This window comes from Salvelinus fontinalis, chromosome 21 (assembly GCF_029448725.1).
Source record: "Salvelinus fontinalis isolate EN_2023a chromosome 21, ASM2944872v1, whole genome shotgun sequence".
NCBI classification, from domain to species: Eukaryota; Metazoa; Chordata; class Actinopteri; order Salmoniformes; family Salmonidae; genus Salvelinus; species Salvelinus fontinalis.
Genome location: NC_074685.1, coordinates 32,615,103 through 32,687,191, shown reverse-complemented (window position 1 = coordinate 32,687,191; position 72,089 = coordinate 32,615,103). Strand labels below are relative to the sequence as shown.

The 72,089-nt window shown below is 42.5% G+C and overlaps 1 protein-coding gene and 1 non-coding gene across 2 annotated transcripts; both read right to left on the bottom strand.

Annotated features, from left to right (window-relative positions):
* Window positions 1-27,125: 27,125 nt before the first annotated feature.
* rai14 (retinoic acid induced 14) lies at window positions 27,126-71,258 on the bottom strand. Its single transcript, XM_055874843.1, has 18 exons — window positions 70,838-71,258; window positions 70,170-70,250; window positions 53,024-53,154; window positions 49,921-50,009; window positions 49,288-49,352; window positions 43,029-43,086; window positions 42,107-42,177; window positions 36,911-37,017; window positions 36,370-36,557; window positions 35,686-35,723; window positions 34,885-34,971; window positions 34,143-34,232; window positions 33,801-33,954; window positions 33,359-33,456; window positions 31,614-33,149; window positions 31,234-31,395; window positions 30,210-30,275; window positions 27,126-30,113 (listed from the first exon to the last, which is right to left on the bottom strand). The coding sequence occupies exons 2-18, from the start codon at window positions 70,203-70,205 to the stop codon at window positions 30,036-30,038; spliced, it is 3,054 nt and encodes a 1,017-aa protein (XP_055730818.1). The 5' UTR covers window positions 70,206-70,250; window positions 70,838-71,258; the 3' UTR covers window positions 27,126-30,035.
* On the bottom strand, window positions 56,231-56,285 carry LOC129819245 (U7 small nuclear RNA). The gene has a single exon (XR_008754076.1). It is a non-coding gene; the product is annotated as a U7 small nuclear RNA (small nuclear RNA).
* Window positions 71,259-72,089: the final 831 nt, after the last annotated feature.

Sequence of the window (72,089 nt, the reverse complement as noted above, 5' to 3'; positions counted from 1 at the left end):
CCAAGACATGATGGAGGATTAATTGTCTAAGATCATGTCACTTATGGGTATAAGATTTATACCTAAACCATGTGGGCTCAATGTAACATTGTTGATGTTTTGTTTGTGACATACGTACATAGAAGTCTCCTCTGTAATTACATCGAGCTATTGTAAAGACGAGTATTTCTCATCACGATGAAAGACAAATAAAAACAGTTTAATGCTGAAATATAGTAATACCTCAAAAGTATGTTTGGCATAACAGCTGATTTAATGAAATCAGCGTTTGCATGCGAGACTGTAGCCCCACCATCTCTCACCCGCTGTGACTAAAACAAGCAATGCAGTTCTGATGACCCCTTCAACCTTTGACTGAAACCAACAGAGCTGGATTATGGTCATATCTCTGTGGGCTATCAATTAAAAGCCTTATCACATCAAGTCTCATTAGGATTTTAATCCCTACCTGAAGACCCCACAGTATAACGGGATAAAGTATATTTCCGATCCCACGGAGAAAGATGTAGATAAATAACTAGTTAATGTTGGAGGCTCAGGGAAGGTGGTCACTGTGTACAGGCCCAGAGACAGGGATAAGTTTGTAGTCATTCTGTCTCATAACTTCTCTGGCTGACCTGCTCCAGGCTTGAGGGAAATGAAACAACATTAACAGGCCATGGCAAACTCTCAGGTTGGAAAGACATCCAGCTGGAGCTTTGATATTTCACAGCCACGCAGTTTGAGTTTCTCTCAGTACGAAAGTATTGTCAGTGAGGACGAACAATGTGAACTCCAAATGGCAGAACCAATGATCAGGTCTGAAGCCTGCAAATGAGCTATAGTGACATTTCAGAAACGTGTGATTTTTGCACAGTCATCACAGAACTGCAATTAGGAACAGATTAATTTCAGAGAAATACATTAGATTAACAGAAAGGTCAGAAAGGGAGCAATAAATAGCCACATCTGTTTTACTTAACTTCTTGCTCATATAAGCTACAGTAGCTGATTCGTAACTGATTGTTCTTATTAGTAGGCGATTAATAGCTGCTCAACAATGGCCAAAGTTCAATTATTTATTACACAACGCAATTTCTCTCCGATTATTTAGGCAACGTTGGACCAAGCCAAGATAATGGCATATTGTATTGTTCAATCGATGTGCACTTTGAAGTTATTTTGCTACATTTCCTTCCTTTCAGTCTGTCATGAGGCTGTAGCTAAATATTTTAGTATCACACTGTGTCCAGACCTCTGAAGAAGCCATTTAGTGGACACTGGTGAGATAGTGTCTCTTTATCTGTCCACCTTTATCTTCTCATGGCATTATCTCTGTTCTCCCCAGCAACAACTTATGGTCATAACATATATTTGCCACGTCCATATGGAGAGATTGGTCTAAACTCAGCTTTGAAGCTCTCAGGTCAGTCTTCTGCCAGATTAGCCCAATCCACACGGCCAAAGAAAGGTACTTATTTAAGTCCGGATCTTAGCGTGCACTGCCTACACTTTATGGACCGGGACACAGCATGTTGGCTTATTTGAGTGTTTGAACATCACATGACACTGACTCCTAGACCCATGTCAATAACTCCTTGAGCAATAAAACAGTCAATATGTCATGGAATTATATACGTCCATGTGTTCAGTCACAACCATGAAATCATGAGGAGCCTTTGGGATGTTGAGTGGTAGAAGAGGGTGTAAGACATGTTAATGGAGATCAGTTCTTTGGGTGATGGAGTAGAGAGTAGAGAGCAGGGGAGTGCAGCATGTGTTCAGCCAGGAAAAACCTTACTTAGAGGAGAAGAGTCAAGTGAGTAACTATATCAAGGGCACTCTTGTTTTCAACGCTTCCGTTTTTTTCCCAATGAAAAAGACGGTTTACTGTGAACAATGTCACATTAAACTAAGTATATTGAAATCCATTATGACAATAATGAAAGATAATATTTTATTCTTAGTGCGTTGAGATTGAGAACATAGAGCCCTGTCTTTCAAAAATAATTCGTAAAAATCCAAATAACTTCACAGATCTTCATTGTAAAGGGTTAAAACACTGTTTCCCATGCTTGTTCAATGAACCATAAACAATTAGTGAACATGCATCTGTGGAACGGTCGTTAAGACACTAACAGCTTACAGACGGTAGTCACAGTTATGAAAACTTAGGACACTAAAAAGGCCTTTCTACTAAAACCACCAAAAGAAAGATGACCAGGGTCCCTGTTCATGCCTTAGGCATGCTGCAAGGAGGCATGAGAACTGCAGATGTGGCCAGGGCAATAAATTACAATGTCTGTACTGTGAGACGCCTAAGACAGCACTACAGGGAGACAGGACGGACAGCTGATCGTCCTCGCAGTGGCGGACCACGTGTAACAACACCTGCACAGGATTGGTAGATATGAACATCACACCTGTGGGACAGGTACAGGATGGCAACAACAACTGCCCGTGTTACACCAGGAATGCACAATTCCTCCATCAGTGCTCAGACTGTCCGCAATAGGCTGAGAGAGGCTGGACTGAGGGCTTGTAGGCCTGTCGTAAGACAGGTCCTCACCAGACATCACCGGCAACAACGTCGCCTATGGGCGCAAACCCACTGTCGCTGGACCAGACAGGACTGGCAAAAAATGCTCTTCACTGCCGAGTCGCAGTTTAGTCTCACCAGGGGTGATGGTCGGATTCGCATTTTTCGTCAAAGAAATGAGCGTTACACCGAGGCCTGTACTCTGGAGCGGGATCGATTTGGAGGTGGAGAGTCCGTCATGGTCTGGGGCGGTGAGTCACAGCATCATCGGACTGAGCTTGTTGTCATTGCAGACAATCGCAATGCTGTGCGTCACAGGGAGGACATCCTCCTCCCTCATGTGGCAGGCTCATCCTGACATGACCCTCCAGCATGACAATGCCACCAGCCATACTGCTCGTTCGTGCATTATTTCCTGCAAGACAGGAATGTCAGTGTTCTGCCATGGCCAGCGAAGAGCCCGGATCTCAATCCCATTGAGCACGCCTGGGAACTGTTGGATCGGAGGGTGAGGGCTAGGGCCATTCCCCCCAGAAATGTCCGGGAACTTGCAGGTGCCTTGGTGGAAGATGGGGTAACAGCTCACAGCAAGAACTGGCAAATCTGGTGCAGTCCATGAAGAGGAGATGCACTGCAGTACTGTACTTAATGCAGCTGGTGGCCACACCAGATAATGACTGTTACTTTTGATTTTGACCCCCCCTTTGTTCAGGGACACATTATTCCATTTCTGTTAGTCACATGTCTGTGGAACCTATTATTCACTCTCAGTTGTTGAATCTTGTTATGTTCATACAAATATTTACATGTTAAGTTTGTTGAAAATAAACGCAGTTGACAATGAGAGGACGTTTCTTTTCTTGCTGAGGTTAGAAGATGCCATTGTGTAATAGGAATATATAAGAGCGTGACATTTTTTTGATTGTATGGGTATTGAGATGGATCATAGTTGTATGGAGAAATGCAGTGTTACCCCAGTATGGACCATGTAAACATCCAGCTTTGTAAATGGAGCACAGAGTTTCCAGGAAATCACTGCGGATGGTTTTAGCCAAATGCTAAGCTGATTTATCATTGACTAACTAGGTCTGACTTTCTTTAAGCAAATTGTTCTCGGTTTGAGAAGCATCCAAAGACTGCGTAGCATATTACTCATGGTGTCTGGAGTACACCTTCATTCCACCACCTCAAAGGGTACCAGGACTTCTCCCTGTCTGCCTCTGGCTTATTCATTAGCTTTGGCTTGGCAAGTACCTAATACAATGTTTTTAAGGCATAATTACTTCAGAAAGTGACATATTGTTCTGAAGAGAGTTATTATTTTATATAAATGCAACATGCAACAATTTCAACCATTTTACTGAGTTACAGTTCACATAAGGAAATCAGTCAATCAAAATAAATTCATTAGGCCTTAATTTATGGATTTCACATGACTGGGCAGGGGCTCAGCCATGGGTGGGCCTGGGAGGGCATAGGCCCACCCACTTTGGAGTCAGGTTCACCCACTGGGGAGCTAGGCCCAGTCAGTCAGAATGAGTTTATCACCACAAACGGGCTTTATTACAGACCGAAGTAGTCCTCAGTTTCATCAGCTGTCTGGGTGGCTGGTCTCAGTCGGTCCTGCAGATGAAGAAGCTGGATGTGGAGGTCCTGGGCTAGCTTGGTTACACATGGTCTACAGTTGTGAGGCCGGTTGGACGTACTGTCAAATTCTCTAAAGCAATGTTGGAGGCAGCTTATGGTAGAGGAATGAACATTCAATGGATATTCCTGCCGTCAGCATGCCAATTGCACGCTCCTTCGAAACTTGAGACATCTGTGGCATTGTGTTGTGTGACAAAACTGCACATTTTAGAGTGGCCTTTTATTGTACCCAGCAGAAGGTGCACCTCTGTAATGATCATTCTGTTTAATCAGCATCTTGATATGCCACACCTGTCAGGTGAACGGATTATCTTGGCTCACTAACATGGATGTAAACAAATGTGTGCACCAAATTTTGGAGAAATAAGCTTTTTGTGCGTATGGGACATTTCTGGGATCTTTTATTTCAGCTCATGAAGCATGGGACCAACGCTTTACATGTTGCGTTTATATTTTTGTTAGTATTGAAGGGTTCTTTAGCATGGTTTGGGAGGGTTGTAAGGAATTGGAAGATAGTCCGGAAGAAGGTTAGTAGGAAAATGAAGTTGAGTATGGTGCACTCTCAGGCCCAACTTACAATTGAGGATGCATGGGGAGATTTGCCTTTCTGCATGTCGTAAGGGAAATATCCTGTTGTCAGAAAAGCCATCCACCTCTTTTATGTGTTGTTTATCTTCAACACACCTCCAAAAGTCTCTTTGAGGTTACTTTCATCTGTTTACCCCTCTCCTTGTGTTTCTGTGTAACTACTTTAATCCGGGTCGCGCCCCACTAGAAGGTTTCATTTGTGTCCAAAAGTGTCCAATACGCAAATATATGGTTGTCCAGAACAGAGTGAGTATTTCATACCATGTGTTCCCCATTCTTCAGCATGTATTCTCTTAACTTTGCTTTACTGGCATAGCAGTACAATAATTATGCAGAACTCTGTGGAAAACCCCAACTAACAGCTCAAATATGTAATGTGGTCCTATGATGTTACAATTCTTTATTAGATTTACTTCTGTCTCACAACCAAGTTTGGTTTGTAATCAAACACATTCACGCTGGTGTTCTGAGATAAAATAAAGATTCAGTATTGGGATACAGTAACACAGCACTGCACACAAAGTTGCGGAATAGTAAGTTGCAGGTGTTTTGTGAGAGAAATGCATGTTGGCCAGATAGACTATAACTCTTTCCAAGTCATTAAAAACATGTGGTGCGAATGGCAGATGGCATGATGAATTTGGAGACAGTTGCACTGTTGACCAAAAGAGCCCAGAACCGTCCTTCTCAGTAACTACCATGTTGATGCATTGCCTCTGCAGCCAAAATGAATCAAAGCATGTAACTTGTATAGAATTACTTTACCTACAGCTAATGATGATTACTATAACAGTCCAGAACATGACATCAATATGGCAAGAGAGAAGAAATATGTCTTTATTTGTTCTCAGTATTTTTCTTTGTTATGATGAAAGAATTTCCCATGTTGATTTCTTGCTGTCATTACAGTACTGTCGAACATAACACATGTACTTAATATATTTGTTTTTGTTTGTAATTAAGATCTCAATTAAAGCCTCGTCTCCAGAAGCAGACAGAAAGAGAAAAATAGTCACGTCCCACAAAACTAAATGAATCCCTCTTTAACTCATTTCAGATTGTCTTGAAGAAGCCATTTCAAAGGCTCAAAGGCCAACATGAATAACATTAAAGGAGAAAGACACTCAGCTGAGGAATTAGAGTGATAATAAAAACATACATAAAACGGGCTGTGAGTGGGTCGCACGGAAACAGCCAGGAGAGTAATAGGGTTCAGATGTGACAAAGTGATAATCGTGAATTTGTATTGGAATGGATCCACAGGCATTTGCCAGGAGTGTGGCCAGTTCTAAAAGTATCTCATGGTTTTATTATGTACAGAGATTATTAAGGACATGGGGAGAATATTTCACTCCTTGGCCTCCACTCTTGTATCTTTGTTCATAAATGGAATGTAAAGAATGATTTTCTCAGATGAGAAAGACCTACACATTTTTTACAATTTCATACATTTTTGCTTCTAATTAATGAATTCAAATCATTAGAGAAATTAGATACATTGTGAATATAACACAGTATCATGGAGTCACTTAGTACTTTACTTATTCTCCCCGCTGAACAAAACAAACAGTACATCTAACATGGTAGACCTACTAAAGTTTCTGTTTCCACTCCTTCTTTCTGTGTGTAATCCTATTCGAGGTTAATGGAGTAGCCCAGCCCAGCTCTGCTGCTGAGAGGTACACAAAGAGGGAAGCGAGTACACAGAGAAACAGGGTTACAGCTCTTCTGCTGAGAGAAGACAGAGGAGAGAGAGAGAGAGAGAGAGAGAGAGAGAGAGAGAGAGAGAGAGAGAGAGAGAGAGAGAGAGAGAGAGAGAGAGAGTACATTGAAAAACAGGCTTGTTTACAGGCTGCTCGTAATCTGTTAGTCTGGACTAACACTGGCATTTCTTGGCAACATGAACATTGGGAGATTTGCTCAGCTTTTCGCATGCTGGCCCCTTCCATGCACCTGCAGTTTTATCTCCATTGTCGTAGCCTTGTAATTATGTAGCTGTAAGTGTTGAGGGATTATTTCCCCAGACAAAATGCTTTTATATCAGTCGAGAGGGATTTCTGACCGTGATAATTATCAACGCTTTTGAAAGTTGCTTTTGATACTAATTCTGGTTCAGGTGTCAGAAACGACAGTTAGATTATATGAAAAACAGCAGCTGGGCTGTGTCTGTCAAACTGCCACGGGTTCAACTCAATTCACATGAACAAAAAAAGCCTTGGAGAGACTGAGAAAAGCCATTACTGCGTATATAAAAGAGATTAAACAACTATCATATTAGAAATTAGGTGTTGGGTTTCAGCTGCCTTTTACGCTCATACAATACTCATGTACGTTCCCCCAGGCCTGCTGTGACCAGGCCAACTCCTGTATGAGACACAAGATCTGACCAACCAAGTCTGGAGACGTATGAGTGTCACGCCTGCTTCCACTCCCCCTCTCTGGCGCTCGAAGGCGCCAGGCGACCCATCATTACGCACACCTGTCACCATCGTTACGCGCAGCAGCGCTTCATGGGACTCACCTGGACTCTATTACCTTATCGATTGCCTCCCCTATATCTGTCCCTTCCTCAGTTTCTTCCCCGTGTCTGCATTAATGTTGTTTCGTTCCCCCTGTCGAGACACTGTCCTTGTTTTGTTTCATGTCCGTTATTTATTGAATATTCACTCCCTGTACTTGCTTCTCGTCTCCCAGCATCTGTCCTCACAATGAGTATACATTTACTGACATAATGTCCTGCACTTTAACCTTTAACACACTCTAACTAAACCTTCATGACAGATACAGATGAAACATTCACAAAGAATTCTTCAATATACTGTGGAATAAAGCAAGTTCGGCATATTGTACCCCTTGTTGTGGTGCTTTGAGATATCGAGCTCTATAAATGGACCAGGAGTGAAGATGTCCGCTTCCTTACAGTTGTGCGGATTAAAGGGATGATGAATGAAATACTTCCAGAGCTGTTGATGGGAATGTTAATGTGAGCCCACAATGATAAGGCTCTTGTTGCCCAGACTCCTCTGAGAGTGTGTGTTTAGTCTAAGTTGGGTCAACCATCTGCTCCACAGCTGCCTGATTAATTTGAAAAATGTTAATGTCTAATCATCTACGCAACATTAACATCTAAGGGACTGTACGGTATTTATAATGAGGGATACCTGGAGAAAATCTCTCTGAGATGAAAATGAATGGCCCTCCTTTCAGGATTTTTTTTTTTTTTACCCAACCCTCCCTTATACCCAAAATTATCTTTATAGCATAAAGTGAATAGCAGAGAACATGGCTGACTTTTTACCCTCACTCCCAGGACAGACCCGAGCCTTAGATATGCAGTTTTAGAAACTGTTCTTCATTTTGTAAGCATTACATGGCAAAGTAGCCAGAAGGTTGTGGATTCGCAGACCACCACAGACAAGCATAGGGGTGAAAAGATATCCACTATAATAAAAGCATTGCATGAATCTATCATCTTACTTGTGGTCCGGGAAAAAATAGTCTTTTATAAACACATTTCATGCAATTCTATAGCATTTTACATGCCTGGAAACTAATATTTTTTAATTCCACAACAGAGCATAACAACGAATGAGTGCATGCTGCACCACAAGAGACATTTTGATTTCTATACAGGCTGTTGTTAAAAAAAAATAAGATTGTCTAAGTCTGGAACAGTGATAAAGTTGTCTATCAACTGTCAAAATGGAGCGGGAACTGTCAAATTGGCTAGGGAAATGCAACAGATTGGCTAGGGAAATGCACCAGATTGGCTAGTGAAATGCAACAGATTGGCTAGGGAAATGCAACAGATTGGCTAGGGAAATGCACCAGATTGGCTAGGGAAATGCAACAGATTGGCTAGGGAAATGCAACAGATTGGCTAGGGAAATGCAACAGATTGGCTAGGGAAATGCAACAGATTGGCTAGGGAAATGCACCAGATTGGCTAGGGAAATGCACACCAGCAAACTGTCAATCAACACAGGTACGGGGCCGCTAGCAAACATATTGCTGATTTGCTGTACAGCTATAGGATCGGGTGCAGAGAAAACGTCAAATTGTAGAGAGAGAGGACTACCATAATAAATAAATATGTAGTTTGTTGATCAAGGATATTAACTGTTTACTTTCGAAGCGTACCAGCAATGGGGCAACAATTACTAGCATAGGCCTACTGGTCTTTTGGTAAACAACAATTGTTTGAAATGTATAATTTACTTATGAAGCTTAGGCGCAGCTCTTCACTTGCACTCTCCAAACTCCCGCCAGTGGAGAGTGCTATTTTTCTCTTGTTGAAATGTTTGCTGTTGCTTTCACACGTTTAAATGCATAGGCCCTATGTGGTAAATGTATAGTTCATCTAAGTCACTGTGTTCTTGGGGACCTTCACTGCTGCAGAAATTGTTTGGTACCCTTCCCCAGATCTGTGCCTCGACATAATCCTGTCTCGGAGCTCTACGGACAATTCCGTCGACTTCATGGCTTGGTTTTTTTCTCTGACATGTCATGTCAACTGTGGGACCTTATATAGACAGGTGTGTGCCTTTCCAAATCATGTCCAATCAATTGAATTTACCACAGGTGAACTCCAATCAAGTTATAGAAACATCTCAAGGATGATCAATGGAAACAGGATGCACATGAGCTCAATTTCGAGTCTCATAGCAAAGGGTCTGAATACTTATGCAAATCAAATTCAAAAAACCTGTCTTCACTTTGTTATTATGGGGTATTGTGTGTAGATTGATGAGGATTTTTTTAATTTTATCCATTTTAGAATAGGCTGTAATGTAACAAAATGTGTAAAAAGTCCATGGGTCTGAATACTTTCCGGAGGCACTGTAAGAGCATCTGATAGGCTAAATGAACAAATTAGGCATGCAAAGCTAATGCCTGATCCATGCATGATCCTCAAACCAATTACTGGCCAATTTATGTTTATAAATGTGAATTCAAAGGCACTGTAGAATGCAGCATTGTACAGCCATACACTTCATTGTATACAGCCTAAATACGAATTTATAATGTAGGCATGTTGTTGAAGTGCCTTTGTTGATGTGTTGTTGAAATGCTGAGTGCTCCTGCCAGCCTGCAACGTGTCACAAATGCTTCACAATGTATTTCTTAAATGGCAGCCTATAGCCTTAAAATAATAATAACATAGCCAAAATAATTCATTTTCGTTCCTTCTTAGGCTACCTGGCTTGTCGACCGTCAACTTCAGCAATCAATTTCATGTCTCCTCGGCTATAGGTTGTAGTGCAGCCTCTATAGGTCATAGAGACAAACCAAAGATATCCCATATGCATCGGAGTCACATCTTACCCCAGCATTTTACAACTTGTTTCTAGCAGGATTAAAGTGTCGTTATAGATGGCTTTACATAATCAGGTCGAAACTCATCTAAATCTTAAACTAACAAGGGGTAGGCCTATGTTTTTATCGATTTTCTTGAACAAAAGCCATAATACCCTCACATTCCCCCTCAATTCAAGCTCTGGTTTTAACTCAACACACCAAGCTCTTCACTGACACTGAGATATTTAAGGAGTGCATGGTGACTGAAGGAATTGGCTGACAAAATCTATGTATAGTAGACTATAATTTCATCTGTCAAACAGGTAGGACTACCTCTTTTTTCTTAAATAGGAAGAAATAGGCTCCAACACAAATCCCTCTTGTTGTTAGTAGCCTAAAGTCTAATAAAAATGAAGACTACTTTCAGTCTACTTTCAGCACCCATGCGCTGTCCATCTCCGCGGCAGCCGCTTCTTAGTAACGCGAATTATGTAAATTACTCAAATATGGCTTATTGTGAGGTCAATAACTAATTTTAAATCAATTATAGCAGTAGCAAGCTTACCTTCGGTCCTCCTTCTCATCTTCACGCTCGCCCCTCTCAAATTGAATAGGACATCAGTAGGCCTAGTCCGCACGTACAGACATAGCATTTTTTATTTAAAAAATTACAAAGAAAAAATATTTTGGGAAGAAGCCTTTGACTCACCTCCTGAAGTGTCACCGCACACAGCACCGCCATTGGTTAGGCAGCGCAAAAGGGTTTACATCAGCAAGAGCAGGGCAGGCCGGAGCTCATGATTGGGAATGGCTATCCATTGCCGTGTGTAATGTAGTGTAGGCTAGTGTTATAAACACCATCCCAGCAGTGCAACAAACTCAGGAAGTACAATTTCATAGAAATATCACCTTCTCCGAGCATGATCTTCGTCCGTGGTATAAAGTACTTAAGTAAAACTACTTTAAAGTACTATTTAAGTAGTTTTTTGGGGTATCTGTACTTCACTTCACTATTTATATTTTTGCCATCTTTTACTTCACTTCATTCCTAAAGATAATAATGTACTTTTTACTCCATACATTTTCCCTGACACCCAAAAGTACTCGTTACATTTTGACAGGAAAATGGTCCAATTCACACACTTATCAAGAGAACATCCCTAGTCGTCCCTACTGCCTCTGATCTGTTAGACTCATCAAACACAAATGCTTTGTTTGTAAATGATGTGTGAGTGTTGGAGTGTGCCCCTGGCTATCCGTCAATAACAAATAATAATACAATTGTGCCATCTGGTTGGTTTAATATAAGGATTTAATGATGTATACTTTTACCTTTGATACTTAAGTACATTTTAGCAATTACATTTACTTTTGATACTTAAGTACATTTAAAACCAAAAACTTTCAGATTTTTACTCAAGTAGTATTTTACTGGGTGACTTTCACTTTTACTTGAGTAATTTTCTATTAAAGGTATCTTTACTTTTACTCAAGTATGACTATTGAGTAGTTTTTCCACCACTGCTCTTCAAATAGCCCAGGCCTATTAGACTATAGTGTATGCTATGGATCATTTTATTGAGACCACATTAGGCGCACTTGATATTGCGCACCCAGCAGAGGGGCATCATCGGGCACACAGAAATACTAAAATAAGCAACTCATTCTCAAACCCTAAACAATATGACATTTAATCGATTACAAATGACATGACCCTGCCATGGACTAAATAAAAAAATACAAAACCCTCCCTGTGACTGAAATTGAAAAAGCATGACCCTCCCCCATTTTCCTCTCTTTGGTAAGGGAGCGGTCGAAATTTACACAATTGTGACCGCTCCCTTACCAAAGAAGTGAGGGAAATACTTAGAGAATCAAAGGATGTAGCATTGTCTTTAAGTGAAGTAGCGACCATTTCAAGAAATCGCTCACTCACTGGTATGCATTTTTTGCTTACTAATCTGATTGACATACATTGAATGCCAATGTTAGTCAATTAACACCTGTCCTACTGAGTTATTTTCCTTCTAACCAGGGACACAGGGTAATTAGGATGTCTTAAACCACCTCCTCACCACTGAGTGACAGTCTTTTTCATAGTCCTTCGAGCTGGCTAGAGACAATTATCCTGGTCACTTGACCAGCGTCGGACAGGATGGGGAAATTCTCCCCAATGATTGTAAAGCAAGAAATCAACCTGTTGTGTCGTTTGTCAGTACAGTAAAAGCGGTCTCTCTTGGCATAACTTCCTATTCCTCAGTCTAGTCAGGTCTCAGTCATAAACACTAGTAGATCTGTGGAGATAATTGTTATGTATTCCAGAGTCAGACTCAAAACCCTGCTGATTCTGATTCTAACTCTCTTCCTAAAGCTCTGAATAAACTCACAAAGAACAACTAATCCCCACTGGAACAAAGTTTCCATATTGCAGAGGAAGAAGCCTGGTGACGTGCCAGTCTGGACACAGAGCAGAGCAGGCCCTGTGGACACAGAGCAGAGCAGGCCCTGTGGACACAGAGCAGAGCAGGCCCTGTGGACACAGAGCAAGGCAGGCCCTGTGGACACAGAGCAGAGCAGGCCCTGTGGACACAGAGCAGAGCAGGCCCTGTGGACACAGAGCAGAGCAGGCCCTGTGGACACAGAGCAAGGCAGGCCCTGTGGACACAGAGCAAGGCAGGCCCTGTGGACACAGAGCAAGGCAGGCCCTGTGGACACAGAGCAGAGCAGGCCCTGTGGACACAGAGCAGAGCAGGCCCTGTGGACACAGAGCAGAGCAGGCCCTGTGGACACAGAGCAAGGCAGGCCCTGTGGACACAGAGCAGAGCAGGCCCTGTGGACGCAGAGCAGAGCAGGCCCTGTGGACACAGAGCAGAGCAGGCCCTGTGGCACTCACAGTAAAAGAGGATCAGCTCAGCCTCACTAGAAAATAAAGCCATTTCATCAGCTCGGCATGCTGGCAGAGCACAGATTGAAGGACAGACCTTGATTGGATATGTCAGTCAGACACGTAATAACCAGCTGTAAGATCGACAGTTTCCCTTACCAGAACTCACTCTCAGTGAAAGCTCCACACATACAAGGTCACCCCTAACACGAACCTTCCCTGTCTAACCTTCTCCCTGTCTAACTCTTCCCCTGTCAGGCTTTTCCCTGTCTCCATTGCCTCAGTCAGAGGCTGCCTCCCTCCCTCCACCTTCCTCCACCTTCCCTTTCCAACCAGGCGGATTGTCTCCCTCCACATCCCCTCTCCACGAAGCAGTTTCAACTGCCACATGTCGCCACGCCAGAGAAGCAAACCCTTGCTAGCCACTTCCTCCCAGGGTTCCCTTCACGTTTGCTAACACTTTTTCACAAACACCACTAGCCTTTTGAAGTCCTTTTTAAGAGCACAATTATTCCCCACCCCAGACAGTACACTCACTTCTCACCTTTTTAATAAGCCACTCATAGACAAGTGTCAGACTCTTAGGCATAAAATACGCCCATAAAATCTCTGTCACTTGGCTGCAAACATTGAAATCCCTCCTTTGAACCCCCCCGCACCTCATCCCCTCCAAATGGGTCTGTTTGCTTGTTTTTTGACTCAGTGCAAACACAGCTTCCGGCACCCCTTCGATATTTGGTGAGTCAGATGTGACGGAGGTTAAAGAAGCCATTTAATTAGGGACCTGTTTGTTAATTAGGGAGCTGTGTGCGCTAATTGCTTTACGTGTGCCACCCTGGCATCTAACCAAGGCATATTGGGGTGGTGTGGTTATGGAGTGGAGTGGCGCATCGTCGAGTGGTTGAGGTCAAAGGGGACCAGGGTTTTAGTTCAGGAGGCGGTAGCACCTCTGTTAACAGCATGTGTATAGTAGTGTGTGTGTGGGGTCGGGTGGGATATTGGGGTAAGCTCTGTGTGTTGAGTAGTTATTGCTAAGACAATCAGAGGCGTTCTCCGGTTCTCTCTAGTCAGAGAAACTTCCCCAGTAGAAAGTGTGTTGAGCTATTTAAGCCCAGCTGAGATTTTTTTTTGCCCAGCTTGAAACTCTCTGTTATTAATAATGCAATATCATCCCATCTGTTATAAAATCCGATTGTGGCATGTGTTTCCATTTCGGCTCATCAGAACTTCATGTGTATGCTGTACAAAAAAAGAAAGCCATTTGCCGAAAAGAAAGCCATTTGCCAATAGATTTGCCATTCGCTGTGGAACGATCACTTGAAACGCACATTATGATCACTCACATCTCTACCTGTATCTCAATGTATCTGAGCAGGTTCCATGATCCCACAAATTCCGATTTAAAAGTGGCAATGGAACTCAATCTCCCTGACCTGGGTTCGGGTGCACTACCACAACTACCACCACACTCCATGTGCTCTATGGGTAAGCAGTTGGCCGCACATCTTGCAGCAATTTAGCAGCATGTGCCTTGTACAGAAAATATATTAATCGGATCTGGTTTTCTGGGCCAGTGTTTATTAGGCAAAGTTTTTGATGGTATGGTTGAGGCATGATGAACAGAGGCAGAACATGTTGCGGACATCAGTTAATTACGCGACAATCACATGCGGTTGCATTTGACTGAACACAAGCATGTAACCCAGATATCACTGGAGGTTTAGGAAACTAATGGGCGCTGCATGGATGGATGTTTGGCTGAAGACAACCCCGTTGTTTTGGAAGTCAAATATTGACAGCATATCAGTAACAACACTGATTTGAAAACGGAATACATTATTGGGTGATTAATCACAATAGGAGTTTTAATCAATAGATATAATTTACTTTAAAAGCTGTGGATGGATTCCATCTAAATTCTCCCATGGACAGCTTTGCAACTTTTTCAGAGACTTTATGAGGAGATCATCATCAATCATTTTTATTTTCACCTGTACAGTTTTACTTAAATAATGCGGTAGTAATTCTTCATATTAATGGGATTTGGAAATTGAATTTATTGCCAATTCCATCCACACATCTTTCATATTTGGTTTTCGTATTGATTGTTTGTTTTCCTCTAACTTTCTCTGGTATGTCCCTATTAATTCCAGATGCAGGGTCTAGAGACAAGGGATTGATTAGTATGACTTCATTTGACTGCAGTTGAGTTTCTGATGACAGCTTCGCTAAAAGAATGTGGTTGTCAAAAAAGGGAACTGTAATTTGGCCAATATTGTGCGTGATCATACTGTTGGTAAGTCCATACTGCCATCTACCAGAGGCTGAGAGAATTGCTATGGAAATGTTTCCACATATCCAAAGAGGTGTGTGAATAGCATACAGTCTATGGTAAATTAAATAGTAAACTTCTTCACTGGTGAAGTAAAGAAATATAGTCAATGAAAGCATTAGCATAGTGCATGTGAATCATAATTCTAAAACCTTTTTTCCTGAACTTTGTCAAACTAATTTGAATTGGACCTCACAATATTGTGTTGGCTTCAATGCACTGGCTGGCATACTGCCTGCATGAAACTGCCTGACTTGTCTAAATATGGGAGTGTGGTTGTCCCCAGTCCTAGAAGTTTCCACAAGTTTCATCATTGCATCTCCTAGCAGGAATTGAGCCATTAACCCATTCTAACCAGGAAAAAATATAGAATTTAAAGGTTATAAAGATCTATTGGCGTGAGTCATGAGAAGTGAACTAGTTTGTTGGCTCTAGCAGAGTCAGTATGTGGCAGAGGTTTATAGTGGTGGCTCTCTGTTCTCTGCCCTAGGGGAATGACAGTGGGCCAGGGGAGGAAACTCTAAAGGGTCGTGCCACCGGGAAGAGGAAAATAGAGTGGATAAATTACCCCGAAATTCAGCTGGCAGCACATCTGAGGCCACGGCACAGCAAGGAAAGTCTGTTGACGTGTGTGTGCCGGGTGCATACCAAAAGGAGCTGTCAGTGTCCTGAGGTCAGTGCAGGCCTGCGGGGAATTAAAGTGCCCTCTAACCTAGGCCTAGATTCAATCAGATCAATCATTAGCCCCAACACCCACATAGCTGATGTTTTGGAGGTGCAGTGTAGTCTGGCTGACACATAAAGATAGAGGACATCTTTATATCTGCACTATTGAGGCTATCTCCATTTTGAAGTTGTACATTTTCTTCTTCATGATTGGCTGATCCTTCCTGATGATCCGGTTGGACTTGACTCCAACAGGGTCACCAGGAGGTATCCGCCAATGAAATTGGAAGTCCCACCCAGTTGACTCCATTAAAACGGTGGAACCCCTCAATGGTGCTGCCCATGCTAATATGGCATTTTGGCCACTAGAGGCCTCTATCATTCTCTATGGGCTAACACCAGCTTGCAGTGTACAGTCGTGGCCAAAAGTTTTGAGAATGACACAAATATTACATTTCACAAAGTCTGCTGCCTCAGTTTGTATGATGGCAATTTGCATACACTCCAGAATGTTATGAAGAGTGATCAGATGAATTGCAATTAATTACAAAGTCCCTCTTTGCCATGCAAATGAACTGAATCCCCCAAAAACATTTCCATTGCATTTCAGCCCTGCCACAAAAGGACCAGCAGACATCATGTCAGTGATTCTCTCGTTAACACAGATGTGAGTGTTGACGAGGACAAGGCTGGAGATCACTCTGTCATGCTGATTGAGTTCGAATAACAGACTGGAAGCCTCAAAAGTAGGGTGGTGCTTGGAATCATTGTTCTTCCTCTGTCAACCATGTTACCTGCAAGGAAACACGTGCCGTCATCATTGCTTTGCACAAAAAGGGCTTCACAGGCAAGGATATTGCTGCCAGTAAGATTGCACTTAAATCAACCATTTATCGGATCATCAAGAACTTCAAGGAGAGCGGTTCAATTGTTGTGAAGAAGGCTTCAGGGTGCCCGAGAAAGTCCAGCAAGCGCCAGGACCGTGTCCTAAAGTTGATTCAGCTGCGGGATCGGGGCACCATCAGTACAGAGCTTGCTCAGGAATGGCAGCAGGCAGGTGTGAGTGTATCTGCACGCAGTGAGGCAAAGACTTTTGGAGGATGGCCTGGTGTCAAGAAGGGCAGCAAAGAAGCCTCTTCTCTCCCGGAAAAACATCAGGGACAGACTGATATTCTGCAAAAGTTACAGGGATTGGACTTCTGAGGACTGGGGTAAAGTCATTTTCTCTGATGAATCCCCTTTCCGATTGTTTGGGGCATCCGGAAAAAAAGCTTGTCCGGAGAAGACAAGGTGAGCGCTACCATCAGTCCTGTGTCATGCAAACAGTAAAGCATCCTGAGACCATTCATGTGTGGGGTTGCTTCTCAGCCAAGGGAGTGGGCTCACACAATTTTGCCTAAGAACACAGCCAAGACTAAAGAATGGTACAAACACATCCTCCGAGACCAACTTCTCCCAACAATCCAGGAACAGTTTGGTGACAAACACTGCCTTTTACAGCATGATGGAGCACCTTGCCATAAGGCAAAAGTGATAACTAAGTGGCTCGGGGAACAAAACATCGATATTTTGGGTCCATGGCCAGGAAACTCCCCAGACCTTAATCCCATTGAGAATTTGTGGTCAATCCTCAAGAGGCGGGTGGACAAACAAAACCCACAAATTCTGACAAACTCCAAGCATTGATTATGCAAGAATGGGCTGCCATCAGTTAGGATGTGGCCCAGAAGTTAATTGACAGCATGCCAGGGACGATTGCAGAGGACTTGAAAAAGAAGGGTCAACACTGCAAATATTGACTATCTGCATCAACTTCATGTAATTGTCAATAAAAGCCTTTGACACTTATGAAATGCTTCTAATTATACTTCAGTATTCCATAGTAAGATCTGACAAAAATATCTAAAGACACTGAAGCAGCAAACTTTGTGAAAATTAATATTTGTGTCGTTTGGCCACCACTGTAGTCAAGTGGGTCACGTGTCAGCCAGGCAAGGTGGGACTGCGTTGGAACTGCCAAATCAATGAGCAGCTGCTTGATCATTGTTAAGAAGCCATACCAGTCCCACTCCCGTTTAGGCTACAGTATATATAAATAATTACAGTCAAATTGAAAATCATTAAACAAAATAATGAGGATTTCTATCAGCCTAATTAAGGTGTAGATTACATCTCACATTCCAATGTTTGAACTTGTAAACAATGCTCCATGGGATTTCTCTTAATGTGACTCTGTGCAGCCAATGGCAATGTCCGCTTTAGGTATAATTCCAGGAGCCGCATGTGGATTTGACAGCTCTATCGCAGTTCCACCTCCGACACCTCAAAATAATAGCTCTGCGGATTTCGGCTAAAGCGGATTTGATTGAATAGAGACCTTAGTCCCAAAAAGGGTTGGGTATGTTACTTTCTAAATGTAATCCTTTACAGTTACCTGTTCCAAATTGTAATCAGTAACATAACTTTTGGATTACCCAAACTCAGTAACGTAATCGGATTACATTCAGTTACTTTTAGATTACGTTCGCCTTAATAGGCAATAGAAGAAGACAAAAATCTGTTACCAATTGAACAACATCTGTTGCAGGATAAATCAATGTTAAAGTGGACCTAGTTGGCCATACATGGATGTACAGTTTTACTTTATGGGTTGGTTATGTAGGCTTCTTATAACATTCTTCTAAGTCCAAAATCTGTCAAAAGTGTGTGAGTTTGCCTTGGATGTATTTTTTTTATCAGCATGAATTAGACTGAGTAATAAAAGCCCCACTTTATTCCTTAGGCTAGGATCCTCACTGTGCAGCTGTTGCAACAGTGCATTTTTCACTGGCTGTCCACTGGTTTCAAAAACAATGACTGATAGGCAGTTTAAACTTCTTGAATTCAACCATTATTGGGTTCAAATATACATTTAGAACAACCACAATCCGTAAATCGCAAATAGCTGAATGAGAGAGCAGCAGTGTGATTCACATCAATGCGCTATGTAGATATTAATAATAAGTGATATCCGTATCGCCGTAGACTACACCACTGCTGTCATCCTCACCTCCAAGTGTTTATTCAAGTTGGATAATCTTTGGATGCCGACAGCAGTCGCCCATTGGAAGAGATAGCTTGGACTGTAGTCTACAAAAGCCCATTCTTGCTCTTTTCCCGCGATCCATCAAACACATTTGGTGTGTCATCATAGTGGTCTCTGACTTGTGGTCAGACTCGCTCAGGTGGAACAAATTTAAATTTGCTCCTTTTTTTTAAATGTCATTGAGAAAACAGAGAAGTGTTAAAGATTTTTTTTGCAATTTCTGAATTTAAAAGTAATCCTCGAAGTAATCATCTAGTTTTTCAAAAGTATCTGTAATCTGATTACAATATTTTAGCTTGTAACATAACAGACTATAGTTGAAAAAATATATGTAATCCCTTACATGTAATGGATTACATGTAATCTGTTACTCCCCAACCCTGGTCCCAACCCTTCCTAACTTCACTGAGCCTTTTAACAGATTTCATTTCCCTTTACCGGGGTATAGCAGTGATGTTAATATGAGGTTCGGGAAAAGTTTGAATGCTATTAGAGAATTACTTTCAGGGTAGATTACAATCACAAAGAACCACAGATCCCAGTCATGCTCGTCTGCAGGCACAATAATATGCACTTGTGATGGGTGTGTTTGGCAGCAGGAGAACGACTGTTCATACAGTACATGTCTGCAGGGCACAATCACCTTATTTCCACTTCCCTGAAAAAAAATGATCAATTGAAATGATCAATAGAATGTCTTCAGGATAAATCTGATTCTCAACTCAGACTCAATATCTTCCACATGACAACTGAGAATGACTTCCAATAAGTCAAAGCAAGGGCAAAACTGTAAAATATGTGTGCTGCTTGCCGTCGGCGAGGCTACAGCAGCAGTCAGTGTCCTCCTGTTTTTGAAAAGTTGAAGCTTGTTAACTGCATTTCTGTACAAATAAAAAAACGTAATGCTATTTAGAGAACAGCAAAAACGAGCAAAAATGACTGTACGTTCATTCACCTCAGTCAATCTACAAACGCATTGCCTATTAGCTATTGCAATGTTATTCCCCTGAAAGGGTGAGAAATATGCTATATTTTTCACACTGACACGTAGCATTAGCGACAAAACGTTCCTAACTTGTTAGATAAGATTAGTACTGATTTTCTCAAGGGATCCCACATGGTCCCCGACCCCAAGTTTGGGAACCACTGTACTAACCTTTCTGCTCCTCTCTCTCTGCTTCCTCCTGCATGCATTGCAGCCTGCCTCACCACTAAGCGCCACATCACTGTCTGTCTCAGTAGCCTACGCTCTATAAAGCAAAGTTATTATGAGAACTTAGTAGCATATTTTCCGCTCTTGCTGAGGTAGGCTCCGTTTAACGTTAGCTTCTTACTTCCTTATAGCTGGCTAAGTAATACTAGCCAGAGCATTACTGCAATAGAAGTTTCTGTCGGAAGCTAGTCACCTGACTGACAGACATCTATAAGCGACTATTTACAAGTTGTGCACTCTTTCTCAGAGAGATGGTTTTTGTTTGTTTGGGGGATGTCTGTAGACACCGCAGGAGTCGCGGGATGGTTTTAAAGTGGTGGAAAAAGTACCCAATTGTCATACTTGGGTAAAAATATAGACCTTAATAAAAAGTTACTCAAGTAAAAGTGAAAGTCACCAAGTAAAATACTACTTGAGTAAAAGTCTAAAAGTATTTTGTTTTTAAGTATCAAAAGAAAATGTAATTTCTAAAATATACTTACAGTTGAAGTCAGAAGTTTACATACATCTAAGCCAAATACATTTAAACTCAGTTTTTCACAATTCCTGACATTTAATCCTAGTAAAAATTCCCTGTCTTAGGTCAGTTAGGATCACCACTATTTTAAGAATGTGAAATGTCAGAATAATAGTAGAGAGAATGATTTATTTCAGCTTTTATTTCTTTCATCACATTCCCAGTGGGTCAGAAGTTTACATACACTCAATTAGTAATTGGTAGCATTGCCTTTAAATTGTTTAACTTGGGTCAAACGTTTTGGGTAACTTTCCTCAAGCTTCCCAAAATAAGTTGGGTGAATTTTGGCCCATTCCTCCTGACAGAACTGGTGTAACTGAGTCAGGTTTGTAGGCCTCCTTGCTCGCACATGCTTTTTCAGTTCTGCCCACAAATATTCCATAGGATTGAGGTCAGGGCTTTGTGATGGCCACTCCAATACCTTGACTTTGTTGTCCTTAAGCCATTTTGCCACAACTTTGGAAGTAGGCTTGGGGTCCTTGTCCATTTGGAAGACCCATTTGCGACCAAACTTTAACTTCCTGACTGATGTCTTGAGATGTTGCTTCAATACATCCACATCATTTTCCTACCTCATGATGCCATCTATTTTGTGAAGTGCACCAGTCCCTCCTGCAGCAAATCACCCCCACAACATGATGCTGCCACCCCGTGCTTCACGGTTGGGATGGTGTTCTTTGATTTTCAAGCCTCCCCCTTTTTCCTCCTAAGATGGTCATTATGGCCAAACAGTTCTACTTTTGTTTCATCAGACCAGAGGGTATTTCTCCAAAAAGTGCAACCTTTGTCCCCATGTGCAGTTGCAAACCGTAGTCTAGCTTTTTTATGGCAGTTTTAGAGCAGTGGCTTCTTCCTTGCTGAGCGGCCTTTCAGGTTATGTCGATATAGGACTCGTTTTACTGTGGATATAGATACCTTTGTACCTGCTTCCTCCGGCATCTTCACAAGGTCCTTTGCTGTTGTTCTGGGATTGATTTGCACTTTTCGCACCAAAGTACATTCGTCTCAAGGAGACAGAATGTTTCTCCTTCCTGAGCGGTATGACGTCTGTGTGGTCCCATGGTGTTTATACTTGCGTACTATTGTTTGTACAGATGAATGTGGTACCTTCAGGCATTTGGAAATTGCTCCCAAGGATGAAACAGACTTGTGGAGGTCTACCCCAAAAATTATTGGCTGATTTCTTTTGATTTTCCCATGATGTCAAGCAAAGAGGCACTGAGTTTGAAGGTAGGCCCTGAAATACATCCACAGATACACCTACAATTGACTCAAGTGATGTCAATTAGCCTATCAGAAGCTTCTAAAGCCATGACATATTTTTCTGGAATTTTTCAAGCTGTTTAAAGGCACAGTCAACTTAGTGTATGTAAACTTCTGACCCAGTGGAATTGTGATAAAAGTGAATTATAAGTGAAATGATCTGTCTGTAAACAGTTGTTACTTGTGTCATGCACAATTACTTGTGTCATGCACAAAGTAGATGTCCTAACCGACTTGCCAAAACTATAGTTTGTTAACAAGAAATTTGTGGAGTGGTTGAAAACTTCGATTTAATGACTCCGACCTAAGTGTATGTAAACTTCCGACTACAACTGTAAGTATCAAAAGTAGAAGGACAAGTATAAATAATTTAAAATTCCTTTTATTAATCAAAGCTGAAGGCACCATTATCTTGTTTTAAAAATGTACTGATTGACAGGGGCCCACTACAACACAGACATTATTTACAAAAGATGCAAGTGTGCTTAGTGAGTCCGCCAGACCATGGGCAGTAGGGATAACCACGTGTTCTCTTGATACTGTAAGTGCATTTCACAATTTTCCTGTCCTGCTAAGCATTCAAAATGTAACCTGCCTCTTTGCGAATGAGTGGAATCATGAACAGTTGTTTGTTCATTATGTTAACCTGCGTCCTCCGGATTTGCCTCCCGGATAAGCCATTTTAGCAGCACATTCACCACTCTCTCAAAAGGCCAAGGTCCTGAGACAATGGCGCCAACGGAGATGGTGGCCTCCCTTCAGGTCTTTAGGAAACTATTCAGTAATTTGTTTTTCTATGTATTATTTCTTACATTGTTAGCCCAGAAAATCTCAGTGTTATTACATACAGCCGGGAAGAACTACTGGATATAAAAGTGACGTCAACTTACCAGTTCCTTTGTTCGGACCTCCACCCTGGACATGGGATCTTATCTTATCTTACCAAAAACAACGCGGCCACCGCAGGAGAGGCAGACGGATCGGCTTACTGGTCAGACTTAGAAGGCGAGCACACCACCCACCGCTTCCGAGCATATTACTCGCCAAAGTCCAATCTCTAGAAAACCACTTGGATGAAATAAGGGCATGAGTTGCCTTCCAGAGAGATCAGAGATTGTAACATTCTTTGTTTCACAGAAACATGACTCACTCGGGATATGTTGTCTGAGTCGGTACAGCCACCCGGTTTCTTCACGCATCGCAACAACAGAAACAAACATCTCTCTGGTAAGAAGAAGGGTGGGGGTGTATGCCTTATGATTAATGACTCATGGTGTAATCAAAACAACATACAGGAACGCAAGTCCTTTAGTTCACCTGACCTAGAATTCCTTACAATCAAATGCCGACCGCATTATCTACCAAGAGAATTCTCTTCGATTATAGTCACAGCCGTGTATATCCCCCCCAAGCAGATACCTTGACGGCCCTGAAAGAACTTCACTGGACTCTATGTAAACTGGAAACCATATATCCTGAGGCTGCATTTATTGTAGCTGGGTATTTTAACAAAGCTAATCTGAAAACAAGGCTTCCTAAATTCTGTCAGCATATTGAATGCGCGATACGAGCCGGTAGCATTCTGGACCATTGCCACTCTAACATCCGTGATGCATACAAAGCTCTCCCCCGCCCTCCCCTCGGCAAATCTGACCATGACTCCATTTTGTTGCTCGCAGCCTATAGACAGAAACTAAAACAGGAAAAGCCCGTGCTCGGGTCTAGCCAATGCTGGTCTGACCAATCGAATTCCATGCTTCAAGATTGCTTCGTTCACGTGGACTGGGATATGTTCCGGGTAGCCTCAGTCAACAACATTGACTCGGTGCGCAAGTTTATTAGCAAGTGCAGCAGTGATGTTGTACCCACTGTGACTATTAAAACCTTCCCCAACCAGAAACCGTGGATTGATGGCAGCATTCGCGCAAAACTGAAAGCGCGAACCACCACTTTTAATCATGGCAAGGCGACTGGAAACATGATCGAATACAAAGTGTAGCTATTCCCTCCGCAAGGCAATCAAACAAGCAAAGCGCCAGTATAGAGACAAAGTAGAGTCGCAATTCAACGGCTCAAACACGAGACGTATGTGGCAGGGTCTACAGTCAATCACGGATTACAAAAAGAAAACCAGCCCTGAAGCAGACATCGACGTCTCCCTCCCAGACAAATAAAACAACTTATTTGCATGCTTTAAGGACAACACAGTGGCACTGACACGGCCCTCTACCAAAGCCTGTGGGCTCTCCTTCACCGTGGCCAACGTGAGTAAAACATTTAAACGTGTTAACCCTCACAAGGCTGCCGGCCCAGACGGCAACCCTAGCCGTGTCCTCAGAGCATGTGCATACCAGCTGGCTGGTGTGTTTACGGACATATTTAATCAATCCCAGTCTGCTATGCCCACATGCTTCAAGATGGCCACCATTGTTCTTGTTTCCAAGAAAGCTAAGGTAACTGAACTAAATGACTATCACCCCGTAGCACTCACTTCTGCCATCATGAAGTGCTTTGAGAGACTAGTTAAGGAAGGATCATATCACCTCCACCCTACCTGATTCCCTAGACCCACTGCAATTTGCTTACCGCCCCAATAGGTCCACAGACAACACAATCGCCATCACACTGCCCTATCCCATCTGGACAAGAGGAATACCTATGTAAGAATGCTATTCATTGACTACAGCTCAGCATTTAACACCATATTACCCTACAAACTTGTCACTAAGCTCGAGACCCTGGGTCTCGACCCCGCCCTGTGCAACTGGGTCCTGGACTATGACAGGCCGCCCCCAAGCAGTGAGGATAGGAAACAACATCTCCACCCCGCTGATCCTCAACACTGGGGCCCCATAAGGGTGGGTGCTCAGCCCCCTCCTGTACTCCCTGTTCACCCACGACTGCGTGGCCATGCACGCCTCCAACTCAATCATCAAGTTTGCAAACGACACTACAGTGGTAGGCTTGATTACCAACAACAACGAGACGGCCTACAGGGAGGAGGTGAGGGCCCTCGGAGTGTGCTGTCAGGAAAATAACCTCTCACTCAACGTCAACAAAACAAAGGAGATAATCGTGGACTTCAGGAAACAGCAGAGGGAGCATCCCTCCATCCACATCGACAGGACAGTAGTGGAGAAGGTGGAAAGTTTAAAGTTCCTCAGCGTACACATCACGGACAAACTGAAATGGTCCACCCACACAGACAGTGTGAACCTCAGGAGGTTGAAGAAATATGGCTTGTCACCTAAAACACTCAAACTTTTACAGATGCACAATCGAGAGCATCCAGTAGGGCTGTATCACCGCCTGGTACGGCAACTGCTCCGCCCACAACCGTAAGGCTCTCCAGAGGGTAGTGCGGTCTGCACAATGCATCAAAGGGGCAAACTACCTGCCCTCCAGGACACCTACAGCACCCGATGTCCCAGGAAGGCCAAAAAAATCATCAAGGACAACAACCATCCGAGCCCTGCCTGTTCACCCCATTATCATCCAGAAGGCGAGGTCAGTACAGGTGAATCAAAGCTGGGACCAAGAGACACAAAAACTGCTTCTCTCTCAAGGCCATCAGACTGTTAAACAGCCATCACTAACACAGAGTGGCTGCTGTCAACATACAGACTCAAATCTCTGGCCACTTTAATTAATAAATGGATTTAATAAACGTATCACTAGTCACTTTAAATAACTCCACTTTAATAATGTCTACATATCCTATATTACTCATCTCATATGTATATACTGTATTCTATACCATCTACTGCATCTTGCCTATGCTGTACGGCCATCGCTCATCCATATATTTGTATGTACATATTCTTATTCATCCCTTTACATTTGTGTGTATAAGGTAGTCGTTGTGAATTTGTTAGATTACTTGTTAGATATTACTGCACTGTCGGAACTAGAAGCACAAGCATTTCCCTACACTCGCATTAACATCTGCTAACCATGTGTATGTGACCAATAAAATCTGATTAGATTTTATTTGACATTAAACGAACTACCCCAGCTCGCGGTCGCCTCTGCTGATAGTATGCTTGCGAGATGCAGGACAAAAAAGCAATTTTAGAACCAGTGGTGTAAAGTACTTAAGTAAAATAGTTTAAAGTACTACTTAAGTCGTTTTTTGCGGTATCTGTATTTTACTTTACTATTTATATTTTTGACAACTTTTACTTCACTAAATTTCTAACAAAAATATTGTACTTTTTACTCCATACATTTTCCATGACATCCTAAGTTCTCTAGGTTGTAAGGGAAAATGTATGAAGAAAAATGTAGTTTATTACATGTCTCAGGCCCTCGGCTGTTTGAGAGTGGTGAAAGTGCTGCTAAAAAGGCTTACCCGGGAGGCAAATCCGGAGGACGGAGGAAAACATAATGAACACACAACTGTTCATGATTCCACTCATTCGCAAAGAGGCAGGTGCGAATAGAACTCAGTCAGATCAAGGATATAAGCGTTCTGAGCTTTGATCAACACTGGGAGCTACATTTTCCATGCTGACCCGTAATTGATTTTCTTTGTGTACAAAATATATATTTTTATTATTCATTTATTTTTTTCAAATTAGTTACGGCCATGGCAGCATTTACCTTGAATGGGGTCTCCTCAACCTTCTGCGCTACAGATTGAATCTAGGCCTGAGAGGAACAGACATGAATAATGACCAGAGATAGGGCATAGGTCAAAAGTCTTTGAAACAGGTCCCTGTATACAAAAGGAGGATGTCATCAGGGCTGTAAACGCAGTCTGCTGTTAGGCTAATAGAGATAAATCCTTATCTAATAGCCATTATACATATAACACAGACAGCCATGCCTGGGGAAACATGAGCCGCTTACCATTTCAACATCCATCTAATGCTCTACAACTTCTAAAAAGAAGTACGTTTTCCAGAGAACAAATTATGTCCACCTGCTTTACGTCACCAAAAGTGGTATGTGTGGAAATCAGAGCTAGTCATTCTTTATTGTTTGGCAGAATCCCCTCTGTCATCCTAATTGATTTTTGATTAGGGCCCTTGGGCTCTCTGGCAGGGGTTGAAATAAAAAGCAATCATCCCCACAGCCAATTGGATCAATACACACCATATTTATGAAAAAGGCAACGTCTTCACAATTTATTGAATTGGGTGAAAAACAACTGGCAAACAAACACATCAAAATCAGTTTCCATTACAAAAACGGTTGTAAAAACAACAGGAGACAAGGGGCATCTCATCCTTATCCCTTTCTAAATGTAAAACATTCAGCCAATGCTTATTAACCTCTGTCACAGAGAGGAGTCTTCTTTTTACCTTATTAACAAGAGTTGTTAGAGAAACTCATTGAGCGACGTGGGATATAAGGACAACTTTACTCCTGTCTTCATCATGTTCTACTATATTCTATTACTCCGCTGTAGTGGATCATCCTAAATCATTTCGCCTGTGTTTACACAGGGAGCCCAATACTGATATGTTGGTCTTTTGACCAATCAGATCAGATAGTTTGCCCATAATTGGGCAAAAGATCAGAATTGGGCTGCCTGTGTAAACACAGTGAGGAGCCCAAAGAGCAGAAATGTATGCTAAAACCAGAGTACAGCACTGTGATGGTATGTATATGTTCGGGTTATGTATATCATCCATAACTGGAGTCATCCTGCATATCCCGTCTGATGTAATTGCACATCACTGTGATCACTATGGGAGTGCACTGGGTTATACATGGCACAGTCAATGTAAGAGAGTGTTCAACCCACTAATATACTCAACTATTTCTCATTGGATGCATCTTCAGCATTGTTCCTTGTACCATTTTAGTGGTACAACTATAATGGTGCTTGTTTTCAAAAGAGATTCCATGGGCTATTGTAAAATACATGATTTGTAGAGGTCAACAGTGGCAGTGCAGGGATGAAATGGTGCAGTTCTTACTCTTACCAGGCCACAATGACACAGCACTTGCTTTAAAGTTAACACAGCACCAATGACACATTGGAGCCCTACTAATCTCGGACATCCAGAACAAAAATATTGCGTGTTTGCGTCAGATGATCGATTCATTTCTGGGAGGGAGACGTGTTAAAAAATGTACTAACTAACGAGACCACTAAGCTAGAAGAACTAGAGAAAGCGTCTAAAATGCCCGACCGTTGTTTTAAACGTAACCTACTCACGTTTGCATACGCCGATTCGTTGACCATCTATATTCGGGTTGCATCCGGTTTACTCAGCCCAACTCACTAGCACTCAGTGCACACAGGGAGCAGAGCCATTAGTGACGACATCATCATGTCATCCAAAAACATGACAGACATTGGATGAATAGAACATTTTTATATGTTCGGCTGTGAATGAAAATGTTTTAAAAAACGAATCTGCCCCAGCGACAATTATTTAAATAATTCAATGGTGATGACTTAAGTGTCTTTTTGGGACTTTTTAAATGTGATTTCTCTAAGGTATCGTCTATGTGAATTGTCTTTCTGGGCCGGGCATCAGTTAAGCTGCAGTACCGAAGAAAGACTGTAGGTGCAGTCGAAATCGTGCTTCTAGACCGGAACCCTGGCCTCTTGAACAAGACTAGCTAAGTCTCCACCCAAACGGGAAAAATCAGCCAGTATCGGGCAAGTCTATGGGCCGAATGTCCCCTTCCGAAAAATGAGAGCGCGCAGAATCGTGATTTGTCCAAATGATGAAGAATCTGCTTACCAGAACAAAGTTCCTCGTTGGTAACGCATCCCAGTCTGTCGACAGATGCTAGTACCATTATGTTACATGCATCTGTCCACCAGAGATTATAGCCCTACTTATAAGTAATGACCTTCGTGTTTTATGGTGTTTACTTTTTACTATACTATTCCTCCTCTACTGCTCATGTACAGTATGTGGATGAAGTGGATTGAATGAGGCTGAGCAACTTGCTCAACAGTCTAACAGACTCACATGCCGCCATACCAAGATACAGTATAGCAACACTGAAATAGGTGGTTGTTTCACCCCCCCCCCCCCTCAAAAAAACACAAAATATGACTACCTGCTACAGTTCTTACACTATAATGATATTACAAAACGAGGGAAAAAGATCAAGAATCAAGACAAGTCTGCCAGGCTTCAACACAGGAAGATCAGGCACATGGGACACAGAAACTAAGATGTCCCGGATGGGACAGGTAATCTGCTGAGGCAATATAGAGTTTGAATGGGAGTACAGCATGATGAAAGTGCATTAGTCACATGGGTATGTTCTGTCCTCAGAGAGACACACCCCAGAGATCTGATACCACCTCACCCTTCAAGTACTGGATAATTGCTCAATAAATATCAATGGGGGGTTACATTACTCAAAAGGTCAATTCTGTTCATAAAGTCATATTGATTTAAAAAGCCTCCAAGGGAATATGGTATAAATGAGGACAAAACCCCCAAATTGGCATTCACAGATCGCAGACACTAAAAAGGGCCTAGGTTATCACACAAAATATTGAATTCATACAAAACCCCCAAATTGGGTTGTTCAAAAATACAACTACCAAACTTCTTTGTTTTCATGTCATGAATGTATCTAGAAAAATCTTCCATACATTTGAAACTCTTCGTTTTCATAAAAGTTTTATGCTATTAGGAAAATATTGATAAAAGTGCCGAAAAAGCATTTTGCATGTGGTTGATTTAGGAAAAATTGCATGCAGAGGTCCCAAAAATTGGATTATATCATTATGTCATGAAAACCAGTGCTACAATTAAAAACTAATTGACAACAATACAAAACTAACACTGCTAGGTCAAAGACAGGATGCCATTCAAATCTAATGACAAGGAGTCTTCATATTGTAGCTCCCCTCTGAAATAGTTTGTAGACAAATAAAGAATCATTATCTTTGATTTTGATGGACGTGTGTGTTTGATTGACGGATGTGGCAGACGTGTGACAGGCCATGTAGGTAAGGAGACCAGCGTGTAAAGATGTCGTTTCCTTGTCTCCTCTCCAGCACTGGCAGTAGATAAACAGACTGCTCCATCTCAGACACTTCACTTGGCTTCTGTTGGCATCTTGCACATCCTCAGAATCTGCTTCAAGGCTTTCTGAACGTCCTCATCCATCTGACCCTATGAGGAATAAAGCAATGACGTAATACCATTAAAACCACACCTGCGCCATTTAATATGAAAATCACAGAGTACCCAGTATGCATAAAAACGTACCTGGACGGCGTATAGGAGATGCATCCTGTAGACGGACACTATCTCATGGTGCTGCCTCTTTGACTCCTATAGTAAAGAGATGCAGAAACAGGCTAGCGCGTTAACCAATTAGCTAGTGGAATATCATACATTAGCTATAAAAAACATGATGAAACTGCTCAGACTTACGAAATATAAGCAATAAACCAAAGACTGCACATTTTAGGCAAGCACTCAGCAGTGACAGAAACAGAAAACAGAAACTACAGTAGACATCCTTCGAAGATCAGCATCTACATGTCAAATGTCCTTCCTCAGAGCCATCTGATTTGCACAGTACATCCAGAGGAACAGAGTGGTCAATGACTAACGCCTTGATCACACCGACAGCGTTAATGCGCAAAAATAGTACGCAGCATCATCTGGATATGTGCGCAACAAAAGTTCCAACATTCGCCTTCTGCTACCATTTCTGTCAAGCCATCTACACATACAGTTTGATGTATATGTTTGATAAAGCCAACGTATACACCACCCAGAACGCACTGCAACTGCCTCTGCAACGTAATGCAAACGCAGCGTTCCGTTGGGAAGGAATGGACTTCTGGTGTACTAAAATACAATGACGCTGTCGGTGTGATCGAGGCGTAAGAAGCCGTGTGCAGCCTGTGACAAGCAGCAGCAGATGGTGAGATACAGGAGGATCCCGTTTGGCCTCCCAGCCCACACATTCCTGCGTCTCATTATGTCCTGGACCAGAGGAGGATGCCCTGGATCAGTACATTACATCTCTTGGCTCTAACACGGAGGCTAATCATGACAGTACAGAGATCTTCATTTTAACATTTCACCACATCATTCATCGCAATTCCGCTTCCAACTGTCTGGCAGTTGTTCCAGGAAAGTCCTTAGCCGAAGGGATTTGTGTAAACAGTGTATCCTGTCTTCTCTGACGCTATCGGAGTGCGGGTGAATGTAGTATACTGATTCATGGTTGAATGAGCCATATTAGCTATAGTGTGAAGGTGTATGACTCACGACTCACCCCTAGCTGGTACTGCAGCTGCTTGACTTGCTGCTGTAGGCTGTCCAACTGCTGCTGCTGCAGGGTCTGCTGTCTCTTTGCAGAGCCTGCGCTGTAGGACAGCTGGGATAGGCTATTTAAGGCATCCTTTAACTTCCCCACCTCTCTCGACAGGTCATCAATCTGAGACACAAACAACGCGGGGGATCAATACAAGGGTTTAGACGAAACTGATTGTCTATCATGGCCATAACAAATCAACATGTACTGAGGAAGCAAAATACAGGGATAGCTTTCTAAACTCAAAGTATTTTCTTTGCCAAACCAGAGAACTTTGCTATATTATTACTGGTGAACATTGTACTAAACACTCTACCAACAGACAGCTGTAACTTACAAACCTTCTTATTCTTCTCTCTCTCTGAGCTGACGTGTCCCTCCACCAGCTTCTTCAGCTGAGCTATGGCATCCTGGGCACCTCTGAGCTTGGTGCTCAGAGTGTGGTTCTCCTTCTCCCTGCTGACGGCCAGCTCCTGCAGGGCCTCCCTCTCGCTCCTCCCCTCCTTCAGCTCCTGCCACGCTGCAGCCGCCTCCAGAGCCACCTCATCCTGCTTCCTCAGGGCCCCCTGGAGGAGCTGCGTCAGATGGCCCACCTCAGTCTCCAGACCCCCTCTCATCTGCTCATGCTCCAGCCGTGATATAGAGTCGTCCGGTGTGTGGTCCTTCTCCACGGTCAGTCTGTTCTGTAGGGCGTCCACCTGCAGGGCCCTCTGGGACAGCTGTTGTCTCAGAGCGTCTGCCTGGTCCTCCAGGTCCTTGATGGCGCTGCCCAGAGAGGACACCACCTGGGTGTGGTCAGCTAACGCCACTGACCCCTGGGCAAGAGCATCAGCCTCCTGCTTCAGGAGGACAATCTCCTCCAGAGAGGCTGAGTACTTGCTCTGTGTGTCGGCTAACAATGCCTGCAGCTCCTCCACTCTGCTCCTCAGCATGTCCTGCTCTTTGACTGGGGAGAATACAGGGCTGCCAGGCTTAGACTTGACAGCCCGGGTCTCCTCCAGCTGGTTCCTGGTGGAGCTCAGTTCACTCTTGGCCTCGCTGTAGGACTTGGAGAGCTCCAGCAGGCGGCGCTGCAGCCCATCAATCACACTCCCCAGCTCACCCTTCATCTCCTCAAAGTCATTAGCTGCAGCCTCCACAGGGACCGTCCCCCTCAGGGCTTCCTGCAGCATCCTGATTTCCTCCTGTGCCTCCTTGAACCGGTCAACCAGCAAGCTCTTATCGTGATCAGAGCTGTGGTCTGCTGCCTTCAGCCTGGCCTCCAGCTCCCTGATCCGGCCTACATCCCTCTCCCTCTGCTGCCCTGACTGGGCCAGCTGGGACCTCAGCTCTTTCACTTCCTGCTCCAGAGAGCTTCTCAGTCTCTGGAGCTCCTGCTCTGCCAATTCCCTTCCTTCACCACCTCCTCTTTCAATCTGTGCCCTAAGGGCCAGCACCTCCTCTCTGGCCTGCTGGTGTTTCTCCTGTGTCTCCGTCAGCTTGGCCTGGAGCTCTGCTAGACTCTCAAGCAGCACCTTTCCCTCCCTTCCCGTCTCCTCATCCTGCTCAGGTATGAACCTGGCATGGAGCGTGCGGTTCTCCTTCTGCGTCTCCTGTAGTTTGGACTGGATGCTCCCTAGGGTCTCCCTCAGCAGCCTGATCTCCTCCTCGCCTCCCTCCTTCCCCCCCTCCTCACCCTCTTCCTCCTCCTGTCTCAGGGAGGTGCTGCTGAGCTCCAGGGCGGACCCTTCAGACATGTCCTCCTCGGTCCCCTGAGGCTGGATCAGGGCCTCGCTGGGGGACTCGTGGGTGGTGTGGTAGGAGGCGTTAGAGTTCATACTATCCGGACGGGACGAGTCCTCATGGCCACCCTCACCTCCCTGGGGAGACGGACGCTTCTACAGGGAGATGGAGAGATGAGATTAAGGAAAAATAAGTAAACACGGTTTAGTCGATTATTAGGATCTTAATGGATATTTCTTATGTAGAGTGACGAATTATAGTAAACAAAACACTGGTATTACTATTGACAGAGAAAAGGCCTATTATCACTATAATGGGATATCTACGCTCTTGGAATGACGAGTTGTTTCGTTTGACAGCTTACCTTGAGTATCTGGGCTAACTGCTGGTTCTCCAGAGACAGAGCAGTAATCTTTGCTTGTAGGGCCACTACTAGAGCTGAGTCTACCTTCCCACAGTCCTCTGCCTGTATCAACACAATTATACAGTTAACCTGCAATGGTTTGGACTACCAGGGAATATGTTAAGTTCTTGGGGCATCTCATGAGACTTCCATAACCTTCCATTAGTACATGTAGTAATATTAGTCAACAGTGTGGGTGACTGTGTGTGGTGTTGAGCTACAGCAGGACAGTGCCCTGGAGCAGACAGGATTCTCTACCTGAACATCCCCAGCCATTAAAAACCCAGCACAGCAGCTGTATAAATGGGTTCCAGAGAGATAGAAATGGGACAGAGAATGCTAGAGGCCTGGGATCAAAGCAGCTCAGGCAAGTGATATTAAAGGCCTGCGCTGTAGCTGTAACTCGCCTTGGGCCCCGGCTCCGTCTGGCTCATAGTCACAGTCTGGTCCACAATCTGCTTCAGATCCTCAATGGTCTCCAGCAGCATGCACTTCTCCCCCTGTAGCTTCTCCACCTCCTCCCTCAGAGACACGCTCTGCAACTCCTCCTCCTGAGACTGGGGGGGGGGGGGGGGACAGACGAGAGAGAGAGAGAGAGCGAGCAGTGAACAAAACCAACATAAACAAAAATATCGACACAGAACAAAAACATGACGGACAACAACCAAGATAATACTTTAGAGAAAAGAGCTATTCTTTTAAATGTAATAACTTCTAAGAAATGCTTGAGTGTAAGTGCTTGTACCTTATAATGAAATACTTTAGATCCAAAACTATTACTGGAGACCGGAGTTTCATTTGGGGTCATGTACGCGGGAGAGTTGGGGCTAGACATCTAGAAAGTTTGGAAACATAAAACATAATTACATTTCCCCCCGTTTATTCCTGCGTTCGGGAACTAGACATTTCAGTTACAGTTCTCCAGCAATAGTCAATACATACAATTACACTGAGACACACAGAATAACAACCCTAATGCACTGAATACAAAGAGCCCTTGAATGAAAGAAGTAGACAAGCAGGGTGAGGGTCCAAAACATTTAAGGACAACACTGGGAATCCAAACAGATACAAAGGTAAACACAGTAAAATTTTTACTGAAGACTGGAGTTTCAATTGGGGCCATGTATGCAAGAGAGTAAGGACTAGGCATCTAGAAAGTTGGAAAACACAAAACACTAATTACATTTCTTAAGTGTTCTGCTCTATAGACACAGTAATTACTACTGGGAATTCAAACAGACACACAACGAGGTAAACACATTTTACAACGTTCAAGAACTTCGTTCAGAGTCAAAGTAAAGCGTTACCTGACACAAACAGGGCTAAGGATCAATCAAAAGGGAAGCAGATACATAGATAGCCACACAGGCGGGAAACAAACAGGCCGAAAACAGACAGGCAGACTGACTGGCAGGCAGACTGACTGGCAGGCAGACTGACTGGCAGGCAGACTGACTGGCAGACAGAGAGAGACATGCCTTTACCTGCACAGGACTTATGGGAGGTGGAGGTGCTTTTCGTTTTTTGGGAGTTGTGCTTCGATCGCCGCCTAACCTAGCCACTTGATCATGCTGAGGTGTAAGTGAAGGAGTGGGAAGAAAGAAGAACAAAAACAGAAGAACGATCCCGCAGTGTTTAGTTAGGTTAGCTAGTGAAAAAGAAGAATCAAACATTTGGAGAACTTTTAAATCAAAGAGAAGGTATTTATCCAGGAGTAGCAAGGGCTTGGCGATTGATCTGTTTAGCTAAGGTGTTAGATTCATGCTCATACATTGTCCTGTTTTGGGGTGGCAGGTAGCCTAGTGGTTAGAGTGTTGGGCCAGTAACCGAAAGGTTGCTGGATCGAATCCCCGAGCTGACAAGGTAAAAATCTGTCGTTCTACCCCTGAACAAGGCAGTTAACCCACTGTTCCCTGGTAGGCCGTCATTGTAAATAAGAATTTGTTCTTAACTGACTTGCCTAGTTAAATGAAATACAAAAAAAATTAAATGCTTGAAGTGCATTTCAAAACGAGTTTCATTATGTAAAAAAAACATAAGGTTTAAAAAGAAAGCTTTCAGTCTCTTTCAAGATTAGATTAGGTTGTTTAATGATGATACTGTGGAAAGAGGTTGGTTTTGACTGTTTATTGTGTATTATTCCTTCTGATTAGACTAACAAGTGTAATTTATCACGTTCAAATCAAGTGAATGTGTGTAGGGTCAATGAGCAGGACAACTGGTTGCAGTTGTGAAGTTTGGAAGAAGATAGAAAGATTGCAGAAGCTGAAGTACCGGTAACTTACCTGAGGAGTTTGGGGGGACTTTGGAGACTTCGGGGTGTCTGTGAATGAGGAGAGAAGGGGGGAAAAAACAACATTCAAGGGACAGCCTGAAGATGGCAGTGTTGGGTCAATTCTGCATAACAGGCAAACTGAAAAGTTGCATTTCAAAGCTTGACCACAAAGAGGTCAATGATGTATCTGGGTAGATTATGGAGAAAAGGAAAGAAAAGCCCAACGTTTGTCTAATCAAAACATATTTCTTTCTATAAATTTACGCAATGCATCATGTTACAACCAACAGCTATTAACATCCGAAATCTTGAATGTAATAACTTCCATACACCTGAAAAGAATTAAGCCTTTAGAAGTTTGCTAGAGCAGCGACTCCCAACTCCAGTCCTCCAGTACCCCCAACAGCACACATTTGTGATGTAGCCGCGGAGAAAAACACATGATTCAACTCACTGAGGGCTTGATGACTAGTTGACACGTTGGAACATGTGTGCTTGTCCGGGGCTACAACAAAAATGTGTATTGTTGAGGGAACTGGAGGACTGGAGTTGGGAAACACTGTGCTTGAATTTCATAACTTCCACACACCTCAAATAGATTTGAAGGGAAATGAAGCCTGAAGGAGTCTGCTAGTCTCTGGTTAACTGCCTCATACAAGGCACGATCCAGTAATGAAGACAGTTCCTGTCTCACCTGAGTCGGAGTGGGCCTTGTGCAGCGCCGCAGTGAGGATGGCCTTGACTTCAATGCTGCCAGACATTTTGGCGTAGTGCAGGACGTCGTGACCCAAAGAGTCCACAGCCTGGAGGTCAGCTCCTCTCTGGACCAGAACCTCCACTACAGACACACTGCTGCTTTCACTGGCCAGCATCACCGCTGTCCTGTATCACACAGTCAGAAATAGTATCGTCATTGTCGTCATCACAATACTCATCATTAACATCATCATCCTCCTTCTCACCATCCTCACCCTCACCATCATCATTCTCATCTTCACCATCCTCATCCTCACCATTATCATCATCCTTACCATCATCATTCTCATCTTCACCATCCTCATCCTCACCATCCTCACCATCATCATTCTCATCTTCACCATCCTCACCCTCACCATTATCATCATCCTCACCATCAAGGCAGTATAAGGTAACGTGCTTGTAGACAACCCTGTAATGATGAAATGAAGTTATGAAGTGGAAGGCACGTGTGATCTGCCAGATGAGTCCTCCCCTACCTGCCGTTCTTATCACACGCGTTGACGTCGGCTCCCCAGTCCAGGAGGCTGCCGCACACCTCCGCCTGGGCGTGTCTGGCGGACAGCAGCAGGGGGCTGAGGCCATCCTGCAGGACCCACACATCATAGTTCACTCACAGTAACAGTATCCTGTGTAGACGGTCTGTTCAGATGCCTTGATCAGAGCAGGTGAACACAGAAGCACACATACTGTACCGAACTGACATACTGACATCACATACTGTACCGAACTGACATACTGACATCACATACTGTACCGAACTGACATACTGACATCACATACTGTACCGAACTGACATACTGACATCACATACTGTACCGAACTGACATACTGACATCACATACTGTACCGAACTGACATACTGACATCACATACTGTACCGAACTGACATACTGACATCACATACTGTACCGAACTGACATAGTGACATCACATACTGTACCGAACTGACATAGTGACATCACATACTGTACCGAACTGACATACTGACATCACATACTGTACCGAACTGACATAGTGACATCACATACTGTACCGAACTGACATTACATACTGTACCGAACTGACATACTGACATCACATACTGTACCGAACTGACATAGTGACATCACATACTGTACCGAACTGACATACTGACATCACATACTGTACCGAACTGACATACTGACATTACATACTGTACCGAACTGACATACTGACATCACATACTGTACCGAACTGACATACTGACATCACATACTGTACCGAACTGACATACTGACATCACATACTGTACTGTTAAAGGATCCACAACCTTGTTTCCCGGGAAAGGAAGAAGTGGGAGAAGTGATTGGAATGTAAGCGCTACAGTACATATTCAGCTGCTGCACACTAGAAGCATTGTTTGGTCTGCTGCAATGAAAACATACCAGACGCATAGCACAGAGAAAAACCAGCTGATTCGCTCATGTAGTCTATGACCACAATGCAATTCCTAAGAAGACAATTGGAGCTTTGATGAGTGGTAACAGGCTGGGCTACATCATTCAGCATCCTGCTAAAATAAAAGCATGACTTTATAGCTCCAACCTCCACTCAAACAAACCAGAGCAAAGGCCTTTTATTATATTATTTTGGCATGCGGAGTTAGCCATTCTCCCCCACAGCTCAGAGAGGGAAAAAGAGAAACTTTACTCTACCCCCCTCTCTCTCTCACACACATACACACACACACACACACAGACCCCTTCGTACACCCCTCCACACACAGCGTTCTCCGTCCCATGCACAGACAGTCCTCCTTATCAAATAATGTACACAACACAGCCAGCCACCCACATACGTTCCACATATTTTCTAAATTCCTTTCCTTATATCCTTTCTTTCCCAGGGTTTGGCTTGTCTTAATAATAAGGTTTAGGAAACTGACACCTCATCAAAAGCAGAGGCAGGCAATATCTACATGCGCAGCCTGTCTGCTTCACAGGACATTACACACACTGCCCTGGGCGTTGACTCTTAACACAATCAGGAGGATTTACACACTTAATTATTATGTGGATTATAATTCATGGCCATTTTTGTAGCGGTTGATACATTTTTCACAGGGGACAATCAAGTCAGAAATTTCTAAGTGGAAATTGCAAACTTTAGAAGCCTTTTTAAACCTCGAATTCACAACAAATGTTTTGTTTCCTGTGTTGCAGGAAATTCTCCTGCAAATTTCTGACTTGATTTTCCCGTGTGAAAAATGTATCAGCAGGAAATTCTCCTGCAACGCGGTGATCAAATTAAGATACTACATCTGTACCTTCAAAATCAACTCCAAAGTAACTGAATTACTTCTAACTTCTACCATACACTAAAACCAGGAGCCAGTTTAAAAATAATTTCACCATTTGCAACATACAATATACTTTCCCCAGAGATACACGTCACATACCATAACTAGTAGGTTGAGTGATTTCTCTGGTGATATTTACATTTCCAAGACCTTGTCTAGACGTAGACTACCAGCTCTGTCAAGGTGGTGAGGCTCCTGACAGCCAGGTGTGAGAAACCTGACAGTGACAGCTCTTATTCACCAAGAATGACCTTGGATGATACTCTCGTGTATAAAATGGAACCTTCCGAGTTGTTTAACATATCCGACGTTCAGACCACACTCTGGACAGTTAGACCATATTATTTGTCACTGGGGTGATTTCTGCTAAATAACATGGGAATCTTTTCAGACCATACTGTACAGTTTTAGTTAGTGTGTGTGTGTATGTCTATACAGGTGTAGGATCTTAAATTTGATAATCCTGTTGCAGGAGAACTTTCCAGCAATGCATGAAATGTAAAACTTGTAGGCTATTTGAGGTTTAAAAAGGCTTCGGACTGGATTTTCTCTTACAAAAATGTATCAACCCCTACAAAAAGGTCAATTTATTATAATCCGCATAATAATTCACATTTCCTGTTGCTGCAGGATTATTTTCCTGATGTAGCAAACTGGCTCCAATGAAGAGAGATCAGATAAACCTTGGTAGGAAAGAGGAATGAACCCTAGCCATTGAGTGTAGGTGTGACCAATACAACATTTGACACTTGAGGAATCTAAATGGGCTTCAGAGATGTGTCAGAGCTGCTTAGTGTTAAACGAACACACACCAGCAAGGGCAAAGCTATTATGTGGGTTTCTAAGGGCCTTATGTCATGTACTTACCAGCCGAAAGGCCTAACTTTCGTCTTGAAAACAGAACAAGACAAAAGTCCTGCTTTCCTCATCTCTGGCAGACAAAGCCCTGGCAGTCGCAGAGTGTGAATGTTGTCCAGAGTGTGAATGTTTTCATACCCCTCACAGTCTGGGGGCAAACAAGGGGATGAGAAATACGTGGACTGATCCTCATGCCTAAATAAAGCTACAGTATGGCATCTGTGGTTTAGGCCAGCAGAGCAGAGGCTGGCTGCCAGGGCCCAGGAGGCTAATGTAACAATCTAACATTAAAACCATGTGTAATCTCAGCACTCAGCACGGTGCACCACAGAAAGCTGTGGCTAAGGCTGTCTGGCCCGACACACAGAGATTGGAGGGTTAACCATGAAGGAGTGCCCAGGGTCCTAGCAAAGCCACATTGTTACAGCAATAATGTGTCCCACTGGCTATAGTTTCCCATATTTCTACTCCATTCGCTCCTGCATTTGAGAGGCCTGCGTGACTACAGTAAGTACCTCATCACCATCCTGTAATGGCATTGACATAGTTCTGTCTCTGTGTGTTTTATCGGTGTGTTGACATAAACATGGATTACAGCCAACCACACGGTAAACATTCACCCCTCAGCGACTGTGAATGTTCAAAAACCGCCAATCCCAGGAATTCTCTCTTTGTTACATCATTTTGGCAGCATTTACAGTATTTAAAGAAGATATATAGGCATGTGGCACGTCAAGTATTAACAAGTTGGCATGTTTTTTCCCAGCCCTTTCTGTTAGAAGAGAAGATGAATTAGATCCAGATGTGAGAGAGACCGGGATCCAGGTTCACCCTTCACTGTGAACCACGGCGATAGTGGTGTTGACCTACAGTAACACGGAGTAAGAGCCGGCGTTAGCTACAGCTCATCCCACTGAATGTGAAATGCAGCCAAATGAGGTACTTTGGCTTGACGTGTGCGCTGCTGATGACTGTCTCCATCACCTCCTTGTGAGGTCATACTCCGTGAACTTCACAAAACCTCTCAACAAGGATACATACCGCAGCATTGACTGCCTCCCGCGCCAGACTGTTTCTGAACAGCAGGCTCTGCCCACACACAGCTAATGTACCGCCGTTTAGATGGCATCAAAGCCCATTTGGATCGGATGGATAGCACTCCTCCATTACCCGCGATTGTCTCTGAGAGAGACTTTGATTGCTGCAATAGCTCTCTAACAGAAACACAACATAGCTATCTTGTGTGTTTATTATCCGGAAGATACAGACAGGATGACAGGCTCACAGTAATGAAGATGTGTCAACCAGGGTTTGAGTGGGGTGAGAAAGCGATGCACTTAAAAAACTCTGACTGGTGTGTGACTCCCTCCCTGGCCCTCCACAGCGCCCAGTTCCTTGGAGTGTATCAGTGTTCTGTGCTATTTCAGGATGAGGGAGGCTTGAGGAGAAGCCACAGCTGGATTGGAGAGGGTTGATATCTACACTGCAGCACAGCTCTTTTTTATAATATTTCCCCCATCAAAAGCTAACGTCTTTGATTGTGCCAAATTGATTCATTTGTTAACAAAAGAGTATCGTAATTCCTATCTTGTTTTAAGTATCACTTTCTCTCATGCGGCCAGCTGATGACAAATGCTCTATGTCAGCGTTATAGACTTGGCAAAGGTACAAGGAAATGCAGGATTTGAGAAACGTTTCAAACAATTAAGTATGAGGACAGCGGATGTAACTCAAACCCTCACTAAAGGAAGAGTATGCTTCTCTACGGCAGAGTTGAATCAGAGGTTCGGACTGTGCTCTATTGGATATTACTGAGACATACATTCTTAAACATGTATCCCGTGGTAAACTGGCAGTAAATTACTGGATCAGAAGGACTCTAAAAACACTACATAAATAAAAGCCCTCGCGGCTCTTTATACGACCCCTGTGCTGCAATTAACGTAATTGGAAGTAACATAGGGATTTTTATATGAGAGTGAGTATGTGTTGGGAGTGGGTTTGTCAGTGAAGCTGGCGGGAGGGAGACATCTTGTACAGCAGGGATGTGGCATCACGCCTCCCAAAGAGGAGGAGGAAAAACAACACCGAGCTGAAAGAAACCACAGACATGTAAAATGTCTCCATTGGAGACCACAAGCCCAGCTACCACGACACAAATACACAATGTATGCCTCCCACACACAGCGAACCCCCAACACACACACACCGTTAACGCCACAATAACACACCATCGACTCCACAAACACACACTTGCATGCTCAGCCGCACACACAGTCAGTCAGGGGATGTTAATTTGCTTGTCATTTGTTGAGGCACAGCAGAGACAGTACAGTGGGACTCTACTCCATGCAGCATTTATGCGGAACAGCCTTCTCTCAACCCACAGGGTAGTAATAATACTTCAGGCCTGGATATTTATTTAGTTGAAGATGATACAAACAATAACTTGAATGAGAAAACTGCACTGTATCTGATCGAATGGCATACGTACCGTGTCTTTGATGTTTACCGGACACTTGTTCTCACATAAGGTTTGGACAATCCCAATGCTTCCACTGGCAGCTGAGGGAGAAAAATAAGATAAATGGATTGATGAGCTCAAAATGCCCTGCCTACCATGGAGTTATGTACGGCACGAATACAAAACGCCACGGCAGGTTATTGACTAACTTTGAGAGCCGTATCAAAGCTCTCCCATAGGCCCCCGGCATGACTCCTCCTATAGCAGCTTGAATAGAACCCTACTGTGTCCAACATGGTGCAATTATCTTGCAGTCACCCATAGATGGACGTTGGAACCCTGGAGAAAAAAACCTGTCAGTAGAGTCTCTTACTATGCAATTGTCATGGCTCTTTTTACTGTAGTCTTTGATCCAAGCCCCCGCCCCCCAGATAAAAGCATCCTCTGCTGGCCGAAGCCTCTCTAAATGTATATGTTCTTTAGTAAAGTATGGTTCACCCCAGGCACTGAAACATTCCTGTCATATACTGTATAAGAAAACCCCCGAGGTATATTCTGGTCGTATAGCCGCGGCCGATTCTGTAATCATCAGCAGGACTTTGAGCTGAGGTACAGCATTGAGATGGATGGTGTCATGGATGAGTACAGGACCGTGACTGAAAGAGGGGAATTGAGATCAGGTGCTTAGATGATAGGCTATCTGCTGCTCTGCACCTAAGAAGAGGAATAATCAAGCCATTTTATCCTCCTAGGTTTGATGGTCTCAAGTAATATAATTAGATCTCAATCGATTTGTGATGAACACCACCATTTCAGTGTGAATCTTCAATGCCTAAGTTACAATTTTCCCAGAGCTGATGCCTAGGGATGTCCTATAGACATAAAGTGTCATACGTTCATGTAGGCATTATAGAGGCCTTCTGCATACAAGTTATTTCTAACCAAGTCTTACCTGCGTGATGAAGGGCTGTCTTCCCTGAGCTGTCCAGAGCATCCAACACACATTTACTCTGGTGGGAAAACACAGGCTTAGGTCAACATCTATATTACCATATTATTTTTCCATCACTGTTATGTTTGTCTTGAATAATTGGTCTGAGCCTTAAAAAGGGGAACCACGGCAAATTTCTGAATTTTGTCCAAGTGCCTAAACCTCTCTGCTTAGTGTTGGACTGTCTGTCAAAGTGTGCACCTCTCTCACTCAGGGGGAGCAAGGTAGAGCTAGAGCGAGAGCTACGTCACAAGGTTATGCGCCCCTCACTGAGCATTAGATAGAACTTTATGGAATACAGAAAATATACGGGGAAAGAAAATGTACGTTCCGTCACAGCGAACATACTAAATCTGGGAAGACCAATCGATTGTGCGATGCAACATAAACATTGTATATGATACATTTGGGTCACGGGTTCACAATTTGACATTTTCTGAGATCTCTGCCAAGCAAGCAGCAGCTCGTGCAACAACACGCGCACAAGAACTCCTCATAAAACACAACACTGTCACCGTCAGTTTTCAAAATACATCCGTCTTTACCACATCACCCAACACGCCTTTTATTATAGTCCTATAGTCACAAGCCATTTCTTTCTTTCAATGGCGTTCTCTTTAGCCTAAACCAAGCAGAGTCCCATGAGCAACACAACACACATAAACTTAAGCACTCGAGAAATATATACTGAAGCAAATTTCACCCACGTTTTAGATAAGAAAATATTCTCATACCTTATGGGGTAGCTAATCGAGCCTAGATTGGAGACAGAGATACTGAAAGTTTATGAAGACAAAAGCCAAGCGGACACCTGGAATGATTTCATTTGAATGGATGGTTGACATGACAAAAAGGTATGAGGATATGTTGCTATCGAAAAGTTGGGTCAAATGTTGGCTTCAGTATACATTTCTGGCGCACTAAACTTGAGTGTGTTGTTGTGTCGCACACGCATTTTCTACTTGGTTTACAGAGAAAGGGATTGAAAGAGAAATGGTCTGAAAATAGGACTATAATAAAAGGTGTGTTGTGTTATAAGGAAATCAGTCAATTCAAATACATTCATTAGGCCCTAATCTATGGATTTCACATGACTGGGCAGGAGCTCAGCCACTGGGGAGCCAGGCCCAGCCAATCAGAATGAGTTTTCCCCCACAAAAAAGGGCTTTTATTAAAGACAGAAATACTCAGTTTCATCAGCTGTTCTAAGTCAATCCCACTTGTGAAGAAGCCGGATGTGGAGATCCTGGACTGGCGTGGTTACACGTGGTCTGCAGTTGTGAGGCCAGTTGGAGGTACTGCCAAATTTTCAAAAATAAAGTTGGAGGCGGCTTATGGTAGAGAAATGAACATTCAATTCTCTGGCAACAGCTCTGGTGGACATTCCTGCAGTCAGCATGCCAATTGCACTCTCCCTCAAAACTTGAGACATCTGTGGTATTGTGTTGTGTGACAAACCTGCACATTTTAGATTGGCCTTTTATTATCCCCAGCAAAAGTTGCACCTGTGTAATGATCATGCTGTTTAATTTAGCTTCTTGATATGCCACACCTGTCAGGTGGATGGATTATCATGGCAAAGGAGAAATGCTCAGTAACAAATTTGTGCACAAAATTTGAGAGAAATATACTTTGTGCGTATAAACATTTTCTGGGATATTTTATTTCAGCTGGTGAAACATGGGACCAACACATCACATGTTGTGTTTATATTTTTGTTCAGTATATTTTGAAAACGGTCAGCGACAGTGTTGTGTTTATGAGAAGTTCCCTCATGGGTGTGTTGTTGCATGTGCAGTAAGCCCACTATTGGCTGCTGTTTCCTGCTTGCTCGGCTGAGATGTCAGAAAAGGTCAAATTGTGAACCTGTGACCACAAAGTTCTATCTAGCGCTAGGTGAGGGGCGCATAACCTTGTGACGTAGCTCTCGCTCTACCTCGCTCTCCTTGAGTGAAAGAGATGCACACTTTGACAGACAATCCCACACTAAGCCGGAGAGCTTTAGGCACCGTTATAAGCCATTTTTTAGACACATTTTCATTTGGAATTAATGGGAGGGCCTTTGCATCAGGTTTCCGACAGTGTGTCAAGTCAATCTGTACGGGCAAGTGGTTCAGCTGGCCATTCAAGTGACAGGCATTACCAGAGAGAGGGAAGGATATGTATTAAATCTGACTTCAGCTTCCCAACTATTTAGAAAATGGTCTCAATCTAGCGGAGACACTTAAAATGAACCCACTGAAAATAGTTCCCTCAGTTGTTGATAGGCTACATATCGATCACAAAAACAGCTTTAGTACAGAATTGCTACACTGAAGCTTTGAATTCAGCTGGTAAAAAACAAATATAAGAAGGACTGATATTAGCATTAAGTAGATGATGTACATACAGATATACTCACAGCAGAGTTCATTTTGGCAGCTATTTTAGATTTAGTTTTAGTCTTCGTCACATTTTAGTAATTACATCCATTGTTAGTTTCAGTTATCAGTCGACTAAAACTATTTTAGTCTAGTTGTAGTCACAGCCATTTTAGTCACATAATAGTCAGTGCATTTCTTTCTTCTATTAAATAATTAATATTTAGGCTACCTCCAACTTCCATCATGTGCACATTCAGATAGCCTTGTCCAACTACACTTACTATCTCCTCGTATAACTTAGCTGGCAACATTGATATTGTGGCAGAGTGTAACCAAAGGCAGACATAATTAATCATACAGTGCATTCGGAAAGTATTCAGACCCCTTGACTTTCCCCCCCATTTTGTTACGTTACAGCCTTATTCTAAAATACAAAAGAAATCCCCAATCTACACTCAATAAAACAGTTTTATAGAATTTTTTGCAAATTTATATAAAAAAAAAAAAAAAACAGAAATACCTTATTTACATAAGTATTCAGACCCTTTACTATGAGACTCGAAATTGAGGTCAGGTGCATCCTGTTGCCAACTTGATTGGAGTCGACCTGTGGCAAATCCAATTGCTTGGACATGGTTTGGAAAGGCACACACCTGTCTATATAAGGTCCCAAAGTTGACAGTGCATGTCAGAGCAGAAACCAAGCCATGAGGTTGAAGGAATTGTGTCGAGGAACAGATGTGGGGATGGGTACCAAAAAAATTCCTGCAGCATTGAAGGTCCCCAAGAACACAGTGGCCTCCATCATTCTTAAATTGAACAAGTTTGGAACCACCAAGACTCTTCCTAGAGCTGGATGCCTGGCCAAACTGAGCAATGAGGGGAGAAGGTCCTTGGTCAGGGAGGTGACCAAGAACCCAATGGTCACTCTGACAGAGCTCCGGAGTTCCTCTGTGGAGATGGAAGAACCTTCCAGAAGGACAACCATCTCTGCAGCACTCCACCAATCAGGCCTTTATGGTAGAGTGGCCAGGTGAAAGACACTCCTCAATAAAAGGCACATGACAGCCCGCTTGGAGTTTGCCAAAAGGCAGCTAAAGGACTAAGACCATGAGAAACAAGATTCTCTGGTCTGATGAAACCAAGATTGAACTCTTTGGCCTGAATGCAAAGCGTCACGTCTGTAGGAAACCTGGCACCATCCCCATGGTGAAGCATGGTGGTGGCAGCATCATACTGTGGGGATGTTTTTCAGCGGCAGGGACTGGGAGACTAGTCAGGATCGAGGGAAAGATGAACGGAGCAAAGTACAGAGAGATCCTTGATGAAAACTTACTCCAGAGCGCTCAGAACCTCAGACTGGGGCGAAGGTTCCCCTTCCAACAGGCCAACGACCCTAAGCACACAGCCAAGGCAACGCAGGAGTGGCTTCATCACAAGTCTCTGAATATCCCTGAGTGCCCCAGTCAGAGCCCGGACTTGAACCCGATCAAACATCCCTGGAGAGACCTGAAAAAAGCTGTGCAGTGACGCTCCCCATCCAACCTGACAGAGCTTGAGAGAATCTGGAGAGAAGAATGGGGAAAACTCCACAAATAAAGGTGTGCCAAGCTTGTAGCATCATGTCCAAGAAGACTTGAAGCTGTAATCGCTGACGAAGGTGCTTCAACAAAGGGTTGAGTAAAAGGTCTGAATACTTATGTAAATTTGCAAACATTTCTAAAAACGCTTTGTCATTATGGGATATTGTATGTAGATTGATGAGGGGAAAAAACAATTTAATCCATTTTAGAATAAGGCTGTAAAGTAACAAAATGTTGAAAAATTCAAGGGGTCTGAATACTTTCCGAATGCCTTGGCTACAGGTTAAACAATTTACAGCTCAGATTTTCTCCCCATCATGGGCTCCTGAGTGGCGCAGCAGTCTAAGGTTTCCTTGCAAATGGGAGAATTTGAGCTTTACAAGAATGCCAAAAGTATTACTGCACTCCTAATATTCAACAAATAGCATTCGTTTTTCGCTATAGGAAAAAAGCTAACTCAAATAGCATTTGCGGACCATGGTGTAAGAGTGGCAACACAGACTAGAGAAAAACAGAGCACATGGGAAAATAGAGCTTCTGATGTAATCAAGGCAAAAATAGCCTACATTAAAGTAAGAGAGAGAGTAAACATTGTTTCTAGTTGAGGTTAGTTACAAGTCAAGTGTGCTGGCTTCGCATCAGTTCAAAAGTGTGACTGAAGTGACAGCTTGGGAGCTGTGTGGGAGAGCGGGGCAGATCAGTTCAATCAGACCACACAACTGAAAGATGTCAACTCTGCCAATGAGAGGATTGCATGAAATATTCTGCTGCATGCTTAGATTTGGACAAAACAGATAAAAAGCATCTTCATGCCAAATTAAAATGTCCATTAGTCTCACATGGAATTCTCCTCACATTTTTGAAGACTAAAATGAAAAGTAATTTGTAATAGTTATAGCTTTTTCCCAGGGCATCTAGTCTCGTTATTGTCATAGTTTTAGTCAGGAAAAATAGCTTGTTTTGCAGAGTATTTTTCATGATAGTTATTGTTGATGAAATTAACATGGACTCGCAGATCATATTACAGTAAGAGTCAGCCATTCTGATTAATGGCCAAGTATTGTCTTGTATGCACACTGTGGTGTAGACTTGATTCTGACAGCTTCATAAAATCATATTTTACGTACACAATTATGACATGTTAAACTGCTTCAGGATCGGATCCCTTTTTTTCAATTATCGCCTAAAATGACATACCCAAATCTAACAGCCTGTAGCTCAAGACCTGAAGCAAGGATATGCATATTCTTGATACCATTTAAAAGGAAACACTGAAGTTTATGGAAAGGTGAAATTAATGTAGGAGAATATAACACATTAGATCTGGTAAAAGATAGTACCATCATCTTTGAAATGCAAGAGAAAGGCCATAATGTATTATTCCAGCCCAGGCACAATTTATATTTTGGCCACTAGATGACAGCAGTGTATATGCAAAGTTTTAGACTGATCCAATGAACAATTGCATATCTGTCAAAATGTTGTATCAAGACTGCCCAAATGTGCCTAATTGATTTATTAATACATCTTCATAATTGTGCACTCTCCTCAAACAATAGCATGGTATTCCTTCACTGTAACAGCTACTGTAAATTGGACAGTACAGTTAGATTAACAGGAATATAAACGTTCTGCCCATATCAGATATGTCTATGTCCTGGGAATTGTTTTTGTTACTTACAACCTCATGCTAATCACATTAGCCTACGTTTGCTCAACCGTCCCGCGGGGATGACACCGATCCCATAGAGGTTAAAAATACTGACTAACAACAGTTCGTGCACACAGAAATCCCTGAACTACAACAGGACTTGAACAAGCTATCCACTGTACTTGCTGATTTCCACAAGCTCCTGCAGATGCATTAACAGACGTTTATTGTGTGGGCGTACGCATGGCTGATCTGAGGTCATATCATAGTTGTGTGAAGGATAGAGAGGAGGCCATGGGTTAGGTCAGCAGATGCACTAGGACAGACCTAAGAACCACCGGACAGAACACAACCAGATATGACACACCTCTCAACCACAAGACATTACAGTCAGTCAGTGAACCCATCTTTACAATGGTCAGAGAGACACTTTAAAAAAAAATTGGGATTCAACGAAAAGCACAACTGTTTTAGCTCGCTTGCATACAAATGACCCACACATAAGGGTGATAATGATGAACTACCGGAGAACATATGAATGGCTTCATCCGATACAGCCAGTGAGTGAGTTGTCGGTCAACATTTACGTTTGCAGTTTCATTCATTCGGTAGCTCCATCTTACCTGTATAAGCTTTTTGGCACACTCCTGATGGTTGTTTTTGGCAGCGAGGTGTAAAGCACTAAAACCTGAGGGGGAAAAAAAATACATCCAGGTGAGATATCTTCTGTTGCAGATTCAGTTTAATTCAACGCCCTGCTGGTCTCAAGTCTATATCTGTAACCATTAGCAGTAAAATCATACTTGAGAAAAGTTTCTGGGCAGATTAGGTCTATAGGTGAATGTTCTCCTACATTATGTTCAGGAGATATTCACATGTTATGTAAGTAGCTCTGCCTAGAATGATTCATCTGGATCTTTGGGCAGGCACAGTACAACAAGGTATGTCAGTGGTTCCAATTCAGCCGTGTGTGTGGGTTTTTTTGGACCGCAAGAATCCCAAACAGATATAGTATTTGACAAAAACTGAATCATTTCAAACCTTGATTACATTGGGATACGATCACATATACCTCTATTTATGCATGGGAATACTTGGGAACATATGTTAAATCACTTCAAAATGATTTCCTGGTGATTAGACAGTCTTTTATGTCCAACAACGGAAATTATTTACAAAAAAACATTGCTCAGAAAACTCAAGGTGGCAAATAAAAATCACCTATTGGGGAACTCTGAGGAATGCAGTCCACTAACCTGAGGTGTCTATGACTGATGTGTCCACTCCATGGGCCAGGATGACTGCCAGACAATCAGTTTGACCACGGGTGGCAGCCACATGGAGACTGTATGAGGAGAGACAGGACATCAAGATGATCAGTATAACACAATGGAATGTTACAGTGGAGATTACACATGTCATTGGAGGAATAAACAGAAAATACAGCAATCAATTGTGAAGAAAAGAAATACTACAATTCCCTACACAAAAAGCAAACAAAGGTCAACAACACTAGAATTCAATCTTCACCAATGTGATCTGTCAATATGACTTTCACTGGCCAGATCTGCTTCTTCAAGTTGGAAACATCAAGAGAAGGTTAAGTGGCGAGGTGACTTTTGAATTCGGTGCTACGGAATGTGGTGTTAGAACAGGGTGAGTGCATTGCTGTGGATCAATGAGCTCTGCTCTAGGCCATCAAGCAGACTCAGAGCTAACACACACACACACACACACACACACACACACACACACACACACAGCCGCATGGCCTCTAGCTCCATTCAACTCAAGAACACGACAACAGAGAGCAATTACCACTGCTATAGAGGATGTCTTCCTCAAAACTATGAAAGATAAATGTAGAAAAAGGAAAGCGCAGAGCAGGTTCCAGATTCCAAACATTCTGGTGTACTTCTTCAGAATGGCTTTGACTGATCCAAGGACGAGAGAAATATTGAAGTAGTCAGACTGAGTAATCATCCAAGTGTGTTTGCACCTGTTAATAAATCAGTTCTGCTGTGAAAAGTTGTGATTTTAATTGGAAGAGATAACGAGACCATTTCTTTCACATAGTTTTTTTGGAAGAACACATTTTTTGTAATGAACATGGATGATCTAATATTGGAACATTTAGATAAGCAAGTGTTTAGATAAGTTAAGTGTCTAGAATATTTAATAGAGCTTACGCAATGTATCTGCTGAAATGAATTACCAACAGAATGGAAAGGCATTAATCAAACACACTTGCCTGACTAATATGTTTGATATGCCTGGCACAGCCTGATATGTCCGTTTCATTTTTAAATAATGTTTAATTAAGCATTCTCCAACAGCTTCCACAGTCAGCCCACATTTCAACACCAATTACACTTCCTCGGGACATCAATTGCAAGGTCAATAAATTTTTATTCATTCATGATAACAAGTACAAGTGGAAGGGCACAATTTAACTCCTAGAAAACGATATTATCAATATTAATTTAAGACAATGATTTGCAATTACTCGTCATGTAATGAACTGAATTAGTTGCATTTTCCTAATGAATCAGGCTACATAGGACACACACACAAACGGAGTTATTACGTGATTATCTGTGTGTGTGTGTGTGTGTGTGTTTTGCAATAATAATAATAATAATAATAATGAGAGATGTCGTGCTTTCAGACACCAGCAGTTTCCACCCATTACACACAAATTAGAAGTCTCCATGGCGACACTGGCTGTTTGGGTATGCCATGCCAGTCAGTGTGTGTCCTTCTGGGAAACCTTGGAAGGTCAGATACGTAAACAATGGTGGTCTTTGTATGAGTGACATTAAAAACACCTATGTAGCCTGATAGTTACATATCGCAATATTCTTTTTGGACGATATTATATAGACATTTGATTCCAAGTATTGATTTGTAATATATATATTTAGTCATTTACTTTGAGGGAGATTTGCACACACCAGCCAGCCACACAATTAGGGCTGGGAATTGCCAGGGACCTCACGATACGATATTATCACGGTACTTATTTGCCGATACGATATGTATTGCGATTCTCACGATTCTATATGTATTACGAATCGGAAACGGATTTTATTGCGATTTGATGTTCCAAAAATATTGCTCACTGTATATCTGCTGCAGAGAGACAAGAGAAAGAATGAGTTTTGATCAGTCCTGGAAATAAAAGGGCTGAAAACATGTTGGCTCACTATTTAAAAGGAAGATGGAGAACAAGCTATAGAATGAAAACTACCATAGTTTTGGCGCAGGTACAGCCGAATACAGAAACAAAATACATATATTTAGGTCAGTGGTGTTATCTTTCACTGGTCTCTGGTGGTGGTGCTCTGTCTACAACTGTCAGAAAGAGGTCAAACATTAACACTGTCCCTCTGCATTATCTGGTCCAGCTAGGAAGTGGGAGCATGCCTGTCAAGTCCATTCAGAGCCTATAGAAATCAGGACAATATCAGGACACAATCACGCTTTGTGGTATTTGGGAGATTGTTAAACACAAAGGAGACCATGCCCTACACTATACAATTGGAATTATATTATGTTCAATAGGCTATCAATGAAAGGCCATAGATTCTCACAGGTTTGTACACATGAAAAGAGAGAAGGGCACAGGAATGCCTTTGCCAAAACAGTGCGTGGGGTGCATTTTATTAATCATTAGCTCACCAATTGAATCATTTCCCCATCATGAGTAACAAAAAATGCCATTTAGACTTTAGCACATATTCATTATGGAATAGTAGGAAGGGCAAAGCTAAACAGATAGACAAAAGGAGGAAGAAAGGAGATATATGATGGCAGTGACGCTCGTACAGATATAATTACATCTCTATGGTGCTATACTTAGCAACTCATTGTCAGGGTGCAGATAATTCAGAACCAGTGATTTGCATGACTTTCTTTAACTTTCTTTAACCATGATAATACCTCAACCTTCTCTGGCTCCAGAGGACTTATTCCCTCCTTCAACAGGGTATCTAGGGCAGTTCAGTAGCATCTCCACTAGTGACAGGGGCTATGGCTTATTGAGTCAAACAGTTGCCCGGGGCCAATTCCATCATTATCAACTATTGTAGGATGTGTCATCATAGAACTGCGGGGGAATATCCACGTACTGCAACTTCTATTCTGCACTGAAACAGTATCAGTGTTGGAGTTTTAGATGGTCTGGGGAAGATGAGCAAATATGTAATTGATTCAAACAATAAACATGACTATACTCATATTCCAAATTGTTCTTTAATTCAGTTTGCAAAACCCACCTCCCTAATCTCCAAGCTGTCCCAATTCCCCGGTTCTTATCTGTGTGTGGCTCAACACCATCCCTCAACCCTCGATACTCACGCTGACTTTCCCTCATTGTCCAGTTTGACCGCGCTGGCTCCTTTCTTGGTGAGGAGAGAGGCCACCTTCTCCACCTCCCCGTGTTCCACAGCTGCCAGAAGGCGCTCATCGTTTTTGCTCCATTCATGGGCCTGAGGAGGGAGAGAACGAAACAACATCACAGAGGTTAATGCTTCTCATTCACAGAGTAGAATGTACCTACTACCCTCCCATTACTGTTCAAATCCTGTGTGGCAAAAGCCACAGTTCCTTACCCATTGTAGACAATTAGCATAAAAGATAAGAGACGTCATAGCTGTTGGTTGGTTTTACTCCACAGTGAACCTAGCTAACACCATTCAGCCTGTGAACATGGCCAGTCGTGTCTCTCCGGTAACCTCCAGGTTAGGTGATAATCCCATTTAGACTTAATCCTTAAGTAGGGAACACCTCATTACATAACCTGATGAACACAGTTCCATTATAGCTTATAGGCATTCGACAAACTGCGCCAGGAGGTTGTTTCAACACCATTAACAGAAGAGTGTTTCACGTTTAACACATTTTTGGCCACGATGACCTGATGACCGTGGCTATACTGCATGGCACTCATTCAGTTCGAAACCTTAGGCCTATCCCATGTTTTCTTGCCTGAGTCCACTGGATCATATTACTGTGAAAACACAATGCCTAGGGGAGCCAGCTTCCCTCTGCTCCTAAACCATGAAATCAATTGCTCAAATAAATGCTTGTCTGCACAGATTTACAAGGGCATTCATTTTACCAGAGCGCAGGGGCCTCATTTATCAACCGTGCACACATTTCTAACACAATTCTGGCCTACATGGAGATTCTAGATTTGCGTGCGCGACAAATAATTGAGATTTACCAAAGTGTCGCTTTCAACATATACGCATGTTTTCATTGATAAATCAGAGCCATATTATATTTCTGCGCTTGCGTTACCATCCCGCCTGGAAAACGCCCTCCATTCGCGTTTTATGGTAACAAAACATAAATGATTTGAAAATGTTGGAACTGGGTCATGACAGTTTCTAAAGCGCTTTGTCAAATGTGATCTTTTTTCAAGAAATTAGCGAGTGACATTGTTTAGCAGCGACTGGCAAACACTGGCCGTGAATTTTGCAAAAGGAACTGTCTATTGAACACTTTAAAAGTGCATACGTTATGCAAAATACGAATTGTTGTTCAATATTTTGTTTATCCAAATTTACAAAATAAAACATTTACTAAATAAAAAGCCCCTCCAAAAAACGTATTCAACAATAAATGATTGTGTTTCCATGTCCTGCCTTGGTATAGGTTTTGAGATTAAATAGAATATTATGTTGCGCAGACTCGAGCTTCTATCGCACAGAAATACTGTACCCTACCCATACTGTCATAGGCCAACGGTCTTTACTTTCGAGCATGGTTGACTATTGAATGAGCGATTGATAAATGGTAGCCTACTAATTGTTGTGTATAAACCAGTCATGTGAGAAAAGGATACATGCCCTGCAATATGATTATGATTTAGGCCTATATAATAAAAGTAAAATAAATAGCCTATATTAGGCGACATTGCTATGCGATCTTCTTACCAACAGAAAATGTACCCATTTTATCATTAGGCCTACTCTAATGTTTTATTAGCCTACCATTATTATAATTCACGTGCATCAAACACCTCTATTTCCAACAAAATAAAAATATTTGCTTGTAATACAATTGATAAACCACTAGAAGTCGTGTGTAAGCATGGTGCGTGGAAATACGCACACTTTCCCGTCAAATTCAACATTGATAAATATGCATCTTTGCGGGAAACCAGCGCACGAAATGTTTAGGGTATTTTTTTGATAAATGAGGCTACAGGAATGGTTGAAATGTCCCGAAAATGACTAATGTCCCAAAACAGGGAGGATTGTTTTTCTAACTCAGCCACAGTCCATTTTCACAACGAATTGCCCTCATTTGTAATCCTGACTGACTGTCAAGACGAACAGGGCTCCAGTCTGACCTCATAGTGGGAGGTCACTGGCTGGCCAGGACACTGACTCTGCCATACCCTGCCTGGCATGCTCATATGCTCGATGATAGCAATTATCCACCCATTCACTTCCATCTTTTTGGAGGGTTAAGGCACTGGCTTAACTGTTAGGATGATGGGAGGCTCCGTCTGGAACAAGTATCCATTCTCTCCGCACTTGTGTGCACACACACACAGAGAGAGAGAGAGAGAGAGAGAGAAGGAAAAGTAAGGTGACGTGAGTAGAGTGGGAACTCTGAAAGTTGACTCTACACGCAAGAGGAGGACTATCCATCAGTCTGACAGTCCGCCTCTGTAACAGGGAGAAAAATAACACTGAGAACACTCCCCAGTCAAGAGGCTTTAGCACTCCCTCCCACACCAAAAACAAACCGGACCAATGCTTTGTGACTGACTCATGTACTCAGCTTTACGTGCTGCTTTGAATGAAACTGTCTGGCCTGGTAGGTAGTATTAATTCCGTTTTATTTGAGGGCCATCCTACAATAGAAGTGTCATCAAAAGTCAAGATGTCTATCAGACATCAGTATGTGGACGGTAGGAGATGATGCTTATTCCATGGTGTCCTTTCCGAAGCTATTTCAAAGCCAGGTTTCCGTTGAAGCTATGTTATTAGTTCTTATGGGTTCTACCTGACACCGACACGTGAGCAGAGGAAGGGGACCTGTTGAAGAGACCTGCGACCTCAGGTATGCATAGATGAGCTGCAGAAAGAGCAGAGGGGTCAGACATTCCTCTAGTCTATCACTATTTTGGGAATGTTGTAACAGAAGCCAGCTCACAGACAGTCCGGGAATACCAAACCCTTACCCAACACCGGCAAGATGCACTGTTCTGATCTGGTACACACAGCAGGGTATGACACATTCATCATCTATAAACTCAGCTCACACACAACTTTCCACATAAAAAATACTATATATATATATATTTCTTTTTATAAATACTGTAGTGTTTTTGCAGACTTTACTGTAGTATTCACTGTAATCTCTTTTTGCAGAATCTAAAGTCTACACATTACTATTGTCTAAATATGGTATTAAAAGAAAACGGTAGTATATACTATATTAATTAATTTAGTGCTTTTGTGGACTGTTGTATACTGTAGTGTTTTTGCAGACATTACTGTAGTCTTTACTGAAGTGATTTTGTTTTATTATCTTTTACATAGAAGTGGAGGCTTTCTCCTTGAGGAAACCTACTGGAGAAATACTAAAAGAGCAAATGTTCCATAACCTGTAGGTAGGACTGGGGCTGTCTGTAAGGAACACAATATATGGTCTATACTTGTCATCTACTGTAGGTTTCCCACTTATGGGTGGCACAAATTGCGATATTGGGGGAGGGGAATGGGAAGGTTATATGCAAATGAAATACTGTAGTATTTAAGGGTAGTGTTTTTGCTGACTATACTGGTTTTTGTGGACATTACTGTACTATTTACTACAGTGATTTTTTTTGTGGATAATACTGTAGTATTTACTATAGTATTCTACAACATTCTATAGTAAGTACTACACATGATCGAGGGATACTAGTGTGTAGTATAGTATTCTATAGTCTACTGCAGTTTAGTATTTAATTATGTAGTAAGTACTGTAGTATTTTTTCACGTGGGCAAGTGGACAAATATGTAAAACAAATCTGAAAACCTCCATGTGATTGGTTTCCAACTTTCCATACATGGTAATAGAGGGCATTTGGATTCAGCCAACTGGTTTTCATTGAGCAACTCAAACTGAAAGCATATCTTACAGTATTAGATAACACAAGCCTAGTGGTAGCAATTAGTGAACACATGTTTCTTCCCTGTAGAACTCTAGCTCCTAAATAGTGAAGGGGTTATACTGTCAGGATGATCTGACGTTGGTGTTGTATGGTAGATTATTCCTTTACAAACATCAAGTTCAGGTACTGTGCTGGCAGACCACAGTCATCTCATCTGAAGGCTATTGCTGTGATCTATAGATAATGAACTGAAACGTGACATACTGTATACACTCAGTGGCCAGTTTGTTAGGTACACCCATATACAGTAGTACTGGGCCGGACCCCCTTTTCTTCCATAACAGCCTGAATTTTTCGGGCCATGGAAACATTGCTCAATTGGTATCAAGGGACCTAATGTGTGCCAGGAAAACATTCTCCACACTATTAGACCACCGCCACCAGTCTGTACAGGTGACACCAGGCAGGATGGGTCCATGGACTAATGTTGCTTACGTCAAATCCTGATTCTGCCATCAGCATGACGCAACAGGAACTGGGATTCGTCGAACAAGGCAATGATTTTCCACTCCTCAATTGTCCAGTGTTGGTGATCGCGTGCCCACTGAAGCCGCTTCTTCTTGTTTTTAGCTGATAGGAGTGGAACCCGGAGTGGTCGTCTGCTGCAATAGCCCATCCGTGACAAGGATCGCCGAGTTGTGCGTACCGAGATGCCGTTCTGCACACCACTGTTGTACTCTGCTGTTATTTGGCCCGCCTGTTCGCTTGCACGATTCTTGCCATTCTCCTTCGGCCTCTCTCCTCAACGAGCCGTTTTCGTCCACAGGACTGCCGCTGTCTGGATGTTTTTTGTTTGTCGCCTCATTCTCGGTAAACCCTAGACTATGACATGTGTGAAAAGCCCAGGAGGCCAGTCGTTTGAGGTACTGGAACCGGCGCACCTGGCACAGACGATAATACCACACTCAAAGTCGCTTAGGTCACTCGTTTTGTCCATTCAAACGTTCAATTGAACAGTAACTGAAAACCTTGATGCCCGTCTGCCTGCTTTATATAGCAAGCCACGTGACTGGGTGTATAACGTCTGGAAAATAATACCCTTTGAAGGCTCCTACAGATGTCAAATATTACATATTGTGCACTGTAGGAACAGAAAAAAGGTACATTGTCAAAACAACATTTCTAGTATTATGTACTCATGAAAATGACTATACTGCATGAATTTGTCCAAGGGATGTGATTGAACAGTGGTGCTTACTGCTTACAGTGCTTTGTTTATAAATTGATTCATCCCTTTCTGTTGCAGCGCTACCTGAGCCGTGCTGGTGGAGGACTTGGTGACCTGCAGTTTCTACACAGCAGGGGCCAGGGGAAAGTAGAGCAGTGAAGTCAGCCCTGATATATACTGTAGAGGGCCCGGTGTGGCTGCTGGCTGCTAAAGTCTCTGTCACTATTTTTGGTATGCAGCGTAATGAGACACGGCTCTGCAAGAGATTTGGGAATAGCCCGTGTTATTCCAGTCGGCTAGGCTATCTACAGGCAGCTAGCTGAGGGTAAGGACAAAGTCAAGCTGTAAAATGCTGCAGCTCATCACATGCAATCTCCTGGTCATTGAATCTCTGATACAGTCAGGGGTGAAAGTAAGGCGGTCCGGTAAAACCTGGGCCGATCACCGGTAAAACCTGGGCCGATCACAATAACTAAAACAAAATATCAAGAAAACTGTAGGCTATTACACAACTTTTTATCATAACCGCATGTCAGAAATATGTGCGAATGGACTTGAAAATGGGCAGTGGTGGAAAAAGTACTCATTTGTCATACTCGAGTAAAAGTGTAGATAAAAAGTTACTCAAGTAAAAGTGAAAGTCACCCAGTAAAATAGTACTTGAGTAAAAGACTAAAAGTATTTGGTTTTAAATATACTTAAGTATTAAAAGTAAAAGTATGAATCATTTCAAATTCCTTATATTAAGCAAACCAGACAGCACCATGTTCCTTTTTTTAATTTGTTTTTTTATGTACGGATAGCCAGGGGCACACACCAACACTCAGACATTATTTACAAAAGATGCATTTCTGTTTACTGAGTCTGCCAGAACATAGGCAGTAGGGATAACCATGTGTAAAAAGTACAATATTTTCTTCAGGAATGTAGTGAAGTAAAAGTAAGAGTTATCAAAAATATAAATAGTAAAGTACACAGCCCAAAAAAACGACTTAAGTAAAGTATTTTTACTTAAGTACTTTACACCACTGAAAATGGGTAGTACAAGCTACGCACTAAAATGCGATGTGGTTCCACGAGAACACTGACATTTTGCCAAGGCAAGGATGAGTGGCCGACACTGAGCCGTGTGCAGACAACAGTGGACGCATTAATTCTGGCCTAATGACAATCACCAAATGTCATGACACTTTTTGGTGTTTTGTGTAACGGGTTGTGTTCATGACACAATAAAAAGTAATAAATTTTAAAGTTAAAAATACAAATCTTTATGACTAGGCCCACAGAGATCCTCGTGAATTAATAGGGATTCGATATGCAATTCTATAATTAGGCTTATACATTTTTTGGGGTGCAAGCATTGCACACCTGTATTTGGGGAGTTTCTCCCATTCTTATCTGCAGATCCTCTAAATCTGTCAGGTTGGATGGGGAGCGTCGCTGCACAGCTATTTTCAGGTCTCTCCAGAGATGTTTGATCGGGTACCTGTCCGGGCTCTGGCCGGGCCACTCAAGGACATTCAGAGACTTGCCCCGAAGTCACTCCTGCATTGTATTTCGCTGTGTGCTAAAGGTCGTTGTCCTGTTGGAAGGTGAACCTTCGCCCCAGTCTGAGGTCCTGAGCACTCTGGAGCAGGTTTTCATCAAGGATCTCTCTGTACTTTGCTCCATTCATCTTTGCCTCGATCCTGACTCAGTCTCCCAGTCCCTGCAAAACATCCCCACAGCATGCTGCCACCAACATGCTTCACCATAGGGATGGTGCCAGGTTTCTTCCAGAAGAGACAATTGGCATTCAGTCCAAAGAGTTCATTCTTGGTTTCATCAGACCAGAGTGACCATCGAGGTCTTGGTCACCTCCCCGATTGCTCAGTTTGGCCGGGCGGACAGCTCTAGGAAGAGTGTTGGTGGTTCCAAACTTCTTCCATTTAAGAATGATGGAGGCCACTGTGTTCTTGGGGACCTTCAAAGCTCCAGACATGTTTTTGGTACCCTTCCCAGATCTGTGCCTCAACACAATCCTGTCTCGTAGCTCTACGGACAATTCCTTCGACCTCATGGCTGGGTTTTTGCTCTGACATGCACTGTCAACTGTGGGACCTTATACAGTATGCCTTTCCAAATCATGTCCAATGAATTGAATTAACCAAAGGTGGACTCCAATCAAGTTGTAGAAACATCTCAAGGATGGTCAATGGAAACAGAATGCACATGAGCTTAAATCCAAGTCTCATAGCAAAGGGTCTGAATACTTATGTAATAATAGTAATAATGTATAATACTTACATTTGCACACAAAAAAATACCTGGTTTAGCTTTGTCATTATGGACTATTGTGTGTAGATTGCAGATTATAAAAAAATGTAAATCCATTTTAGAATAAGGCTGTAACGTAACAGAATGTGGAAAAAGTCAAGGGGTCTGAATACTTTCCAATGGCACTGTCTGCGTTTTATTTTTCATCAATTGTTTTTTTTACAAAGTTAGAATTTTTCTTCCACTTTGACATTAGAATATTTTGTGTAGATCTTTGAAAAAAATATACAATTAAATCAATTTTAATCACACTTTGTAACAACAAAATGTGGAAAAGGTCAAGGGGTGTGAATACTAGCTTCATTTTTTACTCATTTCCAAACATTTAGAAAAACATAATTCCACCTTGACATTATGGGGTATTGTATGTAGGCCAGTGACAAAACATGTCAAGTTAATCCATTTTAAATTCAGGCTGTAACACAACAACATGTGGAAAAAGTCAAGCGGTGTGAATACTTTCTGAAGGCACTGTACATATATATTTATATTCTGGACTCTGACATTGCTCATTCTGATATTTCTTAATTTCTTTGTTTATATTTTTGGGAATTGTGTATCGTTTTGTATTGTCAGGTATTACTGCACTGTTGGAGCAAGAAATATAAGCATTTCGCTGCACCTGCGATAACATCTGCGAAATATGTGTACGCAACCAAATATATGTGATTTGAAGTTACAGACAGTCAGTAACAAACTCCTTGGTAGTGCAGTAAGGGGGTGAGCCAGACTAAGATAGTCAGTATAAGTCAGTCAGTGTATAGTACAGTAAGGGAGTGAGCCAGCCAGCCAGATAAAGAGACCATAGCGTCTACAGCCATAATGTGCAGGGATTACAGATTAATACAGAGACACAGTGCAGCTACTTTAAAATGGTGGCAGTCCTGCTCTGGTCTGCTCTGTTCTCCAACACCATTAAAAACCACTCACTCTGCACGTCTGACAGACTGGGTTTAAAGTCCACATTACCTTCCTGACCATTAGGCCTACACTCCAGCTGGATTTCACATGTCGACTAGCCTTATTCACATTTAGTAAATAGTTTATAATAAAGTTGTTGATTGGAGCCTGCAAAAACATTTCACGGTTTCAAAGAGAAGTTTCTCTGCAGTTCCAAACCACATCCACAGTTCCCAGTTCTCTTTCATTTGAACCCAGAGGATGTCTGTGGAACTGTGGTTGCACCAGCATTACTTCAACTGCAGTAGAACGGAGAAGATAACAAAACATGAAAATACTGCCGTGCTCTAGAAGAACTAACCAAACAGAACACTGAACAATATCGCGTGACTGTACGGTGTAGTGCGATAGATGAAACGGACACACAGGAGGCGGGATATTGCTGCAGTGGACTGTGAATGCCTTACCATTGCATTTGACAGATCTACAGTAGTGGACTAAGTGGAGCGGAATGCAATGCTCAAATTTCAAAGGGAGTGACATTCCATGGAATGGATCAAATTCAAAACCACTGTAATATGGGCGTGGCTGGATGCTGTGCCTCTGATAAAACTGCCATAAAACACACAACAGTAACCCCCCCCCCCCCATCAAGGAAATGTGATAATAGTGCTTGCAAAGGCTAGATAATAGTAATATACACTTACTTATATAGTACAATCACTCACCACACTAAAATGTGTATGTATCAGCCCTTGCACATAAGTCATGCGAGGCACAAGACTCCTCACTGCTGCAGATTTTCACTCAAAACAAAATCTAGAGCAATAGCTAACTCGGCATTCTGTATCCGGGCTGAATCAGCCCCCTCCCAAAGCATGGAAACACTAGCTACAAATTAGGCCACTGTCCATCAGTAGAGGTACATGGATCACATTAGTGAAGACATGGACCGGCTTGGGCTGGAATATGCTCTTTTGTCGAACATGGAGACAGATGATCAGTTTGAGTGAGGGGTTGGAGGAAGTTACGATATACTCAAACTAATGCAAAAGTGAAAGAGTAAACAATTGAACAGATTTTCACTTGGATTTTGACGCGTATAAAACTAAACCGTGACTAGCTACATCCCCTTCATAAACGCAGAGCTGGAAGAAATATTGTGTAAAATGGCCCAGTGGCTACCGGCTGGTCTGGGGTCTCTCTTGAGTCAGGGCCAAGCCCTGTAAAAACAGGAAATACTTAAAATTATCTGGAGGGGCTTGTGTGGCTAAATGACCATCGGGGTAAAGAAAGACATGGGACAAACATAACCACCCTCTTCCAAGAGTAAACATTCAGCCCTTATCTCTAACAGGTCTTCCTCAGGGGAACAAGAGGGGCGGGAACAGTTGTCCTCTGAGTAGTGTTTCCGAAAATCTGAGTAACGTTCCAAAATCAACTAATGAAACCTTTTCACAAAACTGTATCAATATTGTTCGGTTTGATCTAATGCAGGATAGGTGGGCCTCATTTGGTAGTTTGTACTGTATCAAGCTACACACACCTGCAATACTTCAAATGTGGGATTTTCAACTAATTGGATTGTTTCCATCTGCCTATGAAACTAACACCATTGACAGTCTCCCAACCTAAACCCCAGGGTGCAGACAGTGTGTAACAGTATGGTGTCAACCCATAGTCAGGTTAAACATGTACCATCTCCTATACAATAGGCCAGTCAAACCTGTGAAAAGCATGAACTCTGCTCCCTAAATCGCTACACAAATGGTCTCTGTTCATAGCTTGGCAGCAGGATAGCATACTGATAGAGAAACGACTCCCTTTTGGGCACATCACATGCAAAATACACTATCTTTGCCATGAATTACCCTGACAGAATTTTAAAAAATGTTATTATTGTAATGTTCCTGAGCACCCCTATCCCTGATGAGTCCGGTTACAGTATGGTGTACAGGGGGACTACTTTATGTAAGGGCTGTGAACTTCACCAGACGCGCCGGTCAAAAACCCAACAGGTGAACCCCCTATCAATACTCTCTCTGAGACATACGTGACATCTCAGAAAAGAAGGCTTGCTGTCAAAACGGATAGTATCACTTTAAATACTAATCCCCATGGCGAATATCAAAACGAGTTTTGAATGGAACAGATATGCACAATTGCATCATAATTGAGCAAAAGCATTTGTCTAACCAGCATGGAGAATTCAAAGAATATAGACATGAATTAGGTGAAAATAAATGTTCACATCAAATGTTATTCCAAAATCTGTTCTAGACTTGAGTCCACTTCCTGTTCTCTGAGGCCCCATGTCTCCAAAAGAAAAAAATAAACACAGACTGCAAAGTTGTAATTCCTTCAGCTACACTCAACGTATTTGTTTAGTTTTAGCCACTTTATATTAGGAAGAAGGAAATGTCTACATCAGAAGACTGCCCCTTCAAGCAGTGACCTGAGTATCCGGCTAAAACAAACTGTTGATCCTCTTACCAATGTTGCCATAATAACAATTACACTTAAAGGTGAATTTGCTAATTCATTCCAAAAGATTGAGTGGTGCCTGTCAACAAAATGTGTAGTGCAGAACTTATTTAGCCACAGGTCATGCAAGCACCTTGGTCTCCTAGCTGTACCAATGATCCTAACTGTGCCACTCCCATTACAGTACAGTAGGCAACTGGGCCAACATCATAAACACACAGTAAATGAAGCTCACTGGGTCACACCAGCTTAGCAGCACAGCGGTCGCTGGTGATAGCAGGGCTCGTTACTGGATAGCAGAGATGAATCATGTATAGGAGGACTTACTGCAGAACAGAAACAAACTACATAAGACCTACTGAGGATTGCAGATGCAGCATTTTCTTGAAACTGCTTGAGTGTCCCACTCAACAAAGAGGAGGCCATCTTGCAAAGCTCTATCCCGGAAGCAATTTCCTGAGGGCAAAAGTACACTTAGACCATAATCTGCAGCCCAAATCGTAGAAATAGATTTGACCTGGGGGGGGGGGGGGGGTGGTTATGGAGATTGTGAGAGGGAAAATCTAGGTAAAAGACACCAAGACCCCAGTAAACCATGTGATTACGAGTGTATGTTAAGCTCAACATGAAGCAGTCCATGGAAAGTGTGTTCCTTCAACTGTAAATACTGTGAAACAAGGCATGTACTTTCAACACAATAGTCAAGTATATGGGGTGTTCTGTTCTGGATTGCCATCCGAATACACTTTTCCATATGTAGACTTGTTCTCATTCCAATGCTCACAGTTGTGTCACTCAGCCAGCTTCTGGTATTCTCTCTATACTGTTACCGTGCCAACTATTCAAGGATTACTTCTCCACACAATAAGAGCAATGTACTGTAAAAGTATACCTGCTGCCTCTGGTATTCTCACTATCGTGCACTGTACTACCATACCGGGTCTGGTCTGAAGGACTTCCACTACGGCCTGCTGGTGAAATCATCAGCCTAGATTTACACAGAGACCACTTAGTGCAGACAGACAGCAACTGTAACAGTCACTCTCTCTTTCTCTTCTCTGGACCCCCAAGGACAGCCAAAACCCAAGAGCCATGATTTTAATGTTTGGTTTATGGAGAAAGTTTACACCGGTTTGTTGCAATACGGTTTGTTTCTCAGGCTCAGCAAAGACAACTGCACAAAACAAATGATCTGAGGAACAGCCGATGACCCGAGTTCTGACACCGCTTCAAGTGCGTCCCTTTGGGTATTGTCTGTCTACCGCCACACAGATGCATGTCTGTGTAGAAAGGGTGGCAAGTCTCTACAGCATTACGATAAACAATGGAAATGTTCACTTCAAGCACTTCCTAACGCAAAGCACATGCACAATGTCCCCAAAACAATGCATCCTTTCTACTAAATAACAGCTGAAATTGCTTAAGCAATCTCAAATAGGCTTGAGCAGTATACATGACTTTGAAACTCCAAACAAAATAAGGGATTGGAGACCACAGAAAAATCAGAGTTAAACAAATAACATATGGGAGGTTTCAGACAGAGTTCCACTCAGACATAGCAGTAGTCTCATTCTGTTTTCATACAAAATAGTACATTCTCATATACAGTATTACCTCATGGTATTAAACCTCTAAACGTATATGAATGCACACCCCCACATTTAGTCAAAATAACTTTATAGCCTATTTAGACTAGCAATTATAGCTAGGAATCCATTGTGTAGACATCATGCAAAAAAATACTCTACTGTATATTGCCATAGCATCAATTACTGCTATATAAACAGAGGGAAGAAATTATAATTTCCACATTTCCTTTTGCTTCAAGTCTCTCAGTCCATCCTCTGGCTTCCCCATCCCCGCAGTGCAGACTGAGCTTAGCCAAATTACCTTCACTGTTTTTCATCTTGTAAAAGGTGATGAGTAGCCAAGTCTGGGGTAGAGACAAAGCACTGTTGTTGGAAAGCATATATATCCTGCTATGGGTTTGAGAGTAAGAACATGATGTTTTCCCTCACATGTGATCTTGGCGAAGATGCTGGTTTTCTGAACCATTGCAGTCGGCGGGGTAAGCACAAGGTTTATTATTGTACAGGAGTTCCCTTTCAGTTACGTCCCCAAGCCGAGGCCTAAATGTCGCTTTTGATGCATACAGTAAAAATAAGCCCAGTACGAACACAAATAGCCTTTCCTGTTCAATAAATAAGCAACATTCAACTTGGAAAGCTCCCCATTTCCGGAAACACTGAATGCCTGTTGAGAAATTGTGGAAAAAACAGCTCTCCCTCACAGAAACACATTCATTACTTAGTTTCCTCTTCTCACTCTGTGCATTATGGAGGCGCAACTAACAAAGTACCAGCTGAATCAGATGGACCAGTGGAGGAATGTTCTGCGAACAACAAATGAACACAAGGTAGAGGTCACACGTCATACAGGTCACACGTCATGCATGCAGTAATGCAAGATGTGCTAAATCCCAAAACTCCGTGCTCCAATTTAACTTTAAAGGGAGGCCTTCCTCTACGTCTCTACTCTCCTCTACTTAAGTTTCTCTCTCTCCCACTACTTTAGTGGCATTCCCTTTATCAGTGATCAGTGGACTGTATCATTACCTCATTCCTGGCGATAATGTAACCGACGCCAGCCCAAGTCCAGGAACATTTGATTTATTACCACTTTTTTTTTTTTTTTTTTTCATTGTCACATTCAAACACAGACAGAATTAGCACTGCGCTCTAAACATCCACAGAGCCGTTCTATACCATGCTCCGTATCACAGTCAGCTCAACCTATAATTACTGGGAGGCAAGCCTTCTGTTAATGACCAAGTTCCACTACTTTGTCTCTGCTTCTGTAAACAACTGATAACGAAACCACGTGGAGCTAGTTTTAAGAAACTCCATGTCAGTGTTTGGGCTGTCTCTGAGACCCCCCTCAGACAAGCCTCCAGGATCTATCCCCCCACACACCCCACCTGGCAGCCCAGATTAAAGCCCTCCTACACCGGTTTACTGTCACTGTCCCCCAATAAGAGGCCTTTCAGTGAGACGACAGAGACAAGAGACAGTGTGCGTGTAGCCTGCTCTGTGCTGAGATCATTCAGACAGCCGTGTTTGGTGACTCGAGGATGCATAATCCAGCACACGCATGAATTAGACACAGTCTGGAGGCTAGAGGGGATTGGAGGGGGCGGTATGTTGAGACAAGCCTTTGTTAATCCCTCTGGGCAGCCAGGGCAGGGTAATACATCAACTCCAGTGCAGAAGTATGGTAGTAGGCTAGAGTCTGTCTGGGAGGGATAAGGGTAATGCATTGGACACGGAGTATGTTGACATGACAACAAGATGAGCATGGTCACACATGGTTGTAATAGCTTCCAGTGTTGTTTACAATTTCTCTTCTCGTGACCGGCCAGACGGGGGGTATTTTCAATAGATACACCACAATAATGACTGGAACGACCTCGAGTACACATCCCAATATCTATATTTCTCCAATATTTCAAATGAGGAATATTGTGAAATGTGTAGGTGTGTGTGTGCAAAACTGTTCATGGTAACTCGGCCAGACCAGAAGGTAGCTACTGTAAACCACAGAGACCTTGGGAATAGGGATCTACAAAGACTCTAATAGCATAGTACTTCAGAGGCTTGGACTCCTCCCTGTCCCACTGCGCCCAGCCAGTCTCATTCCCCTATGCTGCGCCGCTGCCAGATTCTATGATTGGTCACCTGCAGTTTGGCCAGGTCTCAAGCTCTCTCCTGATTGGATCTGTGGTCTAGATACTGCAGCTGTGGATTTCTGATTGGTGACTGGGAGGGAGCAGACTGGATATAACCTGGTTTCTGGGAATGTGCTTGGCCATTAGCCACAGAGACTTACTGGGACAGAAAAAAAACAAGGCTCTCACTTTTGTTGCTATCTCCGAATGGGCTTAGACTAAAACGGTAACATTATTCACAGACACATACAACAACTAAAAATCAGCTGTTCTCCTCTTCACCTTGTATAGCTAGACACTGTAAGACACCTGCTGCTGATAGTTTACAATGGCTGCTTTTTTTTAACCAATGAAACTTGTTTTTAAACATGGCTCACTTGATATAACATTTTCCTTCATGCAACGTTAAATCTGTTTAATACCAAGCTGGGAAAGCACATTTACACCACCTGGCCCTGTCAATACAGGCCTGCTAGATGATCCCGTTCCAAATTGGGTTGTGAAGGCGCTTGCATTCCGTAAAACAGCATCAGGTCAACGGAACAGTGTCTAACCTGTATGAGCCAATTGCAACACAGTCTAGCCTAACCAGGAAGACACAGTTGCAGTAACAGAGGCTAACCTGTAACAGAGAGTTGCATACATACTAGATGACTAGACTCAATGAAGGTGTCAGGTAAGGACAGGTCTATAGGGGATTACTGTCTAGTCTGAAAATATGCACTTGGGCTACAAGAAACAGGGGGTAGGGGAGGAGGTGCAGAGGGAAGGATATCTGAGACTAGGATGTATGAACTATAATGACATATCTGGAAGTGCTGGGCAAGACTTTCACTAATAATCACTGTAGACAACTCCACTCCATTCCTGAACATTCTCAGCTGAGTTCCCTGTTGTAAGAGTGATTGACTTGAATGCCTATTGCAAATAGATCATTGTAGATGACGAAAATCCCGAGAGACACATTTAGCATTGATTTGACAGTTAACATTATCGTAGTCCTTGGATAAAATAGCAATTACATTAAAAGGACTATTTGGCAAATGGCTGACTCCATAAAACGATTTATATACTGGCATTCCATGTCTCCTTGTTTTGTAAAAGAATGAATGTCTGGCTCTGGAATGAATTCCACCGCAATCTCAGGCTACCACACAGCCCTAAAATAGAATCAGGAGGATATTTTCTTTCTATTGCCCTTGATTAGCTTGGTATGGCTGAGGGAAGAATGAATGTGGTCTGTGGAGCTAGCTGATCCACAGTAATCCCACTACTCTGACATATGAGGAGGGTTTTCTCAGATTGTATGAGAGGAAAAGTCAAGCCTCATAATGGCACATGGTTCTGGTATTGACTTAGGCTGTCCATCTAAACGCCACATGGAATATGTACAGGCCGATAGCTCAACTTGAGAACCTCCCATGAGCCTCTTCTTAAAACTAGTAGTGGCAGGTTACATTCATAAGATGGGTCAATTGTATGCTAAACCAGAGTTCAACAAAAATATAATATATCCGTTAATAAAGAAGGCAAGTCTACAGCTGGTTCTGATGGGTTTTTTCCCCCTGAGTGAGCAGTTCTGAACATTTGTTTTGAATGTATTCAGTCCAAGACTCTACCATGACCACCAATGAACGATGTGTTTCTTGTGAGGATGAGAGTAGAGAACCGGGTCACAGTTTAGGTCCTTTTCGATCTACTAACACTAAGGCAACCAGTGGAAAGCGTGAACTGTAGCCAATCTTGAGGACAGAAGAGGAATTTTTAATAGCAAAAAAAGTGGGAGAAGTGATTATGTGGGTGTGAAGTAGATGGTTACAGAGATACAGACTGTTCCTAAGCAACCTAATGTGAAAAACACCCACGGGTTGCAACTCCCACTGTTAAACTACATTCATCAGCAATAAGCAATGGCTATGTTGCAACACAAAAGCATCAGATCCACGACTCCATTATCTGTGGCATTAATATTTGCAATTAGCCTCACACTTTTATAATTACAAGCTAATATAGGTATCTGGGTTAATAATCTCCCATCAGATTTTACATTATGCAAGAAAATATACCTTCCATGTATGTCCTATGATTTAAGGCGCACGACTAGTGCTAAACAGAGTACTTTTCCCACAGATAATCCCACCCTGAAACAGTTTTTGGGCCTCTTGGTAACTCTTAGTATTCCAGTGACACAGGAGGAATCATCAACTCCTACATATTTCAGTGAAGGTATTCTGCATCTAAAAGCTCTGCCTGTCAATAACATAGGAACGGTTCTGAAATGTAAATTGATTTATGAAAACCCAAACTTGAGTGTTCTACTCCCTGACTTTTGGACTTCTCCCCAGCTTCCTGATTAGGTACGTACTCCTCCGAGATGACGGAGGGAGCCAATTTAAAGTCTCTAAATCGCCCCCCTTCATGGCCACACTCTGGCACTAATTCTGTCTGATACAGGTCACCGTGACGACCGATGAGTCATACTCAGTGGAAGCTACTCACTTCCTGTAGGATCTTTAGAATACTCCCTGCCTGGAAAACTCACACCCAAATGATTCAGTCACAACTATGGAGAAACTACCTATGGAGGCTGTTATTGGAATAGCTTTACGGCTGAGGGCTTCATTGCTATGACAGTCACAGAGCCATACGGATGAATGGATGAATGAAAACATTCTGTCAGGCAATAACATACCACCACCACCCAACCCCACTGACAAGTGATACATGTTCTTACGTCGCTCTTCCTAAACTTTGCTTTAAGGCTCTTCATGTTAAGCCTGGTCCATACAGTTTTCCCACTTGTCCAGGAGAGTCTCTGAAACAAAACAAAAAAATGCATAGTTACACATCTTAAACTTTTAATAAGCCTAACTGCTGAAAAAACGAACTCTAAATAGTATTTAAAGTGCAACAGGGCGAGGCAGTTAATAAAACGTGAAAATGTAATGTAATTACACGATAACTTATTTGAGAGTTAGCTATTAGTATTAATGCTATTAGTATTAATATTATGTAACTGGGTAATATTAACAATTTTCAATAGAAACGTGTCTTGCCCTCTGCTCATTATTCTAAAGGCGCCATAGCCTATCCAGCACTAATGAATGAAAACAAACTCATGGGACTGAAGTTTTTGGCTGCTACAAAGTATCAAGCGAGCGCTCGAGTCCCATGGCACGTTGGACGTGATTTTGAGGTGTCTACAGTAGCCTGTAGCAATAGATTACTGAATATAATGGCTACACAATGTGCACAATGTTCAACGGCAAGGTTTTACCTTTTTTTATCCGATACATTTGTATCATTCAACCAAACTTGCTCGTTAGCGAACGATACGAACAGCTAGCGAGCTAACAATTCAGTCTAGCATCAACTTTGTAAAAATGAACACTGGACACTTACCCTATAAAAGTTGGACTCACAGAGGAATAGCCTGCTCTTGGTAGACTACAAAACCTGTTCAATGCAGAGTTGACTAAATTGTCAGTCGGTAGAAATCTATTCAAATAGCATCGACACATAGAAAAGGAGTGGCTAATATGAACAAATAGACCACCAAGATAGGCTATACTGGCTAGGTTCAGGCAGAATACATTAAAAGTTGGGGCTATTCAAGTCCCTGTCGCTTGCCCGGGAGCTCTCTGATTGTTCAACGGGTTGAAAAGGTGACGTCATTCTTCCCTCGTGACCAAACTCTTCTGCATATTCCCATTCATGAATAAACATTTCGTACAATAAATGCGCAAATCAATTATAGTCTTGCTTTTATTGCAATTACAGGAGTAAAAACTGTTTACAACACCGACACCGGGGCGATCACACATCTCTACCACTGTAGACAAGAAAAGCGTCAACACAAAATCACACTACATTTCTGCAGATTAGTGATGGGCATTCCGGCTCTTTTAAGTGAGCCGGTTCGTTCGACTCAGCTCACCAAAAAGAGCCGTCTCTTTTGGTTCCCAAACGGCTCTTTAAAAAAATATGTTTTGTATTTTTTCAAGTCAAACAGTTTGCGATAGTTTGACTATGATTTGGTGTTAAAACAATTCTAATTAAATTATTAAATTAAATCATACTCTACCTTTACCACAATGTATTTAAAAATGCATTGGTTTGTTATGAAAAAGAATGCTATTAAACATTTGCATTTAAATAATAACTTTTTAATGTAGATAAACAAAGTGCATATAAATCTAACCATTCAAAATGAATACAATCTGAACAGCATAATATAATAGTGCACCATATCAAAGAAAGAATAAATAACAATGTGCAAAACTGCAGCATCCCACTTAAAACATTAAACTGGTCCCTATTTTCTCTCTCTTCTTTATTGCCATGTTATAACCAGCAGCACACAGCAATGCTGACCATATTTTGCTTTTATAAGAGATTTGCATTCAGAAATGCCGGCCGCCTCACTTTCGAGGGGCTGATGCGGTTTCTTCTCTCAGTAATTATTTGTCCCGTTTTTGAGAAGACCCTCTCAGAGGGAACGGATGTGGCCACTGTGCAGTCTCCCTGTCATGACTTTAGTAAGCCGTGGGTAGACAGAGGCCTTGTTCTTCCACCAGCTCAGAGGATCTGCAGATCTTTGGAGGTGGGGCTCCTCCAAATAGGATCGTACCTCCATTATGACATCTGCTGAGGC

What these genes read in the sequence shown, in the direction of transcription:
- rai14 (XM_055874843.1), bottom strand. Translation starts at nt 70,205, where the DNA reads ATGAAGAGCCTTAAAGCAAAGTTTAGGAAGAGCGAC. An exon ending in AGTTAGCCCAGATACTCAAG is followed by an intron (nt 33,150 to 33,358) that starts GTAAGCTGTCAA and finishes ATCTCCCTGTAG; the next exon opens with AAGCGTCCGTCTCCCCAGGG. An exon ending in AGCTGCAGTACCAGCTAGGG is followed by an intron (nt 30,276 to 31,233) that starts GTGAGTCGTGAG and finishes TCTTTACTATAG; the next exon opens with GAGTCAAAGAGGCAGCACCA.